General features: G+C 40.6%; 3 protein-coding genes across 4 annotated transcripts; 2 read left to right on the forward strand and 1 right to left on the reverse strand.

The window, feature by feature from the left end:
• Positions 1-3,513: 3,513 nt before the first annotated feature.
• LOC129765207 (tyrosine-protein phosphatase non-receptor type 23) lies at positions 3,514-30,032 on the reverse strand. 2 transcript variants are annotated; one of them, XM_055765250.1, is made up of 9 exons: positions 29,837-30,032; positions 27,951-29,576; positions 20,356-23,001; positions 20,151-20,294; positions 4,944-4,964; positions 4,692-4,820; positions 4,258-4,627; positions 4,080-4,199; positions 3,514-4,019 (listed from the first exon to the last, which is right to left on the reverse strand). In XM_055765250.1, the coding sequence occupies exons 1-9, from the start codon at positions 29,918-29,920 to the stop codon at positions 3,904-3,906; spliced, it is 5,256 nt and encodes a 1,751-aa protein (XP_055621225.1). In that variant the 5' UTR covers positions 29,921-30,032; the 3' UTR covers positions 3,514-3,903. The 2 variants fall into 2 exon arrangements, with proteins under 2 accessions (XP_055621225.1, XP_055621226.1); XM_055765251.1 differs by lacking the exon at positions 4,944-4,964.
• Positions 30,033-36,377: 6,345 nt separating this feature from the next.
• Positions 36,378-49,185, forward strand: LOC129768646 (kelch-like protein diablo). The gene is made up of 5 exons (XM_055770420.1): positions 36,378-36,890; positions 37,329-37,426; positions 37,489-39,001; positions 47,235-47,422; positions 47,732-49,185. Exons 2-5 carry the CDS (start codon positions 37,383-37,385, stop codon positions 47,754-47,756), a joined length of 1,770 nt encoding a protein of 589 aa, XP_055626395.1. The 5' UTR covers positions 36,378-36,890; positions 37,329-37,382; the 3' UTR covers positions 47,757-49,185.
• An 18,244-nt stretch (positions 49,186-67,429) lies between these two features.
• LOC129770342 (uncharacterized) lies at positions 67,430-68,369 on the forward strand. Its single transcript, XM_055773090.1, has 3 exons — positions 67,430-67,702; positions 67,757-67,963; positions 68,031-68,369. Exons 2-3 carry the CDS (start codon positions 67,772-67,774, stop codon positions 68,187-68,189), a joined length of 351 nt encoding a protein of 116 aa, XP_055629065.1. The 5' UTR covers positions 67,430-67,702; positions 67,757-67,771; the 3' UTR covers positions 68,190-68,369.
• The last annotated feature ends 3,720 nt before the right edge of the window (positions 68,370-72,089 follow it).

Consider the following 72,089-nt stretch of genomic DNA (forward strand, 5'->3'; position numbering starts at 1 on the left):
ACCGAACTACATATCCATTCCAGAAGCCGTCGTAAACGCCGGAGCAGGAGCTAGAGCAACAAATGAAAGCGCCGAGAGCAGCAGCAGCTACGACTTCACTGTCTGTAACAAAACAAACACAGGGTAACTTCGATATAACGTACATTTCACTTTCAAAATTGTACGTTATATAGAAGTGTACGTTATATCGAAGCATAAAAAAGGACTCACAAACGTAGTCTATAGTACATTATTGTGTTGCTGTGTCAGTGAAGTCAATGAATAAATTCAATTAGAAGACGAAGCCAGCCTTTCTCATGATGTTTCCCTTCGTACTGTTGATTAAAGCTTTCCTTATTTAGAATCCGGAATCACAAAACCAGCTGTATTTCAGGATTGAACAAAGGTACAAAACATGTTTTAGCATCACAATACAGATAGTTAATTGTTCTTTAAGAAAAAGAAAATATTCAAAAAAAAAATCCTTAACACTTTGGAAATGTGTATGATATAGCGAGGTAAAATGTACGTTATATCGAGTGACGTTATATCGAGGGTACGTTATATCTAAATTTACCTGTATCTAACGTTTCTGAGAGAAACTAATAAAATTATGGGATGCCAGATGTAAATATGTGCTACAAACTACTGCGTTGATCCTTTGAAACCTATAATGTTTTGTTATTATTTTTAAGAGCCTGCAGCAGGAATAAAACGTTATAACAAAAATAAAATGTCTGCAAATTCGTGAACATATGTGCGAATGTGGCATCTCTGATCTGATTGGAAACCAGCAGAATGAACACCTTGTCACTTGCAGTTCATCCTATCACATACATAAAATGAACCTCTCACGGCAGCCGATAAGTCTGTAGGAAAAGAGTGAGGAGATCTGCGAGATGGTGATGTGACAATTGTCATCTCACCTCACACGCGGCGTAGAATCAGGCCGAGAGTATTTCAGCAGCTTGTCAGATTATTTTTTTTGCTAGGGGTACCAGCTGAGGGTTAGGCGGAGGTACGTTGATAAAAATGATGGGAAATACGTGCCGAAGAAACAGGATGGTAGGAATAGGACACGAAATGAACGAAACAAGAGTGGCTCCATAGTCAAGAAATAAACATCTTGACAAGGTAGCTTCTCTTATTTCAATAATTCATTGTGCACTTTAAGGGGGGTATTCTAGTGTAGAGACATGAATTTCGGACGTTTTTTCGAGCACCTTAAAAATAAAACAAAGAATATTTGTACTATCCATTATGTCATTATTTGTTCATCTATCTTTTAACAATAAAACAAAAATTGAACGGAGAAATAGTGTTCATAACTAGAATAGTTAATGAAGTGAGAGGGTTAAAAAAAAAAGTGGTGTCATGGCGTACACGATTCGAGCCCTTCTGTTCATCGGAAACAAAAAAAAACCGAACAGATTCTGAATCAGTGAAGATGCCGCTATCGCATGAACCCCGAACAAGTCAAAAACATATTTTTTGACAAAATGGCGGCCGTTTGGAAAACAAAATGCAGTTTAAAAGTTTTTTCCTTACGTTTCCCGATTTTTTGAAAATAGTGAGAGTTGAAAAATATAATTTTTCTAGAGGTTCAGGCGATAGATGCCTGCAGATTGTATCCATATAAATTCGACATGAATCGGTTCAGTAGAACTTGAGATATCGTGTACACCAGTTTGAAAAAAACTAGTTTCGAGAAAAATACGTTTAAAGTTCATTGTTATGGCCGTACCGGGTAAGATACCGCATCACTTAAATGGCTCTAACTCGGTAAATAATAGGATTTTCGATACGTCCTTTCTAGGGTATACTCTTGAATGCCTAATCTACAGAAATATGGAGGAAAAAAATGTTTTTTTTTTAATTTCTAGACTAGAATACTGCCTTAATGTATGCAGCTCAACAGCTCAAGATGTCAACAAGCATTTTTAATTCATAAGATCCGCGTGGATAAAGTGTCACTGAGTTACAATTATATGACGCGATCGGGAAGCAAAGGGACCAAGATCGAAACTAGAGATGGGCAAACCGTTCATGAAGTGATCAAAAGAACTAGTTCACCAAAAAGAGCGAACGAACTGCCGTTCTTTTTTGCTGGGCAACAGTTCATATGGACTGTATACCCAGTTCAGAACGAACTGTGTACGGTGAACGATGAACTGATAATACAGTTCAGAACGAACTGACCGCTGACTGAACTGTGTATACAGTTCAGAACGAACGCAACATTTCAGGATACGATGGTTTTAAATTATTTATCAAATAAATATTGAATTTCATATTTTGGAGTTCAGGGTAAATATTTCAGCAAGTTGATATGCAAATCTACCTCACTTAGAAAATAAAGTTGAAAGCGGAAAGAACAGTCTTCTTCTTCTTCTTCTTTTTGGCTTTAAGAGGGTTTAAACTTTTCAGTTCATTCGCCTCTAGAAGAACAGTCTTGTTTTATATTATATCATATTGTGCTCGATAATTTTGAGATGGACGTTCGCGGTTTGGGTACAGTTTTGCTATAGCATTTATTGCAATACATCGTAAGCAAAGCAGCACAATGCTAGTTCATGCTGCAAATAATGAATAACGACTCAAACAAAATCAAAATTTCAAAATCAAAGTTCGATTTTCTATTGTGCTAAGTTATTTCTAACCAATATCGGACGAAAAATGATTTAAACGGCATTTTATGAATGAAGAGTCTTACATAACATCCCACACTTTTTATACTTGCTTTGACATATCCCTCCACTGTACAAAAGAGTGAGTGAACTGCTCAAAAAAACTTGTTCACTTAAGTGAACGGTTGGTCACTGAACGGTTCATTAAAGTGAACCGTTTTGCCCACCTCTAATCGAAACCGTTCCAAAACAGAACGGTTAATCCAAGACGCTATTGCAAGGTTATACAGTAGAACCCCGATTATCCGCGAAATAGTCGGGCTAGGCCATCGCGTATAACGAAAATCGCGGATAATGCAATATGAGGCACAAACACGAAAAATATATATTTTAGCATGAAAACTATGTTTCATCAATACAGAAATTATTGAACTATCAATCTGCAAGGTCGAGTACATCAGTAATCAGATAATGTGAAATCCATGACCAAAACAAAAAAAGCAAGACTCTACCATTCACTGACAAATTTCGGGAAGGTTTATACATTTACTAGGGAACTCACTTTCGCGGATTATCTGCACCGCGGATCAATAGGTCTTAAATTAACGAAATTAACGAAAAAGAAACGTGATTATACGCCTTGGTGGATAATAAACAGTGGAATTTGCTAATGACACTTGATTTCTATTCAGTATTAAGTCAATAAAAACTCTGCCGGATTGTTTCCGCAATGAATTTCCTTTCATTTCTACTTCAAAATCAGGATTTCCATCGGCTGTTGCTTTATAGTTTCCCAGCATTGACCATTATTTGTTCCTGATGTGTTCATTCAGTTCCTGTTCAAGACATGTTCGGTCGTATGTTCGGTCGTTTCTCAAATTTTCCACAGAAGCTAGGGTCGTATGCGTATTGTTTAACATAGTACGGTCTTTATTGTTGCCTGTATGATGTAAACTAATTACAACTATAATTCTGTGATAAATAATAGCAATTTCAGTTCTTTTTTCATATCCATCCTTCCGGGTCCTTCTTCCAAAAAACCTCAATTGTAATCATGCTCGTAATATACTCGTTTTATAGAATAAATAACCTGTTGTATTATGAAAGTCACAATAGCGAATGTAATAAAATATATCCAATATAGGTGCGCGATTGCGTATAACAATAATAAACGCTCGCTTGCGAACTGCTGATGAAACCCAATTTCCAGTCGATCTATGTCGCTTAATGACCAAGCAATACAACTACATTGTGGAATGATCTACTCCATCGGAGCTAAGAACGGCAAATTTTGCGCTCACTTCAGTTTCCACAGCGGATCCAAATCTTTGAACGGATCGTTGATTGCTTCCTCCTTCTCGGCAGCGGCACTAGCTTGTTCGGTCTTCATCTGATACGATGTCATTATACCACCTAGTCAATTTTCACCAATTTCAATGGAATTATTGATAAGCGATCGTTTAAAATACTCACGTTTATTTAAAATACTATGACCATTGCTTAGAACAATTTGGTACGACTGTTGGATGTGACTGGGATCCCTAAGGGCACCCTTTCGTTGACAGCAAATTCTATACCAAATATCTACAATATCTAGAAATAACAAGTATTTGAAAAATATCATAGACTCGTTTTCGTACATTAATCATACTTATCAATATAGGTTTCTTGGTTTGGGTTGCTAGAATCGAAGCGATGGCCACCGCCAGCAGACTGGACCGGTCCGACCCATTCAAACAGTTTACGATCAGCGGTTTCAACGACTTCAATTCCTGGCTCTGCTGCTGCCTGTAGGCATCGATCACATTTTGTGCGATTCCCAGTACGTACTCGGCTGACTGCTTGAGCCATAGTTTATTTTGTAGCAAAGAAACGTTCAAAATGATATCCGAGCCAAGCATGGTCACACGCAGCATCCGTTCGATACAGTGCGTTAGATCAAACTGTTTGATGAGCGAAACCGAGACATCACCGTAGGTGAGTTCCTGTTTGATTTCCAACGGCCAGAAAGTGTCCAATATCTATGGTGAATAGTAAGAGGCTGTGTTTAACGGTTGAATGAAAAGGTTTCACTCTCGAACTCACCTCATTCGGTGTATGCAAGCACACAACAACGTTAGCTTTCTGCGACCAGATCATGTTCCAGAAATCGTTCACTGTGTTTTGGAGAGGTGTCTGGGCTAGGACTAGTTGAGGGCAACCGAAACCAAGATCCTGTAAAAAGAGATGAGAGAGTTCATATCAACGATGGAACACTGAGAAGTCAACGGGATAGTTTCAACACACGAGCAGTACATTAGCGACTAAACATAATTGGCCTACCATCGAATCACTTACCGGCATAATATCCTTGTGAAACTGGGAAACAATAAATTGAATAAAAACTTGTATAAACGAAAGCGGCGAGGAACGTATACACCAAATAAGAAATTAAAAAAATGAAAATTACTATCAATGTTTATGTTTATTGATTTTGCTTCTACCGAATTTAAAACACCTGTCGTTTCATGGGTTTTCATATAACGTAAAATAATTCGCAGTAAACCGTAGTAAAATCTTTTTCCAAGTTACAGCAATGATATAAATTGAATGCGATTATACTGAAACTATTCAACTGTTAGGTTGTTGCGAGTGTGGGTGAGTTTGTCGATCACGTAAATATATAAAAAATTGCTTGTCGCGTTTGATGAAGAATACGTGCGATAAATCTTGATATATTTTCACGGTTACCTTTTTAGGTTTCCCAAAGTTGACTCTGCACTATCGTGATTGGAAATTGATTAAGAATCCATGCAATGGATTAAGATATACAGGGTTTTCCAACTTTAAATTCCGAAAGTAAATTGGAATAAAACACACTTAGAATTCGAATTTCGATGAAACTTTTATTTCAAATTAAAGTTTGGTTTATGCCATTATGTGTGAAATACAACATCATTCAAATGTCCACCTAGGACTTCCTCGCACACCTTGAATCCAGGTAATTTTCGAAGACTTTTCGGCACATATGGGGCGGTATCTCGGTCATAACTTCACGAATGTTGTCTTTCAAATGTTCAAGAGTTTGCGGAGAGTTGGCATAGACACGTTCTTTTGCATAACCCCACAAAAAAAAAGTCTGGCGGGTTCGAATCGCATGATCTGGACGGCCAATTGGCATCACCAAAACGCGAAATTATGCGTCCCTCAAATTTCGTTCGCAATATGGCCATGTTCGGTCGTGTTTTGTGCCACGTGGCGCCGTCCTGCTGAAACCACATGTCATCCGTATCAATATCATCAATTTGTGACAAAAAAATCGGTTAACATGCGGCCATAGCGCTCACCATTCACAGTTACCGTCTCGCCGTCCTCATTTTCAAAGAAATACGGCCCGATGACTCCACCAGACCATAATGCGCACCAAACAGTGACTTTTGGCGGATGCAATGGCCTCTCAACAATCACGTGTGGATTTTCTGAGCCCCATATACGGAAATTTTGGGTGTTCACATAGCCACCGAGCTCGAAATGTGCCTCATCGCTGAAGAAAATTTGATGCGAAAATTCAGCATTTTGCTGCTGTTGTTCGTTCACCCAATCGACGTATGCCCGACGCATTCCATGGCCACCACGCTCTAATTTTTGTACCAGTTGGACTTTATATGGATGTAGGTGCAAGTCCAAATGCAAAATTCGCCACAATGATGTGTTTGACAAGCCCAATTGCTGAGCACGCCGTGGAATCGAAACATTCGGGTCATCCCCTAGCAGCAACAGCAGTAATATTTTCGGCCGAACACACATTACGATGATGCACAGGTTTCACAATATCCGCTACGGATCCAGTTTGTTCGAATTTACGCACAACATAAGCGATTGTGTGCTCTGTAGGCCGTCCATGACGACCAAAATCCGTCCGTAATGCTCGAAAAACATTTGCCGGTTTTTCATCATTTTTATAGTATAATTTAACAAAATTAACACGTTGTGCGATGCTAAAACGATCCATTTTGTAAAATGGCAGACATTCAACTAACGATATGACGCTTTGGTTGACAGCTATGTCAAACGGTTGTCAGCGCAGGGCTGTATACTTTCGGAAGCCCGAAATGGAAAACCCTGTATATTTCCGATCTTATTAGTGTCACAAAAATTCTTTCGGCAACCTTCTGAGGTTTCCCAAAGATAACTCATCGCTTTCGCGATTGGCGTTCTATTGAGTGTAAGGATTGAAGATCAACAGAATACATCAGTAGTTCGATTGGTTTTAGAGTTCTCTCGGTTACCTTCTCAGGTATGTTATGGATAACTCTCCGCGATTCGATTTCGATAAAAAGCAAGGGCGAAAATAATAGAATATTTAGCCAGTCCAATGATAATTAAACCTTTTCCTTTTCAGTTTACTTAACACTCCTATACTCGCGCATTGGTCTGTCAGACCGAGAAATCAATAATTCGTTCATTTCTCAGAAAATATCAACACTACGACTTTGCGATTCTCTCTAGCTTCGTTATTCGTCGTTCGTCATCGTTTAGCGTATCGCATGTGTTAGTATAATGTGGACGTGTGCCACTTTTTTAACACTTTCGGTCTGACACACCGACGCGAGTATAGGAGTAATATTTTTGGACAAGTGCTGTACGAAACGTTACAGTATCGGGTCCATAAACTACAAGAATTTTTTCGGCCGCCTTCGTTGCAGTTTTACCTCACAGGTAGTAAAAACGTAAAATATGGCGAATTTCTTGCTTGGTAGACTCCATCTTTGACGCGCTATAATTTGAGACTGAAAAGGACAATCACAACACTGTCAAAACGACACTTGTAGCACAGATTGTCGTCTTTAAATAGCCGTATAAAGGGTGTGTCACATCAAATTGCATCACGGAAAAAACGCTGTAGAAATTTAATTTTTAGGAATTATATCTTCAGCTTTCGCTTATAATCAGAGAAGAGTGTATAGATCACGTTGGCCATGCTTCACTGTCAATTTTTCGTAAATTTGGAAAAATGTCGTCGAACGAAAAAGAGCGTCGTGAATTAATCCTGTACACTCATTTCGAGAATCCGGAGTTGTCACATCGGGACATCGGTAAGATGCTGGTAATCGTCCAATCCACGGTCAGCAGAGTACTAAAACGATTCTTCGAGAACCTAACCATCGACCGGAAGGTGAAGAACGGCAAAAATGGATGCTCCGTCAGTGAAAAAGATCACAAGCGCGTAGTTAAGCAGTTTAGACGTGATCCGAGAAGTTCGGTCCGGGATGTCGCCAATAAGCTGAATTTGTCAAGTTCATTCGTCCAGCGGATCAAGCAGCGGAAGGGCCTGCGTACATACAAGGTTCAAAAAAAGTTGTCAAATCGGAGGTGGACTTCAAGAGAAAATGGATTTCTGTTCAAAAAAAACTACAACCTGACGTTGTACAGAACCTTATGGACGGGGTAAAGAGGAAGGTGCAAGCATACGGGCTTGGGCTCGAAGTATGAATAAAAAGAAAATGCCAAAAGTTGTTTAATAGTTTTTATTTTACTGTCTAAAATTTTCAAAAGGATCGGTCTACTGGGCGAATTTCTACAGCGTTTTTTCCGTGATGCAATTTGATGTGACACACCCTTTAGTAAGTCCCGATGCGATAAATACAACACAAGATATGTTTAAGTGTTGCCATATATTGACAATATACGACATTTCTTTTTCCCCAACTCAATATTAACTATTCGTCGTTAGATTCATGCGTTCAAAAGCAAAATATAAATGTTTGACTTTCGTATAGTTATTCGCTAAATATAATGGTCATACATATACACTAGGGTGCCAATGAAAGTGGTCATCTCGAGTTTCAAAAAGTTACCCCATAAAAAATTTTCACCACCTCGAAAAAACACCCTATGCAAAATATCAGCTCAATCGGACTTAAGGGAGAGTGGCGCAAAGCGGTCAAAGTTTGATTTTTTTGAAAATCGAAAAATCACCCAAGGGGGGAGTAAAGGAAATCGAGGTTTTCGAAAAAAAAACAGGAAGTGGGTTATATCTATGGTATAACCGCAAGGGTGACGTAGGACTATCGTTGATTTAGAGATCATTTGTATGAAGTTGAATCTGAATTCATTCTGAATGAATGAATATTTGGAGAACTTCGAAAACGAGAGCGTTATGTTGGAGGCACAAGGTTTTATGCATCCAATATTGGATACGGAAATATCCTACTGATGGGGAAGAATAATCTTCAGAAGCTATCCTGTTGATTGCGATTGATTGAAAAATCACAAAACCTAATGTATTTGGTCACAGTGTTACATGGATAGAAAACATTCAATTAAACTCTTTCACATGAATATATTTTGAAAATTCCCAAAGGAACTGGCAGATTATTTTCCAGCAATGATTAGATCTTTCCACATTTTCCTCGATACTGGAAGCCCACCAGTGGTTAATGCCAACTCGATAACCACCTGTTAATAGCACTTGATTGAAATATATTTGGTCACAGTGTTACATGGATAGAAAACATTCAAATAAACTCTTTCACATGAATATATTTTGAAAATTCTCAAAGGAACTGGCAGATTATTTTCCAGCAATGATTAGATCTTTCCGGAACTTTCTCGATGCTGAATGGCATCCTAACGGAAAGAGTTCTGCGCGTGTATGTGTCGATCCTTCGCCGTCCACCTCCTCCAGCACGTTAGGCAACGATGTTGTCTTGTCGATGTCCTCACGAAAAATGAATGTGTCTCACCACCAGAATATCGCTTAAGTATGCTTTTTGTGTGTGATTGAATCGAGAGAAGGTGTGGTTTACGATGGCAATTTGGAAGGCAAACTAGAGGGGAATGAACTCTCTGAGCTCGGAACTTTCGGCGACTGAGCAATAATCGATTGCGGGCGCATACAATATTGGATACGGAAATATCCTACTGATGGGGAAGAATAATCTTCTGAAGCTATCCTGTTAATTGCGATTGATTGAAAAACCACAAAACCAAATGTATTTGGTCACAGTGTAACATGGATAGAAAACATTCAATTAAACTCTTTCACATGAATATATTTTGAAAATTCCCAAAGGAGCTGGCAGATAATTTTCAGTAACGATTAGATATTTCCACATTTTCCTCGATACTGGAAGCCCACCAGTGGTTAATGCCAACTCGATAACCACCTGTTAATAGCCGCGCGTGTATGTGTGTGTAGCGATGTCTTCCCAGGGAACCGTTTGTGGCATCACTCTCCTCCTGATAGATTCCCTTCTGGCCTAGGGTGCACAAACAGGCTCTTGGTGACACCGTTCATCCGCGCTTTCATGATAAATAAAGAGCTTCACCGCAACAGCGACAACATGCTCCAATCGCTGTTCAATTAGAACTGAGTGGATTTCCGAGCGCCGCTAGCTTATATACCGATTGGTGATTTCAATAGCCTGTTTTGAAAGCAATTTTAAGACTATTGAAACAAGTTTTTGGATCAAAAAGTAACAAGTATATAACGCGTAGACATTTTATCTTTCGAATGAAGTGTTTATCATACCATTTCGTTCAGTTGTTTAGGAGCTATTAACGCTCAAAATCTCGGTCTCCGGCGTAACGCTTTCGTTTTCGAAACTTTGATTTTACACCCCGGTATAGAAATGAAAGACGTAGTCCTACGTCAAAATTTTTGATGCCAAATGTCTTAAAATTACATGAAACTAGTAAGATCTGAGATCATAAGAGTGTCATCTCGAAAAATTTTTTGTTAAAAATCGACTTTTTTTTCGACATGCGAAACGAAAAGTATGGCTTAGGGTGATAATAAAAATAGTTATCTCGATTTTTCATTCGGAACATGCTACGAAATGTTGATTTGCACAATAATATACCCTATGCAAAATATTAGCTCATTCATTCATTTACTGGTGCCCAAACGTTAAAATTTTAGTTTTTTTTTTAAACGAAAAATCACCGAAAATCGAGGTTTTAAAGGCAATTTCTGATGCCAAATGTCTTAAAATTGCATTACCCGTCGAGATTTACAGTTATCTCGAAAAAATTTTTTTGTCAAAATTGCACTTGGTCGTTTTTCCGTCTGAAAAATGGATTTTTGAAAAAAAAAAATTTGAGATAACAATTCAGGCAATTTTAAGACTGTTGGCATCAAATTTTTTTTAAACCCCGATTTCCGCTGATTTTTCGATTTTCAAAAAACTCAAATTTTAACGTCTGCAACATCAGTAAATGAATCCGAATGAGCTAACATTTTGCATAGGGTATATTATTGTGCAAATCAACATTTCGTAGCAAGTTCCGAATAAAAAATCGAAATAGCTATTTTTATTGGCACCCTAAACCATACTTTTCCTTTCGCATGCCGAAAAAAAGTCCCGGAGTGCCGATTTTTAACAAAAAAATTTTTTTCGAGATGACGCTAGATCTCGACGTTTCATACCATTTTTCGAAAACCCCGATTTCCTTTACTCCCCCCTTGGGTGATTTTTCGATTTTCAAAAAAACTCAAACTTTGAACGCTTTGCGCCACTCTCCCTAAAATCCGATTGAGCTGAAATTTGGCATAGGGTGTTTTTAGAGGTGGTGAACATTTTGTATAGGGTAACTTTTTGAAATTTTAGGGTCGATTTTTTCCCATACATTCATTGGCACCCTAATATACACACTTGTGAGAGAATTTCACTTATGGAGTAATTATAAATTTCACTTGTGGAGGAACTATAAACTAATAGGTGGCTTATGCTAATTTCTAACAGTTACCGTTTCGGGAATATTTTTTTATAATGGACAATATCGACAAGAAAAGGAAGTTCCTATAAATCCTTTTATATCATCTTTTCATGCCCCATCTAAAAAGGCATTAATTCTTAGTTTACCAAGAATACAGAGACAAAGAATATTAGACATTCAGCTCGCGCAGTCCGAAGACATCGGTCGCAAATTTGTTCGCGTCTATCATATAGTGGAGATTATACCGTTATCAGTTCGTGGCTGGTGAAGTTATTTCGCCTTAACGGGGTTCTCTTTATTGCGCGAGTGAGAAGAGCAATCACAACCAGCGTGAGGAAGAAGTCCTCCACAGCGGGCACGGTGCGTGTGCCGTATCATCGCTTTGTGTGCTTTATCATCGTCATCGATTCCATCATCGTGTCGTGGTGCGATTTACCGTTGCAGCTGTACCGAGCGATTGCCACGCGGTTCGATTGGGACACCGTTTCATTTCATTCGCATTGGTGATTTAGGCGATTTAGGTATAATATAATATATATGGTTTAGGAAGATAGAAGAATTCAAAATTGTATTATTTTATATCTGCCGTAATGGCAGAAGGTCATGTTAAAATGGAGATTGAAACTACTGTTTCCTCCTCACTAGCTACAACGGGGGCTGGGAAGTCGCTCAAACGCGTTCCCCCCTCAGAAGATGTTTCTTCAGAGAAAGAGTTGATTAACCTCAACAAGCCCCCCTCAAGAAAATTGGCAAACTTTTCCTCTTCGCCCCCTCAATCTCCCGCTCCCGCTTCCGCTCAACTCACGAACTTGCCTCCCAGTCCTACTGATCCCGCTCCCGCTCAACAATCGACCTCGTCCTCCCCCTCAGTTGTTTCCTCTCCTCGTGTCAAGGTCTATCCAGACGGCGCATCTGGAGCTGGTCCATGGGTTGTTTTTTTCCGGCCCAAACCAAAAGGAAAGTCTATTAATGTCATTCAGGTTTCGAAAGATCTGGCAAGATATTATTCCTCCGTGGTCGAAATCTCTAAGGTTAGGCCGAACAAACTGCGTGTTGTCGTGAGTGATCGGAAACACGCAAATGCAATTGTGATCGACGAGAGGTTCACCCTAGCGTATCGTGTCTACGTGCCCTCCCATGACGTAGAAATCTCAGGGGTGGTAACTGAAACGGGTCTGACGTGCCAATTGATAAAAGAAGGAGTTGGTAAATTCAAAAGACTCCCTTTGGTGGGCGTTAAAATTTTGGACAGTCGCCAACTAGGTAAAGTATCCCAAGAAGAGGGAAAAACGAAATTCACGCCGTCAGACTCGTTTCGTGTAACTTTTGCTGGTTCGGCCCTCCCTGACTACGTCATGGTGGACAAATTGAGACTGCCTGTACGACTCTTCGTGCCAAAGCCCATGACTTGCAACAAATGCAAGTCAGTTGGTCACACTTCAGATTATTGTGCCAACAAGGAGCGCTGTGCACCTTGCGGAGAGCAACATGTGGGGGAATCCTGTAGTGCGACTGAGCATAAGTGTCCATACTGCGGGGGATCCCCACACGTGCTCTCAGCTTGTGAAACTTACAAGAGTCGCTGAGAGAAACAGAAGCGCTTTTTGAAGGAACGCTCAAAACGCTCTTTTGCGGATATTTTAAAGGGCGCTTCTCCACTGGCCCAACAACAATCAATTAACACTCAAAATGTCTTCGCCACGTTGCCCGTTGACGAAATGGAAGCGGACACAGCTAACGGGGGCACACCGTTCATTTTCCAAGGGAATCCCCGGCGCAAAAACGTGACCACTCCCAAAGTTCAAGGACAAGCCCCACCGGTTATACCCCCTGTTAGCATGTCTAAAAAATTGAGTGCAGCGGACAAGCAAAATCAGGTTCCTCCTGGTTTCCGTGGGAATGGTTCACCTTTGAACGGCCCAGCACTCGAGGGGACATCAAAAACCCCAACTGTCCCTGTTTTTCCGTCCAGTTCAACTTCCCAATCGGGATTTATAAAGTTGACTGACCTTGTGGATCAAATCTTCACGTGTTTTAACGTTTCCGACTCCATCAGAACCATTGTCATCTCAATGCTTCCAGTGTTAAAGACAATTTTGCAGCAATTGATGCAAACATGGCCCCTCCTTGCAATGATTATCTCTCTTGATGTCTAATTTAAATAGAGAGGTCGGAGATATCACTGTTTTACAGTGGAATTGTCGTAGTCTTATCCCTAAATTGGATACTTTCAAATTTCTAATTCATAAATTCAATTGTGATGTTTTTGCTCTGTCCGAAACCTGGCTCTCTTCTCAAAATGATCTCTCTTTCCACGATTTTAATATAATACGCTTGGACCGCGATGACAGATACGGAGGGGTACTATTGGGGAATCATAAGTGCCACCCATTTTTTAGAATTGAACTTCCACCTATTGGAGGGATCGAAGCTGTTGCTTGTCATGCAACCATCAGAGGCAAAGACCTCTGTATTGTCAGCTTGTATTGGCCTCCGAGAGCTGCGGTTAGCCGCAAACAACTTGTTGACATGTGCTCACTCCTTCCTGAGCCACGATTGATCTTGGGAGACTTCAACTCTCACGGAACTGCCTGGGGGGAACAGCACGACGACAATCGTTCATCGTTGATATATGACCTTTGTAACAGCTTCAATATGACCGTTTTGAATACTGGGGAAACAACACGAGTACCTAAACCTCCTGCTAACCCAAGTGCTCTTGACCTCTCGCTTTGCTCGAATTCACTATCGTTAGATTGCAAGTGGAATGTAATCCAGGACCCCAATGGTAGTGATCACTTGCCAATCAAAAGTTCCATCACCATTGGGTCGAATTCTTCTGAATCTATAAACATGGCATATGACCTCACAAGACACATTGACTGGAAAAAATATGCGGACGCGATTGCTCTAGCCATCAATTCCAGAGATGGTTTGCCTCCATTGGAGGAGTATAACTTCATTTCTCGTTTGATCTATGACAGCGCGGTTCGCGCTCAAACGAAACCCATCCCAGGTTCCACTATTCGTCGAAGGCCTCCCAATCCATGGTGGGATAGCTAATGTTCCAAGCTTTATCAGGATAAATCGAACGCATTTAAAGCTTTTCGAAAACGTGAACCATTGAGAATTTTCAAACGTATTTGGACCTTGAAAATCAATTTAAAAACTTGATCAAAGGGAAAAAACGTGCTTATTGGCGAACTTTCGTGGGAGGTTTGTCACGAGAAACGTCAATGAAAAAATTATGGAAAGTGGCTCGAAACATGAGAAATCGCTCTTCATCGAATGAAAGCGAAGAATATTCACATCGATGGATTTTTAATTTTGCGCGGAAGGTTTGTCCTGATTCCGCACCTGTGCAAAAAAAATTTCGAGATATACCACAAGATAGGTGCGATCTTGATTCCGAGTTTTCGATGGTAGAATTCTCTCTTGCTCTCCTTTCTTGTAACAATTCGGCTCCAGGAACGGATAGAATTAAGTTCAACTTGTTGAAACCTTTCCCTGATGTGGCGAAACATCGCTTGTTGGATTTATTCAATCGGTTTCTGGAGCATAATATTGTTCCAGATGATTGGAGACAAGTGAGAATTATAGCTATTCAAAAACCCGGAAAACCCGCTTCCGACTTCAATTCGTACTGCCCAATAGCAATGCTGTCTTGTATACGGAAATTGTTGGAGAAAATGATCTTGTTTCGCCTTGATCGTTGGGTTGAAACGAATGGCTTACTCTCAGATACACAATATGGGTTCCGCAGGGGCAAGGGGACGAATGATTGTCTTGCGTTGCTTTCTTCAGAAATTCAAATGGCTTACGCCGAAAAAAAACAAATGGCTTCAGTATTCTTGGACATAAAGGGGGCCTTTGATTCTGTTTCAATAGAGGTTTTGTCAGACAAATTACACTCTCGGGGTCTGCCGCCTCTGTTGAATAATATGTTATATAACTTGCTTTGTGAGAAACATTTGAATTTTTCTCACGGAGATTCGGCAGTGAGTCGGGTCTCTTACATGGGCCTCCCTCAGGGCTCCTGTTTAAGCCCCCTTTTGTACAACTTCTATGTAAGCGACATTGACAATTACCTTACACAAAATTGCAGCTTAAGACAACTTGCAGATGATGGAGTAGTGTCTGTCGTAGGATCAAACGAATCCGACCTGCAAGAACCCTTACAAGATACTTTGAACAATTTTTCAACCTGGGCCATTGGGCTAGGGATCGAATTCTCCACGGAGAAAACAGAGATGGTGGTTTTTTCTAGGAAGTATAGACCAGCAAAACCAAAGCTTCAACTTTTGGGTAAACCGATCACTCATGCTATGTCATTCAAGTATCTTGGGCTATGGTTCGACTCCAAATGTACTTGGGGGGCCCATATTAGGTATCTGAGTAAAAAATGCAAACAAAGAATAAACTTTCTCCGTACAATTACCGGCACCTGGTGGGGAGCCCATCCCGAAGATCTTATTATGTTGTATCGAACAACTATTCTCTCAGTGATGGAGTATGACAGTTTCTGTTTTCAATCAGCTGCCAAAACACATCTCATTAAACTCGAGCGAATTCAGTATCTTTGTCTCCGTATTGCGTTGGGATGTATGCCCTCAACGCATACCATGAGTCTCGAGGTTTTGGCAGGCGTACTCCCACTAAAAGATCGCTTCAATTTATTATCTCTTCGGTTCTTCATTCGGTGTAAGGTTATGAACCCATTGGTGATCGGAAATTTTGAGCAGCTGATCGGGCTAAATTTTCCTTCTGGATTCATGACTTCATATCATGAATTCATCTCCATGCAGGTTGATCCTTCTTCGTATATTCCCAACCGTGTTTGTTTTCCTGACTACATCAATTCATGAAGGAAGATAATCCATGGAATTCCAGATTATCATCGATCGGGGATCGTTCCTACGATCTTCAATGCAAAGTATGGGCGTATCAATTGTGATAATATGTACTTTACTGATGGGTCCTCTATGAATGAGTCCACAGGATTTGGAGTGTTCAACGAATTTTTTAGCACCTCCCACAGTCTTCAGAATCCTTGCTCAGTGTATATTGCTGAATTGGCAGCAATACACTGGGCGCTGGACAGCGTCGCCTTACGACCTGTTGAACACTATTACATTGTAACGGATAGTTTTAGCTCTGTCGAAGCTTGTGAGGCCGGAAAAGCACTCGCCGTACTTCCTTGAGAGAATACGTGAAATTTTGAGTGCTTTAACCAGACGCTGTTATGTCATTACCTTTGTCTGGGTCCCTTTACATTGCTCAATTCCGGGTAATGAGAGGGCTGACTCATTGCAAAGGTAGGTGCAATTGAAGGCGATATTTATCAGCGTCAAATCGCCTTCAATGAATTTCATTCTTTAGTCCGTAAAAATACCATCGCTAACTGGCAACGTAAGTGGAACGAAAATGAATTGGGTCGGTGGCTTCACTCGATTATCCCTAAGGTTAGCCTCAAACCATGGTTCAAAAGTCTGGACTTGAGTCGGGACTTTATTCACACCTTCTCTCGACTCATGTCCAATCACTGTTCGTTAGACGCGCTACTCTTTCGTTTTAATCTTGCCGATGGCAATATCTGTGCTTGTGGCCAAGGTTACCACGACATCGAACACGTTGTTTGGTCGTGCGAGGTGTATCTTGTTGCCAGATCGAATTTAGAAAACTCTTTTCGGGCCAGAGGAAGACAGCCCAATGTGCCGGTGAGAGATGTGTTGGCTCGGTTAGACCTTGATTACATGTCCCAAATATATGTCTTCCTAAAAGTTATCGATCTTCGTGTGTGATTGTCCTTATATCCTTATATTCTCCTTTTCCTTTTCCTTCGCGAGAAAGCAAATCCCTTCTTACTAACAATAGAATAAGGTGAAATGTAAATACGTATTAGATATAAGATAGGCTTAAGAATTGAGTATGATGAATGTGAGTGCGAATGTGAGTGTGAACATTGTCAACATATCCTTATATCCCTTCCTTTTCCTGAAAAAAATGTCACCCTTCTAAACTCGAGCAAACCGCGAGTAATCGGTTCTCTACTTCATTAACACTAGAATTAATGAAAAATGTTTATATATACTTGTAACAATACAGATAGGAGTTTGGCTCCTTTAAACTTATGTAACTGAGCCTGTAAAAATAAACGATTTAATAAAAAAAAAGAATATTAGAAATATGCAAACTTTATATTCCAGAACTTTTATCATCTGGTAATTATCTAGAAGGTCGTTATACATATATACATGACAAAAGACCCGAAAAATACGCAACAACTGCATGAAATGTAAAAAATATGTTTGTTTCGAGCATGCAGTTATGCTATGTTCTGATTCTTACTCCAATGAAACCACAATCGATTAATACGGTTTTATGTTGTTTTATAGCTCTTTATACTTCCATGAATTATATTCAGTTGCTTACTTTTATTTTATAACAATGAAAAATTCGAATTTTGTTATTTGTGTTGGAGTATCAAAAATAACTCTGTTTTGAGGAGGCTGAATTAGATGACTATTAAAACATAATAAAGATGAAGAAAACATATTTTTTGGAGATTTTCCATTCAATCTTACCCTGTTCTTCAAATAAATGCCAATAAAACCTGAAAAATACACAATGGCAACATTACAAAGAAGTTCAATTTTCGGTCTGTGACACCGTACGCGAGTATACGTGTTACGATTCTGCACGCGAGTACAGGAGGGTTGAAGATATTCTCTATAGACTGCGTATACATAATCACATCACTTACCACAGTGAATCCCGATTCTTTCCTCTCCCCACTAACAACTTTCCTTTCCATGATAATCCCTAGGGAACCACGCTATAGAGGCGACCCTTCTGGCCCTCGGGCGGCGATTATCATACTGACATTCCTTCCCCTCCCCTGGTGACCTTAAGGACGTGGCCGGCGTCGTTATTGACCATTTGAAGCACGAGTCACCGAAAATTGCACAACAAGAATGATTTGCTAGTCCCAAGCGTCATTCTGTGTGTTCTTTGTGCAATTTAGTTGGTTCAGGTCAATCATGGAGAGTAACTACGAATTGTACAGTCTACCCAAGCTCAAGCTCGAGCTCACGTAAAGAGATAAAAAATTGAAGCATTGGAAGAACTGACGCCATTGCATGGTGTCTTCTGACGACATGGAAGTCTGACGGGTTTTTTGCACATTGTAATTCCACCGTAAGGCTCTTCCGGAATTCGTCGGAGAGTGGCAGGCTCTTGTTTTCGAACTCAATATATTCAGCTCTGATCGCTAGGTTATTCCACACATCAGCTAACGATTCACCTGCATACTCAAAATGTTTTCAGTTTCGAGTCCCCGACGTGCAACTCGGTTGAAAACACTTTGTCCTGGAGCGTTTGTAGCAATTAATATTGAGATTCAATTGAATAAAATGATATATCGAAAGTATCTATGACCTTTTTAAAATGAGGGGTCTCGTGTGGTCCTCGTTTTAATTAATTATGATTACTGGCTTGATTCAGGCAGCTCTCACACCCTTTTAATATCGAGCCCATGAGAAAATGCGTTCGAAGAACAATACCTTTCTAAACAAATCGCCACGTACATTGGACTACAGTATTGAACGGCTTCAGCATGACGAAGGTGCCCTAGCTTCATTCACGGAATATGCTTATGTTTAGCAGCCATGACAAAATCATGATCCGGTGGATTAACGCGATATTCGAGATGCATTGATCGGTGTCTGCTTACAGGCTTCTATTAAACCCATTACAACACGTGCTTTATCATCCTGGATCAGGAAACACACCTCATTCGGTCCCAGAATAGAAGTTAGCTGCTCAAGGATATAGGGGCGCGTGAACTTTTTTTGGAATAAAAATAGAATATTGTTACGTAACGATTACGGCTATGAACCATTAAGCCATTAAGTAACGCAACCTTGACCCCTCTCTCCCCCTTCTCACGTTTATTTGCATCACGCTCGCTAGGAGTGTTTGGTGCTGTGTACTCTCGCGGTCTCGTGGTCTCTCAAATTTCAATGACGTCAGAAGTAGAAACAGAAAGGAAAACGATGACATGCACGAACAAGCCCTGAAGAATGGTGGTGTGTATTTTCCATCTTTTCATCGGTTTCGTTCAGCAAAAAACATTGAACCTTGTTCATCATTTTCACGCAAGGCGGCGCATTAGTAGTAGTGATCGTTTCATACGTAATTGACTGTGTTTGCCCTGTCGCTCTTGAAGATACAGAGAAGTGATTGAATGACGGCGGGTTCAGATTGAAAGGTTTGAACCCGGTAGTCATTACTGCTTATTTTGTAGCGTTAAAGTTGTGTTGCGTGCGGATTGGGTGGTGTAGTCAAGTATAGCTATTAGATTACATTCTTCACGGTAGATTTGAGTTCCACCAAAATAGAAAATAAAAATAACCTTCGATAATTCCTCATCGATGTTACAAATGTGAAGTAATACACACTTTTTCTGAGATTGTCTACCTGTCCTATGAACAGTTTGAACAGGCGAAACTGACGCCTCTGGTTTCAGCCTCCATGAGTTGTTCTTGGAAAGAACAGCCTGTAATGTCCTTGGAAAGGCGATAGGCTCATTATTGAGGTACCATGTGTCAATTGAAGTGAAATTATAAGACCCTGTTTAAAGCTAATTGATTTAGTCTAATTAATCTTGTTTAGAGACGAACCAACTAAGGAGACTAAATGTTCCTAAAAAGACGAGAAAAAAAATCTTGTTTGGTCGAATGTGAAAAGAGTAAGAGTTTACAAATTATAAAGTGACGGTCACTCAGTAAAGTTCTTTCTTAATGACAATGCAAAACTAAATATCGTTCATCAGATTCTCCTCACCTTTACATAAGCCGCATTTATATAATTGTCCGTCTCCGTTGGCAATGTCACCCGCGCGTGATCATACGGCACACAATCAACGGAGCGATTCTTCTCCGGAAAAAGCCTGGCCACACTGACCTGTCGTTTAGCTTCCTCTTTCACCTGGAATCAAGATATATGCTAACAACTGTTTCCTGCTTCTATCATCACCCATCTCACTCACCAGCAAATCCTGCAATTCCTTCCACTTCCCATCCAGCGGAGTGGTTCCGTTTAGCGTCTTCACATTCAAACTGTCGATAAACTTCTCCAACCGTTCGACCTCCTTGTGGAACCACTTGAGCGTGGACTGATCCTCGAACGGATCCCGCACGGGCTGCACCAAAATGTTGTCCAAAGTGCTCCGGTTGCTGGTACCTAGCACCACTGTACTTCCGCCACCCACAATCGAACCAATCGGATCAATCTGTGGCGGACGGGCTTGCGTTGGTTTACCCGCATGCAGCGATGCACTTTCCCAGTCAAAATTTTGATCAATCGAACTCAAATCCGAACAGATGGAAAGGTTGTCCACGCTTGCCTTGCGATCGCTGCCCGCTGGCGGTCCCAAGGCTGGAGTATCTGTTTGTGGCTGTTGATTAACAGCCACAGAGGCGGGGTTTGGTGTAACGTCGGCCAGGGATGCTACCACCTTGGTTGGCGTGAGGACTTCACTCTTAACATCTTCATCCTTGGATGTGACAGATGATTGGGGCTGTAGTACGGGTGCTTCCACCGGTGCGGGTGTGAAATCAATTCCCGAGAGCAGATCCAAGTTGGAGGATTGTCTGGCTGCAGGGGCTGGAGCGCTCGGTGGGGCTTGCTGCGGTTGAGAAGCTGAAGGAACCGTAACTTTAGTGGTGCGATCAATGGTCGGCTGCACTGCAGCAGGTGGTGGTTGCTGAGTAGCACTTCCGTCCGCGTTGGTGGCGCTATAGGTTCCGTAATTGTAAGATGTAACTCCATAATTAGAATACTGATTTTGAACCGAATTCGTATCAACCGTCGGTTGGGGATATTGAACCGCAGGGGTGCTCTGTTGATAGGCATAACCGGGAGTGTTGTTATAGTAGGAATTCTGGGTCTGTCCTGGCTGATACTGCTGGTTGACGTCTTGAAGCTGAGTCGCTTGGCCTCCGTATCCGTTATATCCAGCCGTAGTTGTTGTTTGAGATGAGGGAATGTTAGAAGCAATCGATTGGGTGATCGTGCCTTGCGCAACAGAACTAGAACTGTACGGATTCATATACTGAGTTTGAGTTTGCTGTTGATTACTGTAATCGGCGACTTGTTGTTGGTAATAGGATCCGCCGGATGTTGAAGCCGGGGCTGGTATTGAAAAAGTGTTCGTTGTTGGTGGTACAGTCTTGCTACTATCATAAGGATTCACTTGGGGTGGCTGAGCTGATTGGTTGTACTGAACCCCGGTATATTCGTATGTACCTGTTTGAGGATTGTAGGAATATCCAGGATAAGTAGGATAGGAATTACTTGGATCAGGATTGGTTTTCTGGGGTTCGCTAGGCTGGGTCGGTTGGGTGTACTGTTGATGTACCTGTGTTTGCGGCTGCTGATAATATTGCCCGGAAGCAGCTTGATATTGAGCTGACGACTGGCCGAATGATGCATGTGACTGATTAGCTTGAGTCGAATATTGTTGGTTCAAAGAGGTAGCATCCGTTTTGTACGAATTAATTTGATTATAGTTCAAGGCAGTATTCGTATCCAAGTTTGTCTGATAATTCGCTGTTGGTTGATACAAATTCATTGATCCAAATTGTTGCGTCATTTGATTCCATTGTTGCGTCGGAGGAGCATCACCAGATACAGAGGACAGCGCGGGTGAGGGTTGCGACGGCGGATATTGGTTATAATCCACAGCTCGGTTATTATTGTAGTAACTGTGGGTGGGATTTTGATAAATCGGATTAACATAACCCGTCGTTTGAGGTTGTGTCTGCGTTGAAGTCATTGTCGGATTGGTATTAGATTGGAATGTAGAAGAGGTCGCCGGTTGACCGTAACTCATCTGTTGTTGCTGCTGATGATGATGCTGATAGTACTGTGTATAATCAGTAACTCCTTGCGTTGACTGTGCCATTGCAGTCGCAGGATAGTAATTTGAACTAGAATATGAATCCTGATAATAACCGCCCGCGGTAGAGTTTGCACTGGAAGTTGGAGCAGTGCTTTCCGACCCTACCGGGTTCGGTCTCACAGGAGGAATGTAAGCCGACGGATTAGTATCCATCCCAGCCGCTTTAATGGAACCAAGAGTAATATTACCAGACTTCAGATAGTCTTTAAGCTTCGGACCGCTACTCATTCTAGGACTTTCCCTAGAAGAATCCTGCTTCTTCACCATATTGCTTGATTTTAACTTTTGATTGCGCTCCTCATCCTGAACATCACAGGCAGCCTTCACCCTCGAATATAGCTTCTGGACGTTAGCTTGAAGCTTCTTGTAAAATTCCAACCCTTTCGCGCTCTTCGACAGCAAATCCTCGTACACATCGTACGATCCCTGCAGCGAAGAGAAAAACTGCTCCCGTTTGTATTTCGTTTCGCTTATAGATTTGATGATCGGGGCACAGCGGGCGTAAATATCCGTCAGGACCTTCAAGATGTTCGCTTGGGCTTTCATGTTGGCTTCCAGCAGCGTAATCAGTTGGTTATGTTTTGCCAGTTCTTTCTCGAACAGCTCCTGCATGCGTTGCTTGTTGTCCGGGCCACCCTCGAGGGCAATCACCTGCGACGTGATGTCATCGTTTGTGATGTTAGTTCGCAGGTCCTGGTACAGCTTGACGCGTTGGCTCTTCATCTCGTTGACCTGCGAGAAAGAAAAATTGAAGACTGAGGTCAGTATTCTTTTCCAATGGAATGAACCAAACTGTAAATCTACACAACGGAGAATGACTACGAATGCGTGAGATGTTACGAAATATATAGTCGGGTCGTTCAATTGTAGAAAAACCAGAGATAACCTCTGTCGTCGCGTATCGATATATACGATACAGACGTTGAATCACGAAAAATATAGTCGGTCCAGTACCTAGTTGTGAATGATTTTTCTCGGTCGTATTTTATAGTTTGTCAATGGAAATCTTCCGCCTTCGCGTACACGGTGAAGTATATTTTTTTGGTAAAGAAGTTCTCCCGATTGTCTCCATAGGTTGCTCCTAAAGCTCTTCCGTCGTCGCGTATAAGTATTTACTGCAGATTATCTGGGCGATGAGGAGAGTGTAACGAACAGTCATTGGGTGCGGTTGTTTTTTTTGCTCTGCGTTTGCTTTTTTCATCTTTTAGCGTGTTTAAGCGCGTTTCGGCTCAATTTGCTACTGGGATTAATCTGTTGGTGAAAGTTACCAGTTGGCCTGAGTGAAGTTCGGAAAATGTGAAATAATGTTTTTAGTTCTACTGCCAAGAGAAAAATTAAATTTTCGAGTTTACCCAATTATCTATTCGTGAAAATTTTTCGTTTGCATGTTTTGCTCGTTTCTCGCGTCGTTATTTTCTTCTCTAGGTACTGTGTTTATGTGCGTGTGTGATAGCCAGAATCTCAGCTCAAATTCTTTATACCAGATGCGATCGAGGCAGGAATCGCATTAGTTCTACTAGCAGGACGATGACCCAACCATGTCAAGGAATATCAATACCGCAGCTAAGTTCTTTTTGAGTGTAGTTTGCTTTCTTTCATGAATACTATCATGATTCGCAATTCGTAATTTCGAATACCGATCCGAAAGCTCTCCTAAATCCATTTCACATAAAGACTCTCTCAGTGTTGTGAGAGGGATATGGGACAGTGAATGCGACTGTTATGCGAGAGTGTGGCCGTACGAGTCGTGTGGGGTCGTGGGATTGCAGCCGTATGGAATTGTATTGGTGTGGGTGCCTTGCTTTCCCTCGCTTTGACTCTTCGGGCGAGTAGAGTGGTTTGTTTCTTTTTGTCAGTTGTGTAATCATGTTTTCGTGAGAGCTCGAATGCACTGTCTTCATAGCCTTTAGTGCGGTTATATTTGCAGGCTATTTTGTTTACTTCTTCTTCTTCTTCAATGGCACTAACGTTCCTAAAGGAACTTCGCCGTCTCCGCGTAGTATTACTTGCGTCATTTTTATTTGTACTTAGTTGAGATTTCTATGCCAAATAACACGCCTTGAATGCATTCTGAGTGGCAAGCTCTAGAATACGCGTGATCACAGTGCAAGTCGGAGGAAATTTCTTTGACGAAAAATTCCCCCGACCAGAACGGGAATCGAACCCGAACACCCGGCATGTTAGTTATGACGCTAACCACTCGGCCACGGGAGCGAATTTTGTTTACTTTATGAGGTCGATTTCGGGTGGGGCGATGACAACTAGCGGTCGCATCAGTGCAACTGTTTACTTCTCGAGATTGCATATGATTTGTGCGGCCACATTTTCTAATCTAATCTGAATGGAACCAGTTTGGAGCTAATATGAACTTAGTAACTTTAGTCTATGAAGCGTACCCGTGATATAAAATTGAATATATCGCAGGGTCCATTGGCTTAGAGGAGTTCTCTCTGTTACCTTCTCAGGTTTCCGACATGTAACTGTCCGTCATCGAGATTGGATTAGCGATTGAAAAAAGAACCTTTATTTATGAATTTATGAATATAGTCGGTCCAATCAATTTAACAGGTTTTCCTTCTCAGGATATCTAGAGACAATCTCTAACGTGTGTGACATATAAAATTTTCGAAAATTTTTTTCGACGAGTGGTCGATAGTTTGCGTTAAAATTATCATATCACTTAACGCAGTGAATCCTGATTTTTCTTAACCATTCACACTAACAACTATTCCTTCCATGATAAACGCTAGGGAACCACGCTATCCCTTCCCCAGGTGACTGTAAGGACGTGGCCGGCGTCGTTATTGACCATTCAAAGCTCGAATCACCGAAAATTGCACAACGAGAATGATTTGCTAGTCCCAAGTGTCATTCTGTGTCCTTTATGCAATTTGGTAGGTTCAGGTCAATCACGGAGAGCAACTACGAATTGTACAGTCCACCCAAGCTCAAGCTTACTGCAGATTATCTGTGCGATGAATCATAATATCTTATCCTATAGGAACCCTGAACCTCTGCGACCATTAGTTTGATCTATTGTAGTGCACTCCAGTTTGCTATGTATGTACTGTCAGTTTGTTCCATCACTCAGAGAATGAGTGATAGTCGCATATCCTCCTCCTTTTGGTTCAGCAGACCAAATCTCGTTAGGTAGAAGAATGTCCTTTTCAAAAATCCTCAGTCTTCGCTGAATAAGTGTACTGCATTGACACAGTAAACAGTAAATGTTCCGAAGTAGCAGCTTCGAAATTACAGAAACGACAATTATAATCTGTCAGTTTTCCGATTTTTTAAGATGATACCAGCTCGGACAATGTGACAGTGAATTATAATATATCTAGCCCGGTTTTTGTAAATCCCCATAGACTTCAGAACCAATGTAGCTGTAAATATACATGCTAGTAGGGGGTATTTTTGTGTACACCAAAATGTGTTTCCTTATCACGGACTTCAAAATCAATGTGCCTGGGAGAATACGCTTGGCAAATAAATGGATATTGGGGATATTTTTGTTCGCACCTCAATGTGTTTCCCTAACGCTGACTTCAAAATCAATGTACCTGGGGGAATCCGCTTTGCCAATACATGCAAGTCGGGGGTATTTTTGTTCCCACCGAAATGTGGTGTTGGCTGCCATACAAATGAAACACAAATTTCTACATTACTCAAGAATTAATCAAGTAAATGCAACCAAATTAGGCATTTGGAGGGTTTAGGGTGCAATAAATGTTTCTATGGTGGCTAGACACTCCATCCCCTCTCTAAGGGGGGGCTACCATACAAACGAAACACAAATTTCTGCATTACACGAGAATTTATCCAGCAAACAAAACCAAAGTCGGCATGTGAAGGTTTTAAGGTGCAATAAATGTGTTTACGGTGGTTAGATACTCCTCCCACCCTTTAAGGGGGTGCCGCCTTACAAATAAAACACAAATTTCTGCATAACTCGAGAATCAATCAAGCAAACGAAACCAAATTTGGCATGTGGTGGTTTAAGGATGCAATAAATGTTTCTATGGTTCGACACTCCTCCATCCTCTAGCGGGCTGTCGTACAAATGAAAAACAAATTTCTGCATAACTCGAGAATTAATCAAGAAAATGAAACTAAATTTAGCATGTGGAGTTTTTAGGGTGCAATAAATGTTTTTACGGTAGTTAGACACTCCACCCCCTTATCTAAGGGAGAACTGCCATACAAATGACAAACTCCTGCATAACTCGAGAATTAATCAAGCAAATGGAACCAAATTTGGCATGTGGAGGTTTTAGGGTGCAGTTCTTCAATTCGTACCCCCCATATGTCCCCGAAATTCTAATCTAACGTCTGAACATGAGGGATCCTGGACGAAGACGAGTTGTAGTCTATAAGTTGCAAATGAATTGATTTTTTTTTTTAAGGAAACACTAAAGTTAGTCTTAGTACCAGTTTTCTTTCATGCCTACCAAAGTGTTCAGTTGCAAATATTTTGGAATTTATAAATATTCCTATAGATCTATATAGATGGGACTTATTATCTCTTCTTTTTCTTTCCACCGGTAGCTGTTCTTTATCACGAAACCCGAATATCGGCCGGTGTACAGTTTATATGAGTTTACCCGGACCCGCTTTGAAGAGTTGCGAAGCTGGTATATGACCTTCTTAATTGCGTCAACACCGTCTGGGTCTCGTGTCTACGATTCTTGCGATTACAGTTGCTCCATCTACTCACATTCCTCCTCTTCCAGGCGATGCTAATAACTATGAAATAGAATTAATCCAGTGGCTTATCTGTGCGTACTGTATACTTCTCAATGAAAATCATCCAGTATTCGTCACCAAATTTTTTTATTCTATTGTTCGTTGTTGGTATCTAATGACGGTCTTTAATACAGCAAAGCTTTGAGAGTAATTCCGAGGCCACCACGTTCTTTTACTGCTGTCTTCGTGAAACTTGATTCATTTGGAGTCCGGAATCACAAAACTAGTTGTATCTCAGTAGGTCTTTTCCAATGTAATCAACTCCATTGGTACTGACACCTTTCGACTGTAGTGTCAGATCTGACCCATACCAAATCAGGCCCATACCTCACCGGATCTTTGTGAGCCTTTATAAACGGAAAGAGACGTTTCTGTAGGTCCTCTTTCCTATACATTTTAAAGCCCATTGTCTTGTCTGTGACGAGAACCTTGGTTTTCTGTCTATAGCTGCAAATCCCTTTCTAAATCAAGAACACCTTGGTAAATTTATCGGCGAAAACGAATCTTAATTCTTTGGGGACATCTTTTCTGGCAGTATCCTTAAAGAATTTCAGACCTGGGAGTTGTCCAAAATCCATCTTCTCGTACGTTTCTTCATCCATCAGCATGCATCCTTGGTACTTCGTCAAAACCTTGCTGTACAACTTTCGAGCATCATCCATGTTCGATTTAGCCACTCTCAGCGATTTCGCGATTTTAGTACCTGAACATTTTTAATGTTTGTGTCCAAAATCAAATTTCTCTCAATTTCTTCTTCTGTAGGAGCCTTGAACCACTGCGACCATTAGTATAATCTATTGTCATCTCTCGGCTTCCATCCTGCAGAAGTTTTTAAAAACAAACGGATCAACGTGAAATTTCTACCGTCGAAAGATACAGGTTTTCCAAAAAATTATAAAATAATTCCAAAAAATCATAAAATAATTTTGAATACTCACCTTTGCCAACATCCCCTGCAGCTCCTTGAGCGTTGATTCATCGAACTGCTCGCCGCACGTTGGAATCTGCTCCTTGATTTCCTTCAGTGGCTGCGCCAAAATCTTCAAGTTGTGTACATGCAGTCCCATTGCCTTCCGCAGCGTGTCGTTACTTTCGCCGGCTTTATTGTGAGCCTCTTGATACTTGGCGTATTCCCGATTCAGCTCGGCAACGTGACCTCCCCCATTCGAGCGTTGGCCAATCTTTTGCTGATAGCTGTCCTCCTGAATCTCATCCTGCTTGAGTAAGTGTTTGATCTCACGCAACATCAGTTCTACATCGGAACAAGTTTCCGCGAGGTTCGACATCGACTGTACCAAATCCGGAATGGCGTTAGGTTTGGCGTTCAAATCCGCGCAACGATCGACGAGTCCCTGGGGAAGTCGATTGTCACCTCCGATGCTGTTGGGGTTCTGAAAGTGTATTGAGTCCAAATTCAGTGAACTCATAAAAGTGGTCAGCTCGCTGTCCTTGTCCTCCACTTTGGTTCCAATGGTTCGTAGAAGATTTGCTTTTTCCTCGCTATAAACTGAGCTGCTCTCGTGGGCCTTCATGGGGACCAGCCTGTGGAATATGTCGTCCCCCATGGCATCCGTATCGGTCACGTTAAAAGCAATTCCATGTACTAGATTAGCTCCCTGAACAGCGGCAATCGAGCTTATGTCTGGAACTTCTTCGTGATAAATAAACTCATTCTCATTTTTAGCTGATTTTCGTTTTGCTTCCACAACATCCATCGTGAACTGAAGGGCATCGTTCACCTGATCAATGTGAGCGAGTCCTTTGGACTCTTTTCTAGCCTCCTCGAGTTTGTCAAACGAAGATTGATACAGGATGACACGTTCACCCATTTTCTGCTGTTCTTCGGACTGTTGTCCCTGGTAAAGAAGCAGAATGCACGACAGATAGGATATCTTGAATTTGACATATTTCCGCCATTCCTTGAACTGCTTGCCGCCTACAATATCCTGGATTCGGCCATCTTCCCCATTTTGAACCAAAAGCGCAGCCAGAGCAGAATTATAATACGTTACAATCTGTGCGGTTACTTTGGCAATAATGCCAGATTTCCTGTTGTCACAGAGACTCTTCTCCATTATACATTCTTGAGCTTGGGCAAAACAGAGGGCCTGCATAAACACTAGCAATTCCGTCGACAAGTCTCCCTGCAAGAGCAGTGCAAAATTATCCTTTATATAACCAAAAGCCCAAGCCGCGCACTGGAAATGGGTACAAGCTTTTTTCATACTCTCGGGATCAGCGCGACCTTCCGCCGCGCCGAGCTGGGTATGTAGCGCACCAAAATTATGCAATATTACGGCCATTTCAAACTTCACATTACTTTTCTGGAGTGTTGATCCACTGTACAGATCGCGCCAGCTAAAAGTAAGCATTTGATGACTCTCCGGCAGTTGATTCAAAAGAAAACGATTTTGGATCGAATGTAGCTGACAATAGTAGCGCTTCAGCACAGCTGTTCCTTCGACATCCTGAGATGGTCGGGCTGCAGAGCTTCTCAGCTGCTCCAGTTGATAGCATTCTTTTGAGTAAGAATCTGGATCCTCATGATAATACTCTGCAATGTACTGAAGATGAAAAATAAAATTAACAATGAGATAAGAATTATAAACAAAATATTGATAAGCTGATGTCACATTTGCTGATAAAACAACGTCATTCTATATTGGTCTATTAGTAATGCTAAATATTCTCCCAAAACACAATGCAATTTTCAATTATCAGTGTTCATCCTTCGGGGAAAAAGTGACACCCCTATGGCTGCCCCACAAAAAACAGCTAATTTAATTTGCATCAAAAAGCTACGTCCAGCGCCCAGATTCCGTACCTGTTTCAGCGGCCCAAAACTGGTCGCATCTGGGCAAACCTTCAGCTCGAAGCTGACCATCGGCATCCGAGGGACAGCTTCCATGGTTGTTTGGGTTTTTAAAGCAAAATATTACACGTAAAATTCACAAATAATTTTTCTTCCTCTATGATTTGCACTTCTACTCCGTATCGAACTTTTTTCCGACTTGCACAAAGCCGATGACGTTTGAGGGAGTAAAAAAATAAAAACAAAATCGAATGACAGCCGTCCGAGTGGGTACAAACGAATTTCGTAGCACTGTTTGTTTACACAATTACCAAAGATTTCGAGAAATAGACGAATATATTTCATTTATTTGATTTATTTCAGTTTACAACAGTGCAGTCGAATGCCGATGTGATTTAAAAAATATTTATTTGACCCTAGTAGAGCCCTGAATTGGCCTCCCTTGGCCGAGTGGTTAGCGTCATAACTAACATGCCGGGTGTTCGGGTTCGATTCCCGTTCTGGTCGGGGGAATTTTTCGTCAAAGAAATTTCCTCCGACTTGCACTGTGATCACGCGTATTCTAGAGCTTGCCACTCAGAATGCATTCAAGGCTTGTTATTTGGCATAGAAATCTCAACTAAGTACTAATAAAAATGACGCAAGTAATACTACGTTGAGACGGCGAAGTTCCTCTAGGAACGTTAGTGCCATTGAAGAAGAAGAGCCCTGAATTGGGGATATTCCGGATTTTATGATTTTGGTTCATCAATTATTTGACATATCATTTTGCTATATTGATAGTGGCAATTCTAATAACCGTGTAATGGCTGTCGAAATATTTTCATTAGATGAGTTCAATTCGCCCAGAGCAAAAAAAAATGATGTCCGAATTATTTACTAGGGATATTCAGATCAAAGAGGATAGATAGATATATTAATGAATCTACCAGTTCTCGTGGTGAAAAAAAGAACCTCTCCGTAATTTCATCGAGCAATATGAATTATCTCCAGAATTCTGGAATCCAACCATTCCAACCGATAGTCATTTGAAAAAACACCATTTTCTATATCATTGATGGGTTAAGTCGTCGATATAACGATCATCATAGTATTGCGATATGCCGTTTTATATACGCTCATTCTAGTATATCGATATATACAGCTTTATGATTTTCATTTTTTTTTTTCGGTTATTAAATTATTGTTTTGTTTTTTTTTCTATATATCATATAACTTTTTATTTGTTTATGCCCTCACTGCCATCTCGAAAAAACTCTTATTCGAGAATCCTAGAGTTGGGCACTAATTATTTTTTGCTGAAAAAAAAATAAAACAATTTACAATTCCACAGGACAACACAAGATATTTAGGTACAAGGTGAGCGGACATTAACATGTAGAGAAAAGGTGTATGGATCCCAGTGAAAAATAGTATTTCTTTTAAGGGATCCAATATAATATAAGAATAAAAGATAGTAAAAAAAAATAAATAGAAACAGCAAAAATTTGAATAACTTAATTCTAATTCACATAACGCATATCATAAACACCACTCTTGATTGATTATTTTTATATTTATTGCAATGTGTTAAAAAAAAACGATAATACGCTAAGAACTTTCCATTTATCATTTTTACAGAACAAAAAACGATCTTCAATATCATTGACCTTGGCTTAACCTCATATATTAGGCTGTCAAAAAAGTCCTGCGGTATTTCCGCGAGGTGTCGTTGTAATCGCGTAGTTCTAGTTGTATTCATTGTATCAAGTCATACTATAGCTTGTTGGAAAGGTATTTTATAGTCCTTGACAGTGTGCTATAATATAGTCCTTGACAGTGTTTTGTTTGGTCAAGGCGTTCGTGAGTTATAGTGTCGCAAATATGGAGCAAAATAAAGAGAAATTCCGACATATTTTACAGTACTACTATGACAAAGGCAAAAATGCATCTCAAGCTGCCAATAAAATTTGTGCAGTTTATGGACCCGATACAGTTTCCATTTCCACCGCACAACGATGGTTTCAACGTTTTCGTTCTGGTGTAGAGGTCGTCGAAAATGCGCCACGCTCCGGAAGGCCTGTCGTCGAAAATTGCGACAAAATCGCTGAATTAGCCGAGAAAGACCAGCATAGTAGCAGCCGTAGCATCGGCCAAGAGCTGGGGATAAGTCATCAAACCGTTATTAACCATTTGAAGAAGCTTGGATTCACAAAGAAGCTCGATGTATGGGTGCCACACACGTTGACGCAAAAAAACATCTTTGACCGTATCGACGCATGTGAATCGCTGCTGAATCGCAACAAAATCGACCCGTTTCTGAAGCGGATGGTGACTGGCGATGAAAAGTGGGTCACTTACAACAACGTGAAGCGCAAACGCCCTCATTAACGGCCAGGAAGGTTCTGCTGTGTGTTTGGTGGGATTGTCAAGGAATAATCTATTATGAGCTGCTTCCCTATGGCCAAACGCTCAATTCCTGTACTGCTAACAACTGGACCGCTTGAAGGTAGCACTCATGAAGAAGAGGCCATCTTTGATAAACAGAGGCCGCATTGTCTTCCATCAGGACAACGCCAGGCCACACACTTCTTTGGTGACGCACCAGAAGCACCGGGAGCTCGGATGGAATGTGCTTTTGCATCCGCCGTATAGTCCGGACCTTGCACCAAGTGACTACCACCTGTTTTTGTACATGGCGAACGAGCCAGATAGTCAGAAGTTAGCCACAAAAGAGGCCTGTGAAAATTGGCTATCCGAGTTTTTTGCCAATAAAGAAGCGAGCTTCTATAACAGCTTCTATAACAGGAGTATTATGAAGTTGGCATCTCGTTGGGAACAAGTCATCGAACAAAACGGCGAATATTTGACTTAAAACAGATGATTGTAACTAATTTTATGAACAAATGAAAATTCAAAAAAATACCGCAGGACTTTTTTGACAGCCTAATATTATGAGGTTTCGAGAAACGAAAACGAAAAAAAAATATTTTTGGTAGAAATATTAATCACGCTTTTTTCTGTAAAGCATCCATATCCATGATGTTTTCTCGCTTTATTAGTTTACTTATAACATTATATTTTTCTCTGAGCGGTCCTTTCTGATGCAGTTGTTTTCAAAGGCGATTTTTCCCAGTTACGGGTGCATAAATTCATTTTTGTTCACATAATACATTTGAATGCGCTTTGTTCTAGTTTATACTAAGCTAATGACTGTGTCCCACTTGTGATCAAATGTTTTTGAGATTTTCCCAATGACTTTTCTGGGCCACAATTATTCTCGAACCTATGTATAGAATGAAAAAAAAACTCTTTGTGTTTTCTTTGCCCTTACACATTTTTTGCTCTCGCTCTGCCGGGGTGTTGTTGATACAAGCCCAAGACAAGCCCTTTCAGTCCGTGACAATTCCGATTGAATATTCTCCTAACCACATGACATTTTCACATTTCACATCTTAGAATTCGGGTTAGTAGTCACCTGGGAACCTGAGACGAGACCAGACAATACAGTTTGACTTTTTTTTAGACATAGTTTGAAATATAACTGGTCGATTCCCGTTGGTCAATGGTTGGTCAATCAAGCTATCAATCAATCTTCCAGACATCCAGACTAACCTTTGTCTTATCCAGACTTTTTTTTATTCGTCCAGATTTCTCCAGATTTATCGCAATAATATAACATTCACTCTTCTGACTGGCTTCAACTTTCGTAAAAGCAGTAGTCCCTTGCGAAGCAGAAAATTTGATGAGATTCAGGAGTTTCCGAGAATGAAGCTTCTGAGGATATTGTATCCATGCGCGAAAAGAGGGCTATTAATAGGAAATAGTTACTCAGAAAGTTCTTTTGTAGGTTTGATGCATACGAATCTCCTTTAGTCTCGTGATAAATGTAGATTATGTAGAGTAGGTCAAAGTGGCATCAATCTATAACTATTCATAACTATAAATATTCATTCAACAATCAATTTTATCAGCTCTATTTGATATACCTGTCATATATCCTCAAACTGATGAATAAAACAAACAAGCTCTTTGAGGGTAAGTTTCAGATGCTGCAAGCTATACACTCCTACTTTTCACGACTTTTTCGAACGGTACTAGATGTTTTTAAGTAGTGTTTCAATGTATGATAAATGCAACATTTCATATGTATCATGAATGTGAAATTATTAAAAATCACAATTAGAAAGGACAATTAAAAATAGATTTATTTTAAAGATATCCAGACAAATCCAGACTTATTATTCACCAGCATCCAGACTTTACTGAAAAATAATGGGATAATAAATAGTTTTGACCGGTTCCGCGACATGCGGCCGAGCATTGTCGTGCCGCTAAATAACTTTATCGTGTTTTTGCTCGTATTGTGGCCGTTTTTTCTTCAGTGCACGGCTCAAACGCATCAATTGTCGTCGGTAGAGATCCCCCGTAATGGTTTCATTCATTTTAGCAGCTCATAGCACACCACACCCAGCTGGTCCCACCAAATAGAAAGCATAACCTTCTGGAAGTGAATATTCCGAATATGTATCGTCAAAAAACGATATTTTGTCTTTTGTCTTGGGATCATTCACTTGCTTTTTTCAAACTTTTCCAAGCAGAAAATCCATAAGCATATAGAATTAATTCAACAACAAATCGCCTTTGATCTCAAATTCTAGAGAACTTCAAGTGGTCTGAATACATTTTGTCTCTAGAAGACATTAGTTCATTTGCGCTCGAGAGTTCGAATGATTGTGACATTGTATTTCTATTATTCTGGGTCTATACTATACAATTACTATATTCACTCAATCAACGGTTTATCAAGCCAATTATCATTTCTAAATTCAAAAAGTTTAGTATGCAGTTGCGCAATATATTCTTTGTTCACATTTATTGGATCAAACTTCAAAGCCTCAAGGTAAGTTTAATGTAATGGGCTATCAAACTTTGTTCAAAGGTAAGTTATGAATTTTAGTTTCCTCCGATATGATGGGGAAGACACTTGAAGACATTTTTTCGTACCATGTGAAGACATTTGAAAAAATCACCTGGTACCCATTGCACCATATGTGCAAAATTTGAAAAAGTTGTAATGGGTTGTATCTAGGACACGACCGCAGTTTTCGACGTAAAACTACGAAATTGTATTATTCAATCCACTTGTTTGTCACTTCGGATATTATTTCAGAATGCATCGAAATTTTTGTAATATCTTTTTAGCTATTTAATTTTTTATTACTTAAGTAGACTCGAAAGAGTCGAGTAGTGTCGAAACCTATCAGCACTTCTCGTTCATTTGGTTCAACTCGCATCAGAGTTTCTCCTTCCCACTCAGATATCGATCACAAACTATAAACCCTTTTGCTCCTATATTCCGCTTGAGATGTAATCGAACCCCACAACATGCAACAGTTAGGATACCCTACTGGAATTTGAAAGCATACTTTCATGAAATATATGCTTATCTAAAATTAGATATATATCTATATGTATATCTATATTCAAAAATTCTGGATACTCTTCCATATCCGCACTAGCACAAAAAATTCTCGTATGCTGCTCTTCTTTGTCGTAGCAGACCTCGATACAGAGGGCTTCCCCTCCTTGTATCGAGCTGTTTGTGTATGTGTGTGAAATCAGCATTAGGCATGAATGATATCCGCTGATGTGTTATGCTAGCTCACTCGCATCTGTGTTTCCATTCTATTCTATTTATGGTTTCCGCCTCTAGCCCTGAGAAGGGCCCCTTGTGGAAAGAAACTCTATTCCATACTCCTCCTTCAGCCGACAAGAAAACAATTCTCTCCCGCTCGACGCTCTGCAGTAACCATGTTGCTTCGATGACCACCAAACGAGAAGTGAACTGGCTTCATTCCATTCCATTCTTTGTTTTTGAGAGGCTTTAAACTTTGCAGTTCATTCACCTCTAGCCCTGAGAAGAGCCATTGAACACCAGCCTTGAAGAGGCTGGCGAAAATGGTGTGGCTTCAAATCGTGGATGGCTTATTTAAACCAAATATGTAGAAAACGGGCAGAAACGAATGTATCAGCAGCTCTGTTCGGAAATGCACACAAATCGGCAGAACAAATGTATGGGAAAATGAGAATACTTCCAGTTTTCATTAATTTAAACTGTTTAGGCATTAGTGGATTGTACTGTATAGTGTATCAAACGAATCTTTGAGAATTCCATTCCACACCGATTCCATTGGTGTGCAAAGTATCAGAATTTATCCGCTGTGAAAATAGTTATTAACATTAATTTTATTTCACAAAAACGTGACCTGTTTTCTGATTTGGCACCCTTCCTGAAAGACGTACTTCTACTTCAAAAAATCGGAGAGGACCGCGTCAAAATTGGCCCTTTTTCGGCTGATTTGGCGTGGAACTGCTCATTATGTTTTCTTCATCAATATCGAGCGTATGTCAACTGTATTCATGCTCTCAAACGTCATTATATTGATGACGTTATTGATCGTGTAAGGTCCGCTTTTCACGTGGTATGTGATGGCTTCAGTTTTAATCGGGTAAACAGCACCCACCGAACTGTCACTTAGCAAAACAGAAAGAGAGCCCGCACGACACCAAAAAGAAGAACCAAAAAGCAGTCATCTTGAAAAGTACGATTTGTTAGTTGTGAAGTGCGCTCGCGAAAATTGATATTTGAGGGTGTAATTGTGCTCTGAAACTGCAAATTATAGCCGAAATTTGTGCCCAACAGCGGGCTCTACAAACCGCCCTAGGAATGGTGCTTTCGAGCAGCAGTGAAACGCTGCATTTGCCAGTGTTTTAAAACTGCAAAATATCAATCGCCTCCCTTTTTTACTGTTCGTTATTCGTTCCGTCACAATCGTCATCGTCAAATCATCAACGCATTGTCATCGGGGCGACAGTCATCATCGTAGTAAGCAGGAAAACAAGATCCCGTTTTTTCTTCAAACTGTTGTTTGTGACTACATTTGGAGTGGTGGCTGATATAAACCATTTGAACCGGAAGTAGTGCCACAAGAAAGCGAGCCGCAGAAGAAGAGCGCCGAGGGCCGAACTAGAAAGGCTTCCTCGCTCTTTTTTACGGCCCAGGTTCGCAGCAAAAGTTACAAAGGTGAGTACGATGTTTGCCATAATAATCGAAGAGGGGTGGCATGAAAAGAGGAGCCAAATATGCGTTGGCCCCGAAAAACAAAACTGTTTGGGAAGCAGAATGTTTCGTTTTTATTTGTTTTTCTGTGAGATGGCGGCAACGGCAGATGAGATGGAGTACCCTCGTTTTGGTCAAGGTCTGACGCTTATAGATGTGCTATTTTACGAGCGCGCTTCGTTTCGTGGTTGATCGGTGTGTGAAAAAAGACGAGTGATTGATGAAATTGAGCATATGCGGAGGAGGTTGTTGCCCTAGGTGATCTTGACGGGCACAGAATCGAAGAAGTGCGATTGTTCTGCACTTTGTGTTATCATTGAAAGTGTTTGTGTGTGTGTTTGCTTGTACATATGAGTGTAATCTTTTTCCTCATTCTTACGGTTGTTTTTATTTCATTCGCAGATAGATACCGTGTGGGGTTGGGCCTCTGCCCCGCTGCGCCTAGCGGCTAACAGAATGGGCGACGTAATCATATCGGATCGCCCTCCTTCTCCGGCGAGGTAATTTGTATCTCATCCAAAACTTGTTCCCAAACGATAAAAGTTCGCTATTCTATTTTCAGATTATCGCACACCTCGGAGAAGCATCCCCGTGTCACACTAACTGAGCTAAATGTTCTTCGTCGACACCGGGAACTCTGCGATGTGGTCATCAATGTTAGTGGTCGTAAAATTTTCGCCCACCGAGTGATCCTGTCGGCCTGCAGCCCTTACTTCCGGGCAATGTTCACCGGCGAGTTAGAGGAGTCCCGTCAAACCGAGGTCACCATCCGGGATATCGATGAGAACGCAATGGAACTGCTGATTGATTTTTGCTACACCTCGCATATCGTGGTGGAAGAATCGAACGTACAAACGCTCCTTCCGGCGGCGTGTTTGCTACAGCTAGCCGAGATACAGGATATTTGCTGTGAGTTTTTGAAGCGGCAGTTGGATCCGACCAATTGCCTGGGAATTCGAGCGTTCGCCGATACGCACTCGTGTCGGGAATTGCTTCGCATTGCGGACAAGTTTACCCAGCATAACTTCCAGGAGGTAATGGAGAGCGAGGAGTTTTTGCTGCTACCCGTCGGCCAACTTGTGGACATTATCTGTAGCGATGAGTTGAACGTCCGTTCGGAGGAACAAGTCTTCAATGCGGTTATGGCGTGGTTGAAATATAACGTTGCCGAACGTCGCCAGCATCTGGCCCAGGTGCTGCAACACGTGCGAATGCCTTTATTGAGTCCCAAATTTTTGGTTGGAACGGTTGGGTCCGATTTGTTGGTACGCTCCGATGAAGCATGTCGAGATTTGGTGGATGAGGCGAAAAATTATCTATTGCTTCCACAAGAAAGGCCGCTGATGCAAGGTCCACGAACGCGCCCCAGGAAACCCACCCGACGAGGAGAGGTTCTCTTCGCTGTGGGTGGATGGTGCTCGGGAGATGCTATAGCTTCGGTCGAGAGATTCGATCCGGAAACTGCCGACTGGAAGATGGTTGCTCCGATGAGCAAGCGGCGATGTGGTGTGGGGGTAGCGGTATTAAATGATCTTCTGTATGCCGTCGGAGGTCACGATGGGCAGAGTTATTTGAACAGTATCGAACGGTACGATCCACAAACTAACCAATGGAGCTGTGATGTTGCTCCGACGACCAGTTGCAGAACCAGTGTCGGGGTGGCCGTGCTTGATGGGTTTCTGTACGCGGTCGGCGGCCAGGATGGTGTCCAGTGTTTGAATCACGTCGAGCGTTACGACCCGAAGGAGAACAAGTGGTCGAAGGTGGCTCCGATGACGACGCGCCGTTTGGGAGTGGCCGTTGCGGTACTAGGAGGGTACCTGTATGCCATCGGTGGTTCCGATGGGCAGTGCCCACTAAATACCGTGGAAAGATACGACCCTCGGCAGAACAAGTGGTGTGCTGTTAGTCCAATGTCGACACGGCGAAAGCATTTGGGTTGCGCGGTGTTCAACAATTTCATCTACGCTGTCGGTGGACGCGACGACTGTATGGAACTGTCGTCCGCAGAGCGGTACAATCCGCACACGAACTCGTGGAGCCCGATCGTGGCCATGACTTCCAGGAGGAGTGGGGTAAGTCTATTATATATATAACAATCTCGTGTCACGTTGTTTGTGGTCGAGCTCCTCTGCACTAAAAACTTGGTAGGAAAAAAGGGTAATCAATGTACGATACCGCTAGGATACGCAATATTTGCGAATGTTCCCAAATTCAATTAAATTTTTAATTCATCTCTAATAGCATCGAACCGAAAGCGAATAGGATAGAAATTCCGGGAGGAACCAAAGCTGAGCAGCGCGCTCGTTGCACCAGAGCATATGACAATGGTTGCTTCCTCTGGGAAAGAGAATTTGATGCTCTACTCGTTATTCCGGGTGTCCCCACAACTTTTCCCCCACCCCGTACCATTGTAGCTTAAGCAACAGGGAGTCCGTAAGTTCGTTCTGTGTTGTCGCATTGATGTGTGAACATTGCCGGAAGCGAAAGTTTGGTTCCGGAGGGATCCAAAACATGCTTTGGACGATGCCTGGATGTGGGGATTATTTGTGACGAAAATTATATCTTCCAATCCATCAATGACCAAAACATCGAGTCAATTTAATGGAACTTAATTTTGGAGAATATTTCCGCAATTCAATATGTGAAAATAAATTACATCTTCGAAGCACCGAGTACTCAAAGAATTGGAAAGCATCACTCCACCCACCTTCCGGAGAGGTAAAACATTTACGAAGAGATTGGCGAGATTCGTTCAGCTGGAAAATGTGGAATTCATATTTGCTCAGGCAAAAATTTCCAATAATATTTTTTTTCCAAATGAAATTTAAATTCAGAACAAAAATTCTCAATTTGGCTCAAACCATAAAACTAACTCCTAATTTTAACCTCCATCCTCTATTTTTAATCGCGATTGGAGTATATTCAAAAATTTTACCGGTTCGTCTCTCAAACAGAACGAATTTATTTACATTGTTAAATGACAGGTGGCGCCACATGCGCTTCATCGACTCTCATTCACACAGGCGCAAGCGGGGTTGCCACATATACAGAATATTCTGTATTTTGCTGATTTTTCCCAAAATTTGAGATACAGAATCTGTATATACAGAATTACAGATTTTCAGCAAAGATACAGAATTTACTGATTTAAAAAAAAAAACAATTTTAAATCTTAAATTTATTACAGTGCATTTTTATCTACCTTCTTACTAGTAAACTTTGTTTTTTTTTCGTCGAGTCATGAAGATATTTATAAAAAGGTTTAATCATATGCCATTTTTTCATATGCTAGAATGAGAAGGTAGAACATGAAGCAGGGTGTCGACTACCTTGAAAATCAGGGAATGTCAGGGAATTAAAATAATGTCAGGGAAAATCAGGGAATATCATGGAATTTCGACATCAATCTGGAAAAAATTAAATTCCGTCATTTAGAATTTTTGTTATTGCAATAATTAGAAAATTTTGATAACACCAAAAGCTGAGAAGGTATAGCTTCTTCTTCTCAAATGGCTCTAACGTTCCTAGAGGAACTTCGCCGTTTCATTGTAATATTACACTTGCGTCATTTTTATTAGTACTTAGTTGAGATTTCTATGCCGAATAACACGTCTTGAATGTATTCTGAGTGGCAAGCTCTAGGAATACGCGTGACCTTCATGATGATGTTAGACTTTGCCACGAATTCTAAATCTGAGAATTCTGAGCTCGATGAAACTTCGTAAGCTATATTTTGTCGTTGGTTTCGACGAGTCTTTGAACAAGACTACAAAGAGGCTGCAGTTGCATCTGAATATCAGATTTTGGGATGCAGAATATATGGAGGTGGTAAATCGTTACATGACGTCAATGTTCTTGGAACGTTCTCAAGCATCAGAGATTGACTTGCAGCTTTTAAAGAAGGTCTGGGAATAACATATTTGAACAAACCTACCAACGTGAATTGGTCATATTACACGAGTTGCAACTGGACTTTTACAAAGGAGAAGAAAAACTACTGAATTTGGGTAGCTCCGGATTCATCAATAGATTGATGGATTGAAAAAACTCGCCAAAATTTACGACAGACAAATCTTGAAAATTCGTCTGGGATGCGGAGCTTTGGTTTTAAAGCTTTCGAAGCATTGATATATCCTTGATCTTGCCGTCATTGATTTCGATTAAAAAAAAATAGCTGGAAAACGATTCGAGAAACTTTTGACTGTTGATTCTAGATTCTAGTTAATATTTGACGGATTTTGGACGTATCAGTGGAGCTCCAGCAGACTTAGCACTAAAACAATATTGATAGCAAGAACAGCAACAAGTTTGATCCGGAAAATAAACGACTGGAGGATTTTTGAAAATGATAGTTTTACGGAACTTTTTAACCAAAATGGTCTTCTGTCTCTCGTGTGGAAACTTCAACGTTGAGAGAGCTTTTCCATTAATACCGAATGTTTTAAGAAAACATTTGTGAGGAAAAGTTGATGCTATGCGATAAGTTTACGATGGTATGTTTCACTTTGGAACGATAGCCTCAATAAAAATGTTGAGCTAGTTAAACCAACGAGTTCAAAATTCCCTTTTTTTCAATAAAAATGTTGAGCTAGTTAAACCAACGGGAAAATTCATTCCCTTTGTCTAGAAGAAGGAAAGTTGAAAGAAATAAAAAAAAATGGAAAATGTACAGAAACCTGAAAGATTGCAAGGAAAAGAGTTTCGTTAAAAGCGCAACAGTTTCGTGAAATTGATCCGAATCAAAATGAAAATGACTTACTCTCTACTAATGTTTAAGGCTCTTTCATAAGAACTTTGAACTGTATTAATAAATCTATTTTTTTATCTTTTATGACACTTCTCTGTCGTCGTTTAACTTATTCAAAGATTACAAACAATTTTTTCATTGGAAGATATCGACAGACGTTCTTAAATTTCATTGTTTAAGCTAACTAAATATCTTAGGAACTATAGCTAAAGTATTAGTAGAGAATTTGATTACTAGTCTACATCTGGAATTTTTCTGAAAAATTACTGGAAATTCAGAGTATATCAGGGAATTTTTCTTCAAGATTTGAGTCGACACTCTGTGAAGTCAAAGCTCATCAAAACCATTTATAAACATCATACAATTTAGAGGATTATAAGAAAACCTTCTTTATGATTTATTTTGTTGTATTGATACGACTTTTACAACAAATGGTCGGTGTTGAGTCAGATCGGATCATGCGATATTTTTTTATAATTTCGAGAAAAACGAACTTGAAGTTTGGTGATTTAATGGGTTTTTGTTGAGCATTCAAAACAATTTCGATACGTTATTCCTGCTACACGCGCGATTTTTCAATTCTCATTAATGTGGTATGTAGCTTACGAAATACTTAACCTAATGCAATCAATTACTTAAAACTCTCAATTTTGCGACTTGGTCCAGTCTGACTTAACATCGACACAGATTTCTATAGAGATACGCAGTTTTTTTCAGAAAGTTTAAAAGAATTAAATGTGGCAACCCTGTGCGCAAGTAATCTAAAATTTTTGAAAGTATTATAGATTTGCTGAAAAACATTGTGGATGACGATGTTTTAGGAATTTTCGCGTTTGTGTTTCTATTAGTTGTTTTGCCAATTGTGTAGTGATTGTAACGTTTCCCCGTCATGGACAATGGCGACATCAGGCGGATAGATTGAGAAGTGTTCTGAGAATGCTTGTCTATAGAGTGGAGTTTGGAATTGTGAATGTTTAGAATTGAAATTCATAAGCCTGACGCGGGAAAACTTGGAGATAGCTATATCGAGTTCCTATACCTCGCAAAAGCAATTGGACCTTCTGGAAGTTGAGTCTCACAAGGGAACCGAACTTTTCTTTAGATCACCTGATTCTGCCTGTGAAATTAAGCTAGCGGTGTTCCGATTTCCGGTCTACACCTAATCAGTCCATTATGTAACTCATATCTTTGTACACCCGTGTCATAGTATTACTCGCGTTTAGTTGATTCTTGTGAAGGATCTTTCATTGACCTAACGTTTGCATTAAAAAATGGACAAAAATTGCCGATTTTTCATGGATTTACCTTCACATGGACTTACGAAACTACCCATGCAGCATCAATTATAGTAACCCATGAATCAGCAGAAAAAATTGATAGCTTTATCAGTCGAACTCTAACCGTGATGGCGAAAACAGTGAAGCTACTCCGTTCAGAAATGTGCGCGTTCAAAGAACGATACCCCGCCGCGTCGAGAACGGACATCGTGCAGTACTCTGTGGACGCCGGATACGTCCGTTCCGGCATCTACAACATCTTGGCACTATTGGACAACAATCAGAGCATCGAAAGAAAGCCCGGTTCCAGACGGCCGATGACCCTGAGCGACAAGAAGCACCAAAGGATGCTGAAGAGGAAGATCGAGGGAAAAGTGGCAACATCGCAGCGTGCGCTTGGCCGGGAGGTTTGTGCAACCGGCCAAATAGTGAAAAAAAGTACCTGGTGAACATGGACATACATGTCAGGAAGCGGAAGCGGCTGAATAAGATGGTGATATTGCACTTCGTATTTTACTTCCCCCACGAAGGAAGTGAGCTACGAAGTGAAGTTCCCCGAGAAGGTGCTGCTATGGCAGACAATCAGTTAGAAGAGGATGTTAAAGCTGTTCTCCTCTAGTTTCGGACTGGCCGTGAACGGGAAAATTTATAGTAAGAAGTGCCTGCCGGAAGTTGCGTGGTTCATCAAGAAATACCATAAGGGTGAAGACACGGGGTTGTGGCCGGACCTGACGTCGGCCCATTACTCGAAGCGATCGCTAGAGGAGATGGAGTGGCTGAATATCGATCTGGTACCCAAGTCGGCGAACCCACCCAACGTCCCATCGAGAATTCCTGGGCAAACCTGAAGCGTAAGATCTACTCCAAAAATTTTGTCTCGAAAACTGAGAAGAAATTGATAAATAAAACGAAGAAAGAACTCAAAAACATGCCTCCACACATGTTTTCGTCCGCCATGGCGAATGTTCCGGTTAATTGCCGCTCCCAAGGGCGTAGATTTTTTTTTGCAAGTAAGCTAATATAATTATCTTCCATGGGAAATTTATCAAATTTAATTATCAGTCTTAGTTTTTTTTTATCGCCATCCGAAAAAAGTCCATTTTTTTAATGCAAACGTTAAATCGAGAGAAGTAGCGGTCCAACTTTACTTCCTTGGGAAACACCTGATATGCAGAGGCGACGCGTGACCAACTGAGCTACCTGTTCAATTTCATTTGCAACATTAAAACAACAGTATTGCGATGACAAATTTCAACATTTTTGTTTCTCAACATTTATCTATACAGTAAAACCAGTTTTTGTGCGGTTTTCTACGCGATTTTTTGGTGCGACTTTTGTTGTGCGGTATTTGAAAAAAAAAATTAAGTAATCGGTAATTTTTTTCTATCCTTGATATGCATTTTATCGCTCTACATAGGGACTGTGTCAGTTAATTCCCATTCCATTTGGGTTATTTTCTTAAAGATTTTTTTTTATGCGGTCCCTATCCACCACATAACAAAACACAGCGCAAACTTTTCAATGAATTCCTCATAAAATAAAGACATTTGCCTTATGTCATAAAGGTAATCTTTTTCCACAGTCATCATCATAATTCCGAATAACCGTTTCTGGTCAGATCTCGACCGCAAATAATTCTTGATCCGTCGAACAACAAAAAAAGTTCTTTCAATGGATGCCGTTGTATTAGGCAATGTTATCATTCTGGCCAGCCGTTTCGGAGAAGGTTTGATGCAGGTTTTGTTTAACGATAATCGGAATAATGACTATAATTTAAAAAGAACCGTCAGCTTATTACAAAACTTCGCTTCATCGAATTTCGAGTGGTATGAAATAAGTATTTTCAAATACCCAGTAGGTAATGCGACATTCAAGTCGGCAAATTTTTCGTGATTCAACAAAGCGACGAATTTGTATTCATCTAGTTCCTTAAACCGTTTCGTCATTTCGTCAATAATTTTGTCTATAATCGATTCATATAAACGACTACAATTGATGACGTTACTGTCATTCATAGTTTCGTCAGATACATCAATTGCATCTTTGAGCGTATTACCATAATGATGATCTGCTTTGAGCTCCTCTATAGAAGCAATGCAAGCCTTGACGATACGCACAAATTCTACTACGTCTAATTCCTTTTTTTTTGCAAAATTTGATAAAGAACATGCGTATATGCAAAAATATTCGAAAAAACTTTTAGCAATGTCTCGCTGCATTTTGACGACTGCGAGAAAAATGCCGTAAGAGATAAGATCGTATTGAAAAACCTTGACGTTTTCTTATTGTTTGTGTACGAATGAAGCAAAACCAAGTTCATTACGTGCGACAGTGAATAACCGTTGTTTCACCAATGTTTGCACACCAGATTTATCTCCGGACATTACAGTAGCGCCATCATAGCTCTGAGCCACAATTTTGTCAGCATTAAGACCAAAGTACGCATCTATTTCATCCACATGTCCGGCCAATGCAGCGGAGGTTTTGAAACGTGAGCAGACATACGTGTACTATATGTACCGGGTTCAAGTTGTCGAATGAACAAAATAAAAAAAAAACACTCGAATTAAAACCATACATCAACGAAGAACCACCACATCCACAGAAATCATGAATGAATTTGTTCGATTTTTTTTGTTTGCATCACGCTCGCTCGGGATGTTTGTTGCTGTGTACTCTCGTGGTCTCGTGCCCTCTCTTAATTTTTTATGACGTCAGGAATAGAAAGATAAACAGAAAAGGTAACGATGACAACTACGAACAAACACTGAAGAATGGTGGTGTGTATTTTCCATCGTTTGCATCGGTTTTGTTCAGCAGAAATATTGAACCGAAAACGTCATTTTTACGCAAGGTGGCGCATCAGTAGTAGTGATCGTTTCATACGTAGTTGACTGTGTTTGCCGTGTGTTTGGATGACGGTGGGTTCTGATGAATGGTTTGAACCCGATAGTCATTACTACTTATTTCGTAGCGTTAAGGCTGAGTTGCGCGCGGATTGGGGTGTATTCAAATGTAATTATCAGATTTAATTCTTCTCGGTGGGTTTGAGTTCCACCAAAATAGAAAATATAATAAGGATATTCAGGATAACATGGAAATCACAAAAAAAATACCTTCGATAATTCCTCATTCATGTTACAAATGTGAAATAATATACATTTTATTCAGAGATTGTCTACCTGTCCTATGAACAGTTTGAACAGGCAGACGAGACGCCTCTGCTGATATGGCTTGAAAGTCACGTGAATGAATATTCCCTAATTTTATAGAAAAACAGCGATCTGCGAGAATGCATTTAAACCATTGGGCGAAAGCTTTGGAATTGTCTAAATGTTTAAATTCGACCAACAGTATACCCGATCAACCCGGTCAACCCGATCGAATGCTGCCTTGGTGTCGGTATACACGGCATCCCTTCTAAGGACTTCTTCTAGTACTCGGGAAATGTTTTCTGAAAAAGCGATTAATTGATGATCATCTATAGCGGTTCCGGAAGATTGTGCTGCCTATTTTTCAGTACAATGGAAGGTATCCCATCTGGCTCCGGAGTTACTGAAGTATTCGATTGTTAGTAATGTTAGTAATAATTTCACTTTGCAGAAAGCTAGTTATGTTCATGCCGTATATGTTTTCAGGAACATATTTCAAGGTTTCCTTTACTTCCTGAGCAGACGCATTGCCGGTAGCGAGGACATTCGAAAAATTCATAGCGAAGAGATTGCAAATATCCACATGATCGCTGGAAGATTGGTCACCAAGGTTCATTTGCGTTGGAAATCCATTTCCATTACGTTTTTCGTTAACGAATGGATTTTGTTTCAGATCACGTTTTTTTCGCAAAAAAAATTAGAATATCGAAGCAGTTATTGAACTTACTAACCTCCGGGAAAGAGGAACCATGAACTGGCTTGATTATTCCTTGATGCAGCTCGCACACCCTTTTAAAATCTAGCCAATGAGAAAATGCGTTCGAAAACAGTGCCCTCCTGAAAGAACTGCAACATGCATTGGACCACTGTATTCAACTGCTTCAGCATAACCAAAGTGCCTCAGCTTTATTTTTATTTTACGGCTATGTCACATATGTCACGTAACGCAACCTCGACCCCAAATCAAAATCGATGTAAAAGTGTATTGAAACTGGAGGAAACTATGACATTTTTTGATGATGTTCTACAGTCTCATCAGTTAATATTAATCAATATATCAATATGTCCCAGGACCTTGGCATAACATGTCTTCATAGATACTCATTCGCGTTCCGTTTCCATTTAACAGGTTGGTCTGGCCGTGGTCAACGGGCAGCTGTATGCGGTGGGTGGTTTCGACGGCACTGCCTATTTGAAAACGATCGAAGTGTACGATCCGGAGACGAACCAGTGGCGGCTGTGTGGCTGTATGAACTATCGACGACTGGGTGGTGGCGTGGGCGTCATGCGAGCACCTCAGACCGAAAACTACATGTGGTAAATACGCTTTGCTTTTTGCTAATAATTTTCTTTCGCTTTGCAGATTCATGCGACTGTTTTTTGTTCATTGTTCACCTTTGATATTTTTGTTGTTGTAACCGTTTTGCTTTCGCATACCATTTCGATCTATATTTATTCATTTCATTACGAGTGTTACTCCTGCCATAGAAAAGATGTATACCTTAAATCTTGATCTTTTATCAATTAAACGAACGTTATTTCCCTTTCGGACGATCTGTTGACAGCAGACTTGCATCATTCGTCGTGTTTGTAACTCATGCATATGTTTTTTTTTTACATTTTTAGGATACGAAAAGATTCTGTTGTTTAACATTCATACACACTCGACTAAATTGCAAAATAATAGTACGCAAAATCGATCACACACATGGGCTTGGTGGGACCGAAAGCGTTTTATGATTAGTTGGAATCGAACTTTTTCACTAGTGACTGAAACGAACAAATCAGAGTGTGTGGTGGCATCGCCAGATATAGAAATGATTACCCACATCAGTGCAGGGAAAGCGAACAAAAAGAACGGAGGATCAACACAAAGAAGTCACACATATTGCGCACGTATTGTGGATCCTGAATTCCTTCCTTTATTTTAAATTTTAGGCAAAAAAAATTCAGATAACAAAAACGATGAGTCGAAAGGGTGAAGGAATTCGGGTTCGTTAATAGAACATATATCATCATCACAATCTACACTAATCTCGCTAACGATAAGATGCACATGCACATGTTGATGTTGAAACCAAACGAACGAACAAAGAAGGCGAAGTACACTAGTTTAACTGAACTGAGTTTAGCCCCCCACCGTCAGTCATCCGCATTAGGATTGTTTTATATCCTAAATTATCATACCATATCCACATTGTGCTGAAATGTGCTATTTTTCAGTTTATTATCTCGGTGTCTCATCTCTTACTAAATGTTTTCATCTCATTGTTCTGTTCGATTTCATCCCGCTTTCTACCGCAAGATTATGATTATTTTGTGTTTCGTCGTCGTATTTATGTTTTCAAAAGCCAAAAAAGTTCAATTATCAACCAATCAACCCCCCTTCACACGAATTGAACGAGATATTCCAGAAGATCGAATTTGAAATTTTCATAATGAATTCTTTATGTGATTAATGTTAGGGAGCGAAAGTTGAAATTCAAAACGAACTAAAAGAAACTAGTTTTTAAGAGGAAGTAATCGTTTTAGTACACGGTAGCTTCAAGCGGGTGAATAAAATGCAGCTTATATCGTGAATGGAATTATAGTTTCTCAAGACAAAATAAAAAACGAAGCGCTTGCAATGTATGTTTTGAGCTCTACAAACGCTTGAATAAGATTCAGTTTGAATCAACACATTTTTTTTCTCGAGCTGATTAGAAATGACTAGAGTGGTGCGGTTACACGCGTATATTGAGATGAAACCAAAATTTTAACGCTTATACAATTTTAGCTGAAGCCTTGCTGCTGCGCACCGCTGTTCATGAACAGCGGAGTCAAACGAGATAGTGCAAGAGATGTAGCTTAATCTAACCTGTGACATGGTTTCTACGAAATATAAACCGCGAACCAAGTGTAGCGAATTGAAGGAACAATATGTATAGCCTGGGAACGCTTGAACTCTATTATTACTGAATATTATGTTTAATTTTTATAATTTTTTACACTTTATGACCTGAAGAATGATTATTAACTAAATTATTATTAAAAAATAAAACTGTTGAAATAAAAAGAGCTGTAGATAATAAGAAATTTAACGGTAGAACTGTCGAACTTCTTGTCAGAACTTAAAAGAAATTAAGTGGATTACACCAGCTATACACAACCTTCGGTTCTGGTTGGCCCATTTGGTGTTACTTTATTGCAAACTATTTTTTATGTGTAACAACGAAACATCAGAAATCATTATTTATTTTTTTTGACGAGGACCACGTCTTTCAGTAATGATGCCAAATCAGAAAATAGGGCACGTTTTATGAAATAGAGATAGCAAATACAGTGTTCGTTCTACGGACACTTTCAATTTATCCTTTTCCGCCCTTTTCAATTTATCGAGTATATTCAAGCCATTCGCGATTTCACAGCATTCACGATTCAAAAATCATCCAGCTAGCGAAGGTTTAGAAACGGGGTTCTCCATATCGCCTTTCCCAAAGCCGAAAGTTTAGTTTAATTTTCCAAATTGACCTTTCTCAAGACTAGAGGCGAATGAACTGACAAATTTGAAGCCTCTATAATTCAAACAATGATCAACAATGATTATTCAAGTCACAGTCTCGCTCCAGTTAGCAGATAACAGTCTTTCCCACTGCTGATGTCAGACACAGCTGTTTTGCTCGATGCAGAGAAGGAATAGAAGATAGATATCGCACACAGTGGGGCAAATTTATTCGGTGAATGTACCGCGCCGATTTTCGTTTGGTGGAGAGTGCTTATGTAGTTTTGCAGTGCATCATAAAATTTCGAAAATTTCGAGTTACGTTTGGAGATTAAAGCGTTAATACAGTGGAACCCCGATTATCCGCGGTGCGGATTACACGCGACAGCGAGTTCCATAGTAAATCCATAGGCCTTCCCGGAATTTGTCAGTGAGTGAAAGCACTATAAATATTGTGCTCGTCCTGTCCAATCTTAGTTTCTATTTTGCATAGTGTAGAGCTTGCACTGACGGACAGAAGTAAAGCAGAAAGGTATCTTCAAATAGGACGTATTGCGTCGGTTTTCATACGGTTATGCGGAGATTGGTTGTTTGAGCTGAATCCCACGTACGAACTATTTATTTTATGCGTTATCAAGCAGATAGCGGTGGTGAGAGAACACATATGTAATCACCTTGGGCCACACTAGGCTTAGCACGAGAAGAATACTCGCGATACATGCAGAGCGAGTTACGTGGTTCAGAAAAAACGACACAAATATCATGGATTGTTCTCGCGAGAACATGAATGAATCATGAATCACTCATATTCAACTATTTCTACATAACCATGTAAACCCATTGGTCCTTTCCAGAGCCTTTAAAATTTCCGTCTTAGTGGTAGACTGACCAAACTGTTTTTTCGACCCTTTTTTATTTTTTTTTTTTTTTATTTAAATCGTTTATTTTTACAGGCTCAGTTACATAGGTTTAAAGGAGCCGAACTCCTTACTGTATTGTTACTAGTATATATACATTTTTCCTTAATTCTAATGTTAATAATATAGGAAACCGATTACTCGCGGTCAACTCGAGTTTAGAAGGGTGACATATTTTCTTCAGGAAAAGGAGGGGATATGAGGATATGTTGACAATGATCACACTCACACTCTCAATCACACTCATCACACTCAATTCTTAAACTTATCTTATATCTAACATGTATTTACATTTCATCTTATTCTTAAGAAGGGATCCGATCTCTCACAAAGGAAAAGGAAAAGAAAAACTAAGGGTATAAGGACAATCACACACGAAGATCTATAGCTTTAAGGAAAACATATATATGGGACATGTAATCAAGGTCTAACCGAGCCAACACGTCTCTCACCGGCACATTGGGCTGCCTTCCTCGGGCCCGAAGGGTGACTACTAAATTCGATCTGGCGACAAGATACAGCTCGCACGACCAAACAACGTGCTCGATGTCGTGGTAACCTTGGCCACAAACACAAAGATTGTTGTCGGCAAGATTAATACGAAAGAGTAGCGCATCTAACGAACAGTGATTAGACATGAGTCGGGAGAAGGTGCGAATAAAGTCCCGGCTCAAGTCCAGACTTTTGAACCATGGTTTGAGGCTAACCTTAGGGATAATCGAGTGGAGCCACCGGCCCAATTCATCTTCGTTCCATTTGCGTTGCCAGTTAACTATGGTATTTTTGCGGACTAAAGAATAAAATTCATTGAAGGCGATTTGACGCTGATAAATATCGCCTTCAATTGCACCTACCTTTGCTAATGAGTCAGCCCTCTCATTACCCAGAATTGAGCAATGTGAAGGGACCCAGACAAAGGTAATGACATAACAGCGTCTGGATAAAGCACTCAAAATTTCTCGTATTCTCTCAAGGAAGTACGGCGAGTGCTTTTCCGGCCTCACTGAACGGATAGCTTCGACAGAGCTAAGACTATCCGTTACAATGTAATAGTGTTCAACAGGTCGTGAGGCGACGCTGTCCAGCGCCCAGTGTATCGCTGCCAATTCAGCAATATACACTGAGCAAGGATTCTGAAGACTGTGTGAGGTGCTAAAAAATTCGTTGAACACTCCAAATCCTGTGGACTCATTTATAGAGGACCCATCAGTAAAGTACATATTATCACAATTGATATCCCCATACTTTGCATCGAAGATCGTTGGAACGATCCTCGATCGAAGATAATCTGATGTTCCATGGATATCCTGCTTCATGGACAGATCAAAATGCACAGAGGAATTGATGTAGTCAGGAAAACAAACACGGTTGGGAATATACGAAGAAGGATCAACCTGCATGGAGACGAATTCATGATATGAGCTCATGAATCCAGAATGAAAATTTAGCTCGATCAGCTGCTCAAAATTTCCGATCACCAATGGGTTCATAACCTTACACCGGATGAGGAACCGAAGAGATAATAAATTGAAGCGATCTTTTAGTGGGAGTAGGCCTGCCAAAACCTCGAGACTCATGGTATGCGTTGAGGGCATACATCCCAACGCGATACGGAGACAAAGATACTGAATTCGCTCGAGTTTAATGAGGTGTGTTTTGGCAGCTGATTGAAAACAGAAACTGCCATACTCCATCACTGAGAGAATAGTTGTTCGATACAACATTATAAGATCTTCGGGATGGGCTCCCCATCCCTTTTTTTATTGTCTCGTCCTTTTATCAACTTAATTTTGAGTATAAAGCATAAGTATTTATTTCTATTGACCTTTTCTTCTGCCATGAATTCTATCTATGGTTTTTCATAGGCTTCGGCACAAATCTGTATGTCTTCGAGTTCGAGTCTTTTTTCACCCTAATGGAAAGCGATACATTTTGAATTTTTAAAATCTGATTTTTTACGGTTTTAGGTTGACCTTCTCTATCTAGAAGGCCAAAAAGACTAAAAAGCTACCAGTTAATTGTTTTCCAATGCATTGCTACAAAAAGATCCGAAATCGGTCAAGAATTACACCTAAAACAGCACTTTTAGCGTGATGTCCCTAAGTCTTTGCAGATATCTTCAGAGACCATCAGAAAGTTGGTGAGTAGAACCAGTGAATAGAAATGATTTCATTGCGACGTTTAGTTTTGAGTTTGGCTGATTAAGTAAGTAAGTAAGTTAGTTTTGAACCGAGAAGTCAAAGGGAAAAATTTGTTGCACAGTTATTTTTTTTTCGAATTTGAATTTGAGTTTAAATTTTACTCATTGTATTCGCAAAAATTTTACACAGCTGTCATCGACATTAAATTTATTGGTTGGCAATCGATATTGAAGCTTCGCTGTGAATGTTTACAAACGCTTTCAAATCCACACGGATCGCGTAGAACAATTGAAGAGTTGAACAGTAAACAGTATGCTAAATTACTTGAGCATGGTCACACATGATTTCTTTCTCTTGGATCTTTCATCGAGAGGAGCATTTTGGAGGGATTGCGCTTCTATTTTCTTCCAAAGAAGAAATGTCCTGCGCGATTAATTTGAAACCTTAACACCTTAAACCTATGGTTGCTTTTTACCAGAGATACCAGTTGGAAGCCTTTCAAACATTTATTGGTTTGTTGAAAAAGACGATGCATTTGCCACTGCATTTTCTGTTATTTCTGGTGATTTCGTTAGTATTCTTTAGTCTAGTTGATTTAAACTAAATACAGGAGGCTATATTTCTTAAAGCCTATGGAAAAATTGTACGATATGGTGTTGAGTCGTATTAAAAAATGTAAGGCTAGCCTAGGAGAAACATTACAGTATGAATGGGTTGTGTAAAGTCCATTCATGAATGAACGGAGATTGAAATTAAGCATTTAAAAAAACACACCAATTGAGATAGACAAAACCATATTGTATGATTAGTGGAGAATGATCAGAGGAATTTTAATTAATGAGATAAAAAGTTGGAACGAAGAATCTGTGCTAACTGCAAATCGTTGGGTACGAATATTTCCAGAAATGGGGAACAAATTTCCAAAGTTTAAGGAATTCGTGAAGCTTACTAATAATATTTTGTGTCTGCCTGGCAGTACCGAACCATTTGGAACGATTTTTGTTCGATGAAAATTATGTGATCAACGAAAAAGTCGCGACTTAATGTTGGATCACTGATAGCTAAAATAATTGTGAAACAAAACTTCGATCTTCGACTTCGATGGGATGTGACAATTTCTATGATAAAATTTTTGAAAATCCTGATATGCTTCGCAACGTCTCTTCATCGTCTGAATTTGAACGAATAAAATTCATTGTAGAGAACAAAGGTGGTAAATCTAAGAATGTTTGATTTTTTGGCCTTATTCTCGGTTTTATTCACTCACTAGCGGCCTGGTCTCTTATATTATAAGCTTCCCGCATAGTCATTGGAATAGCTTTGCTTTATATAGATTCTCGCATTTTTTTTCTTTTCTTTTCTTTGATGTTTGTTTTTTTTCTCCAAATGTCACTATGTCTCTTTTCTTCAACTCTACTTTCAATTTTTGCTCTTTTAGTTGTTTTTTTCGCCTACGATTTTAAACTGAGTTTCTAACATAGCTAATTTTGCTGCAGACTCTATATCCTTATCTACTATAAGTTGTTTCAACGGTTTTCACCGGTAGCATCAATTTCATGCTGTAGTAATTCATGTATTTAAAATTATAATATCTTCATGTTAAACGGAATAACAAATTTGGAATACTTTCTCTAGAAAAAAAGTACAAAGAATCATAACCGCCTTTTTTCACCGCCTTTATGAATAATTCAGGAATAATTTACAATTGTCTTCAGATTGATATATCATTTGTCTTGTTTCGTGTTATGTTTTCTGCAACTCGTAACGCTCGTAAACGTAAACTCGTAACGCAATTGAAAGAGAATCTGATAAAATAAATACTATTTTTGGCACTTTCTTTTAAAGAAAAGGCTCATTCATGATACTGTCTCTTTGGTCTCAACACCTCGAGAACGACAAGAACCCGAATTTTTCAATGATTTCGCCTAAGTTGCCTAAGACATTTGGAGTTCTGTTCAGTATAAAGCAGAAGCGTTTGAAAATTTTCATGCAAAGATGAAAAATGCTGTCCATCGCTATTGCAGCATTACCTCTAAAGCAAAACTATGCGTTTCAGTCAGTGAAACGCCCTCACACCTATATTTTTTTGACGGCTCAATAAGTGTTTTATTGTTATGTTTTTTTTTGGCAGACTTATCTCACTTCTTAACTAGGCGAACCTAGCCAGAATTTTCACCTGCCCCCGGGCTTCTGAATGCCAAAGGGGGACTAGGCTCTGCGGAATGCACGTATTTGCATGCTCGTGCTGTTTCAGTCCTGACCGAGAAATTGTCGGACAATCGCGCAGGTGCTAAGGATGACCGACTTTTGGATGCCGGCCAATTCCTTCTCCATGTTCAACACCTTTAGCGCTTCCAGAAGTGTCTTCGGGACAATTCCAGTTCCAGAGAGAACGACTGGAACAATTCTTGGGACCTCCCTTAGCCCCCACAGTTCCTTGAGCTCCACGGCCAATGGTCGGTACTTGCAGATTTTGCGACCGTGGGTCTCCTCCAGATTCTGGTTCAGTGGAATAGCGACATCGATGATGGTGACTTTGCGGTCGCTCTTGTCGTAAACCATTATATCTGGGCGGTTGTGGTGGATCGAGAGGTCGGTCAGAACAGTGCGATCCCAGTACAGCTTGAAACGGTCATTTTCCAGGACAGGTGCAGGCAGGTACCGGTAGTTTGGTACGTTGTCTTCCAGTAGAGCACATTGGAGCGCCAGTTGTCGATGAACAATACGGGCCACGTTGTTGTGGCGCTCGGTGTAGGCTGCGTTGGCCAAAACGGGACAGCCTCCCATAATGTGCTCTATGTTTTCACCTGGTTGATGGCACATCCGGCAAATGTCATCAACGTCTTGATGCCAGACGTACCGGCTGCAGTTTCTCGTCGGCATTATCCTGTCCTGGATGGCTATCATGTCGGCTTCTACTACTGAAGAGAGTTCACCACGCGTTAGCCACAGATTAGATGCGGCCTTGTCGACGTGTGGCCGATCCAGTTGATGGGGGTGGGCACCATGCACTGCCTTCTGCTTCCAAGCTGCAATCTTCTCCTCCACTGTCTGCAGATTGCAGTTGAGTTGGTACTCCGCTTGCGCCAAGTGCAGAGCGCTGTATCCTCTGTCGGCGGCGCAGACAGCCCGGTATAGCGCGTTTTGGTTGGCGCGTTCTGCGAAGTACTCGCGCAGTTGTCGTACCTGGGCAACACACAGTGCAGATATGTCGACTATTCCAAGTCCCCCTTCTTTGCGTGGCAGTGAAACTCTCTCCAGTGCCGATTGAGGATGGTGCATTCCGGCCTCTTTAAATGCTTTCCTCATCCTCCTCTCAAGGTCCTCTAGGTCAGTTTTGCTCCATTTGACTACACCAAAACTGAAGGTCAGCAGGGGAACCGCGAATGTGTTGATCGCGCGTACCTTGTTCCCCGCGTTGAGGAAAGTCCTCAGGACACAGTTCACTCGACTCAAGAACTTGTCTCGCAGCTCCGTCTTGATGTCGGAGTGGCGAATCCCGGTGAGCTGTCGGAATCCAAGATATTTATAGGATTCGCCACGAACCATGTCTCTTATGAACTCGCCGTCATAGACCTCGTAACCTCCGGATTCGGTAAGCTGCCCTTTCAGCAGATGGACACAGCGGCACTTGTCAAGGCCGAACTCCATGCAAATGTCCCTGCTTATGTCTTCGACAACCCGGATAGCTACACCTAGACGCTGACGTGAATCAGCGTAGACCTTGAGATCATCCATGTAGAAGGTATGGGTCACTTCTTCGTGAGCGCCGTCGCCATACCTTATTTTATAGCCATGACCGTTTCTATTGAGCGTCCTACTGAGGGGGTTCAGTGCCAGACAAAACCAAAGCGGGCTGAAAGAGTCGCCTTGGAATATCCCCCTCTTTATCTGCAGCGTTCTAGACTGCAACACATTTTCCCCATCACTGAGGTGCAGAGACGTACTCCACTGCCTCATCGCATGCTGCAGGAACCTAACGACGACGGGATCAATTTTGTAGAGCTCCAATACCCGGACGAGAAACGAGTGAGGTATGGAGTCATAAGCCTTCCTGTAATCGATGTAGGCCATACTTAGGTTCCGCTGGTTATATACCGCCTGGCCGACTATGGCTGCGTCGATGATGGCCTGGTCTTTGCAGCCATGCGTATTTTTCCTGCATCCTTTCTGCTCTTCTGCGATGATGTGATGCTGTTCGCAGTGAGCAGAAACTTTGGCGGTAATTATGCTGCTCAGTATTTTGTACAGACTCGATAGGCACGTTATCGGTCTGTACTTTGATGGGTTCAATGTGTTGCTGTCTTTCGGGAGGAGGAAGGTGACGCCACGGGTGGCGAATTCAGGAAGGTTGTGTGGGTCACGTAGCACCTTGTTGAAGCACTCAGCTATCTTTGGATGTGCGACGGTCAGCTTCTTGTGCCAAAAGTTCTGGACACCATCGGGGCCCGGTGCTGCCCAGTTCCTCAGGTACCGCGAGGCTTCGCGGACATCGTTCTCTCCGACGATGATAGCTGGCATCTCTCCAATTTCACCACAACTCTCCTCCTCCCGTCTTAGCCACATTTGCCCGTCGCGATGTTCTACTGGGGTCTCCCAAATACCAGCCCAGAAGTTCGTCACATCGCTAATATCTGGCAAACCTTCGCGGTAGTCGGGCTTCTCGTCGCTAATGTGGTCGTAGAACGCTTTTTCGTTATCTCTGAACATCCGATTTTGTTCCTGGCGCTTTGCAGAGTCAGAGTAACGTTTCAGCCGTTTAGTTAGGACGCTCAATTGCTGCTCTGTTGTTCCTGGAGCTTATTTCTCTCTGCACCTGCTGCTTGATCTCGTCGATTTGCGTTTGGGAGAGCATGTTGTTGCGTACTATCGCTCTACGCCTCGCGTTCATCGCGTTCTGATCAAGCCTCCCGACGAACTCTGGATACGCTTCCTCGAACATTGTTAGTATTCGAGGGCGACCGCTCATGTCCGTCTCCAAAGCAGTGCAGATGTAATAGGCGCGGATCACGAATTCATTCATTTCGTGTGTCCACATGATCCGGCGCCTAGTGGTACCCACAAGTGTGGACGACTGTCGTCTGGCAGTCGCAACACGTCTCGTAGGCGCAGCGTTTCTTGGGTGATGTCGATGGCTGCTGTTTCCGTGTGGCGGTAGCTCTTCGGGTTGAACCCGGCTGGTGGCCCGCTCTTGCACATCGCCCTCCAGCCGCTGGCCGCTCGCTCTTACGCCCGTTCCAGGACCAGCTCCAGTTCGGGGACCCTCCTCGGGTGATCGCATTCTAATTATTCTTCGTGATCGTAGCTCCATTTTATTGGGTGTATCTCCTTTGCCCGGGAGACAGCGGGTTGGCAAGGCCTCCATGACCCGGGAGGCCTTCCCCGGGAGAGATATAGCGCTCTGACTCGCTCGCACCCCCTCACTTAGCCACTTTCGACACCCGTTCTCGGAGCCAAGACCAGGTGTGTGTTTCCAGTTCACGCCCGATCTAAAAATGTCGTCATATGATCTTCGTGGAGGCGTGAGATAGGAACATTTGAGACCAACAGGCAGGCTCCTACCCTATGTTGATCCCCATTTGAGAACCTTTTTATTTTTTGTCTTATTTTTTTGTTATTTGTTTTATTTTTTGTCTAGAAGAAGTTAATATAATTTTAGATTAAGCTAGGGCAATGTAAATCAATTAGTGTAAATAAAATAGTTTAGAAAGACATTATTCCGTGTGTTGATTTTCACAGCGTTTAAGAGTGTTCTAGCAGCTGATTCAACGAGAGTGGTCGTCAGCGGAGATCAGCGAGTGGAAAGTTTCGCAGTCGGCAGCCTTTCAGCCAGCTACTTCCCGACGATTGTGATTGTCGCATGCGTGAGGCATCACCAGCTGTCCAGTTAATCCGAGGAAAGGTCACGAGCATCTTTGCCTCCTCTCCAACCATATACAGTCCACCATCGAACCACACAGAAACTAAAGTTGAGTTCGCTCAAGCCAAACACCAGAGGAGGCACTTAATATACCTTTCAAGTTCTGACTTACACAGCCGGTGCCTGAGGGACGGATGAATAGAACCGATTATCAGCTGACCTTCTTGAAGTGAGCACTCCAACCATATGGTTGGTGCTCGGAATGCCACTGTGGAGTAAGAGTAGTTAAGTTCGGTCGGCTAATATGATTCATTCCGGCTATTCGTGGCACTCTCAATGCAGAATCAGGAGGGTAAATCTTACTGGGATCTTTCAAGCGGTTTGCACGGCAGGTGTTGTACTGCCAAAACTAGTCGCTTCTCGTCGCCACTGCTGCTTGTCGCCAAGAAGCTGGTTGAGGTAAATACGGTTTGGCTTGAGAGATTTTTCGCAGATAAAAAATACCGCAAAATACGGAAAGCAGATTTGAAAGAGATCTATCTATGCTGGAGAACAAGTTCCCTCACTGGTTCTTGCCCCAGGGTGGTATCATCGATTGCTTCGTGGGGGAGTAGCGATTTTATAAGTGTTATATCCAATGGCAACGATGGCCGATCATGACCGTACTAATCAAAGTGATTCAACCCATGTATCAGACATGGTAGTCCACCACTGCGGGTCATCTTCCTCAGTCACATCCGGTTTTGCAACAACAGCAGCAATATCATCACCACCAACCAACCTAAATTGGCAGCTTCAATGGAGCGGGAAAAAACACGTCAATTTTTCCCGGAATCGTTGGTTTTTCATCAGTAGTAAACCTTGACAGAGAAAATTATTGTAAACATACTCTCAAATTTTGGAGGTTTTTATTAACTTAAGGGGGACCCCTGTCAGGAAGGTCGAAAAATACTGAATTTGCCTGATTTTTTTCCGGATGTTGGGAATAGTAATATAGTGTTCGAGTATTTTAGTTATTGTTTAAGGTATATTTGAAGATGTATTTTCGAATTTTTGACGAATTATGATTATTACGCTGTTGACAGTTTGATGATTTGAAATCGGTACCTTGCTGGTGGCATCGGTTCTGAAACAACGGGGTGTCTCAGAACGAATTCCAATAAATATATTGAAACTTTAGGACAATACCTAAAGCGTTACATAGGGGTTTTTGAAAATTTGAAAAATTGCCAAAACGTTAAAAATGAGTAATTTTTTATGAAAAATCGCTGTTTAGAAGCTCATGAAAAAATCGAAAAAATGAGGTATCGAAAAACTTTAGTTTGCTTTAGATAATCCATTTTTACATGATGATAAAATGTAAAAATGGAATTGGATGATTTTAAAGTTCACCCCTCTGAACTTTAGACAAGAATTCGTTACATTCGGTACCGCACGGTGATCTGGCCGATTACCTACGTGCCAATCACCGATAGTGGGACTGTTAAGGTGGGACCAGAATGCCGCGCTATGCGTCGCGTTGCGACAATTGTACTTTGACACTTCATTTTAAATATGTGTGTTTCCATTTAGTCGAACACAATAATGCGTTGCGTCATTAGCATCGTTGTACTAAACTGCTTGCGCCGAATTCGCGATGACAGTGGCATGGTGTCGACGTCTGGTGACAACTTCAAATTAGGGCCATAATTTGGGTCCCAAACTCATTAGTGTAACCTCTATCAGATTAGAAGACACGAAGCCGGTTTTAAATTCTAAAATTTGAATGAAAATTTTCACATCATGTTATTTGATTACTTGAAACACATGTTTCTGACTTTCATTCAACCACATGGCTAAACAATTCCTAAACTAGTAAACGAAGCTCAATGCCGCCAGCGCGGATATGTCAATGTGTTGTTTTTAAAAACATTCAACTGATCCGTGGACACAAAAAGAATAAGATTTTCATACGAACTTTATTTTGTTTTTGTTTACATGAAAAATGGTGACGCGAATGCTAGATTGTGACTGCAAATCAACAGACTGCGTCGGGCGAATGTTTTAGTACAATACGCAAGCAATGACCGCTGATGAGAAGCAACGCACAACGCAGCATTCTGTTTCCACCTTTACTTTCCATTGCTCAGCCTCACCATCGTCGGCAATTGTCTTCAAAAACACCGCTTCGACGATGTGAAAATGGCAGATGTTTCCTGTGGGGGCTCATTAAAAAAAAACAATGTTTGAAAAGGGACTTTAAATTTTGATATAACAAAAACATTGGTGTCAACGGCGACCAATTAATACTTGTTCTATACAGTTGAGGGAAAGCTTCTCTCAGTGTTACGACCGCACCGTTCTCGTGCACATTTCGTCATCGCAGCAATCACTGCTAACTGCATTCTCTCTGTTTATTTACACCGCGCTTTTGGTCACGAATTTTTTTAGCGCCTTTGTTTATAGTGTGATTAATGAAATAGCTCAAAAATCGCATTTTGTTTTTTTGGCTTACGTATCTCGTTTATATTCCTGAACTTTGGTCAGCCTACTTTGGATGAATTTATTTTTTTCAATTCGATGCAGAAAAACATCTAAGGAATCGGAAGCGAATTAATTTTGGTATTTTTTGCTGGAAGATTAATGTGTAATGATGATGTTCCGAATTATAGAGATTTTTTCAGATTTTCATATTTTCTCAGTTCATTCACCGCTAGCTTTAACGAGGCCAATTTTAAAAACGAATCTAAACTGACAGCTGATCGCTAGCAGGATGATTGATTAATCGTGAATTCGAGCATTGTTTCCGGAATAAAAGTGGCGTCAATTTGCAGCGCACTTCAAGTCGGATGTGAAGAAGGTGTTTTTCAACGGTGAGAGCTGAAAACGATTGCATGTTGACGCCACCATTCCACCACACGCCCGTGTTCAGAGTGTTGTTTAGAGCGTTGGAAATGTGATTTTTTTCTAAGAAATACTGAAAAACAAGTTGGTAGTTCAGTAAGTTCAGTCGCTCTAGACAGCGAGCAATCAATAGTACATTCTGTTAATTCTGAGAGTTAACTTGAAAATTTGCTCAAATCAGCGTTTTATTGCTTCGCGAAACGTTCTTGCACCTCACTCAGTGAAAACATGCATTCATCGTCCCTTGTCAGTGCTATCATATCATTCTTGCATTTCTACAATGTTTGTTAATAGTCGGTTATAATTTCGTAGTACTACGTTAACAATGCGATCCTGTCTTAGACACCACTTTTCTTTTTTGACGTAGGACTGCGTCTTTCTTTTCTATACTGGGATGTAAGTTCAAAGTTTCCAAACCGAAAGCGTTACGCCGGAGAACGAGACTTTGAGTGTTAATAGTTCCTGAGCAACTGAACGAAATGGTATGATAAACACTACATTCGAAACATAAAATGTCTACGCGTTCTATGCTTTTTACTTTTTGACCCAAAAACTTGTTTCAATAGCCTTAAAATTGTTTTCAAAACAGGCTATTGAAATCACACCAATCGGTATAAAAGCGAGTGTCGCTCGGAAATCTATTCAGTTATGATTGCGCAACGATTGAAGTACCATCGCTGGAATAAATGGAAGTTTCCCTAACACAGACTTCAAAACCATGGGGCCTGAGGAAACTGGTATTGCAAATTAGATGCAAGCAGCGGGTACTTTTGTACTCGTTTGCATTTTTGCCAATTAGAATGTTTCCCTAATACAGATTTCAAAACCATGAAGCCTGGGGAAATCGGCATTGCAAAATAGATGCAAATTGTGAGTACTTTTGTACTCATTTGCGTTTCTGCAAAACGGAAAGCCAACGGCAGTCCTACGTCAACCTTGCGGTTATATCATAGGTATAATCCATCCATAGTTTTTTGTGCCACGAGGTACCATGAAAAAAACGTGTTCTGGTCTCTCTGGAAAAAAGATTGAGTACCACTGGATTACATGGATCGGAAAACTAGTTCTAATTTTCCTTCAGTTTACTTCATTTTTCTAGCTCCGATTATGAGGTGAGTTATCAATTCTAAGTTTTCTGTTATTTATCTCTCACATTCAATGTAAACGTCAAGAATTCAACTATCACACATTTCTACTGGTTATAGGGTAAGATACAAGGATTCCATTGGAATAGTGTAAATGCAGTGTAATCAATGGTTCGGGAGTTGTGGGATTAGCTAGTCCATGACAGCAAACCGATACCACCAATAGTGGATCATTCTATGCTGGACAAAACAAGTCCAATTTTTTGTTTTCTTTCGATGTCGGTCTACGTCTAACAGGAATATACAGGAGATAAAATGAAAATCTAAACACAGAACATGCAGGAAAAAATTAAAGATTTCGAATGCTAATATTTCGAACATTTCTTAGTAGATCGGAAAGGTGTTTGCATCAATTGATATGAAATATTTCCACGCATCTATCACAATGAACAAAATGTTATTTATATAAATAATTGAATAATTGTGAAATGTCAAGCGTTATCTAAACGCCTCTATTTCCACGTTTGATCGGTCCGGTTCAGGGTTTCCCCAACACGGGCAGGAAACTGTTTGCTCCGAACTTCTTTCTTCTCTTCGTTCACTTTTTCTTCGTTTGTATTTAAGAGGCGTTAAACGTGGCAATTCATTCACCTACAGCCTTGAAAAAGGCCATTTGTTGTTTGAGAAGGTTGGTTGGATTGTATCACAGGCGTAAAATGTGAAACTTGACTTGTTTGCTAAAAAGAAAACTAGAAGCGGGTTATATATGTTATATAACCGCAAGGTAGACGTAGGATTAGCGTTGGCTTAATAATCATTTGTTTGAAATTGCATCTGAATCATTTCTCAATGAATGAATGAATGAATGTTTTGAAAGATTGTTAAGTTTTTCTTGTTAGTATATGGGTGGATGAGTATGGAATTGTTATAACCATGAAATTCAACTCTTTCGAACTTGTTGGTCGTCCTGAAAAGAACCGATGGGTTTGAGTGGTTTTATAAAAGTAACTGAAGATATTTGATACCTGATTCATTGCGTCTTCGTGAGAATAATACACGAGATTGTTCATTAGCATTCCATGCGAAAGCAGAATAGAAACTGATACTCTTGGATTGCATCACAGAACATTTAGTCGAATGCGCAAATGTGTGCGAATATTCCTCCGCCCGGGCACATTCACAGGCAAGCAATTTTCCAATACCACTCCATGCGAAACAAAATAGAAACTGACAGATGTAGGCGTCGGCATCATGCTTCGTGCCTCAATTTTTTGGATCAATAAGTAACAATCATATAAATCTTAGACATTTTATCTTTCGAATGAGGTTATTTTCATATCACTTCGTTCAGTCGCCAAAGAATTATTAACGTCAATACCTTGCACTCCAAGCGTCACTCTCTCGTTTCCGAAACTTCAAGCTTACACCCCGGAACAGAAATGAAACACGTAATCCTACGTCATTATGGGAACCGATACATTTTTCCGTTCGATTTTGGCAACACACCCAAATATTTTGTGTTGCCAAAATCGACCGGTGCCGAAAACGAACGGTTTTTTAATACTTTTTTTAAAACTTTTTGGTGGTTAAAAATATTTAGGGATCAATAAAAAATTACATAACGCGAATATTTTAGTTTTTGTTCTCCTCGGGTACACTATGGTATACACCGAAGAGTCTATTGCTCCGAGGTTAAAGATGGCAAAATATAGAATAACCTTTATACCATGCGCAAATGCTACGGGCACTCACAAAAAAATGCCGATGTTTATAATTGGAAAAACTAAGAACTCATAGGGCTTTCAAAAGCGTTCAAATTCCTGTTGAATATGCCGCTTCGAAAAATGCATGAATAACGTCTTTCGTACCAAATAATCGAAAATTTTGCAGTACACTGAGCCGTTCTCCTTGTTGGTAATTGTTCGGCCCATCATTTCCAACATGAGCTGATTTCGGATGACGGTTTGATAGAGGTACAGTTTCTACTGCCTAACGTGACCTCTTTACTGCAGCCCATGGGCCAACAGGTCATTCAAATTACCAAAACAAGATACCGAGACAAATTACATCTTGAAATCGCCAATGAGTCCAACTTTAAGCAACGGATTAAGAAAATCAACCCTCAATACGTTTCTTTTTGGCTGCATGAAGCATGGATGGATGTCTCCGAAACAGTGATTGAACGATCTTGGAAAAATATAGGCTGGATAGTTGGAACTGCTGCACGAAGACGGCGTTCCTTTGCGTATTTTGTTCAATTCCCAGATGGACATCGACACAGATGAAACAACGGAATTTTTTTTTTTACCTGTATTATAGTGACTTTCAACTAATTTGGCTGGTTCGTCACTTTTACTTCCGTTTTTGGAAGAATGTCGGGAGTGAGAATTGAACTCGTGACCTTTAGCGTGAGAGGCATGGATGTTACCACTACGCCAGATCGCCTCCACGAAACAACGGAATACCCCAAGGGAGAATTTCGCATAGATGAATACTCAGACGCGAAAATTATCGCTCTGATACTGAATAAGGACGACAAAGACTGCATAGAGGAAGAAGGAGATGACGATCATTTCTTGGATAAACAAGGAGACGAAGATTCGATTTTGGTGAACATCGCTCTCCTCATGGCTTGCTTGCTTGTATTTGTTGAGATATGTACCTTGATAAATGCGGGGTGGCAGGATGAAAAACCGCAGATGCAGCCCTTCATGATTTCCATCGACCTTCACCTTAAGAAAGTAACATTCCAATGATACCAAGGGGGAAAACAATGGATTGTCAAGGGGTTGGGGGAACATGCAGATGAGGCCAGAAATGTCGTGTGCACCTATTGTGTTCACCAATTAATTACTTTTTGGATTCGAAGTTGTTAGAGGTTCAATAATAGAATTACCACCCGGGAGTATTCGGAACGCAACAGGCACATGTGCCAAAATCGAACGGGGTCTGTATATAAAAATCTAATCGAGAAAACTATTCGCTGAAAAGACTAAAATATTGGATTAAACGATATTATAAATTGAATAAATGAATTGAAAAATTAGAGGTAAAGCAAAGAAATAAGAAAGGGTGAAGTAAAAAATATGAACTAATTGTTTTGTTGTTTTGGTTATTTTGGTCGAACCAGAGAAGTGTGATGTTCGAAATTTTGTTCATTTTGATCAACTTGTCGGCAACCGTGTTACCGAGGAATTCGAAACGAGAATTTTTCTGGAGTTGCCTCTTCTGTTTCTATGATCCATGAGAGCTTGCTGTTTCCACTACGGAGGTCTAAAGACAACCAGCTGAATTTGAGAAGATTACAATCGGAAGGGATTTATGACTATATTTATGGTTGTTGTTAGGAGGGCAAAAATTGCTCCGCACGGTCCGGGAGCTACTTTTCTATCCTTTGCTAATGCTAGTGCAGCGCGGAGTAATGTTTACGATGTTGTGCTTTTTTCAGCACGTTTCACGGACCGAACACCAGTGACATTGAAAGCAGATTTATTTCTCAAGGGAAATTTAGATCATTTAATTATCGTTTCGAGAAACCGAATATTATAAAGAGATAATTATGAACATTTACTAGGTTTGTACAAAAAGTATCGCGATTAATGAATTTCTGTGGGTTTTTCTTGAATGGCACTTACGTTCCTAGTGGAACTTTTGCCTTCTAAACGTAGATATTACTTGCGTCATTTTTATTAGTAATACTTAGTTCAGATTCCTATGCCGGATTACCACGCCTTGAATGTATTCTGGAGTGGCAAGCTCTAGAATACGCATGACCATAGTGCAAGTCGGAAGAAATCTCTTTGACGAAAAAATTTTTTATGGGTTACGTATATTCGATTTTCATTTTTGCTGATCATTTAATTTTTGACAGCTGCTTTGCTGTCAAACAAAGTTTCAACAAAATAGGATTGAGTCAAGTATTCAAGTTTTATCAAAACAATGACTCAGCACACCCACAATCGATCTTAAAAGCTACTTAATGCATTGATATTGTTTTCCAAATAAATCAAAAAGCTTGTAGATAGGTTTCTCGGAACGGCTTAAGGCTTTTGCAATGGAGAAAGCTTACCATACGTAAAATTGAAACCTGAAATGGACATTTCAACTACTACTCTGTACGTATATGAGTTTAAGTGAATTTCAATACATTCAGTAATCTATAATAATTTTTCGAGAAATAAAACAATAACTAGACCAAAACCTAAATAGAATGCTCTCGACTTCCCCAAGTAGTGGAAAGAGTTCTGCATGGTGATGTACAAATTCACATGTTCCGGAAATACAATAGCCGCGATACTTTTTGAACAGACCTCGTATATGAGACTTAGACAAGTAAGAGTAACAACTGTGGGAGGAATAAACAATTTAAGAACGCGCCACTTCAAATCACCTTTGACCTCCGCCTTTTTCATTCTACATTTAAAAACAAGTTGAACAGAGCGTTTGTCGCATTCAAAGCATGGAGACACCAGCACTCACGAAACAACCATGCTCCAGTTACGATCTATGCTAGACATCTCTCGCAAGCCGTCAAAACAAACTTGAACTTTTTTCTACATACTCAATCCCTGGAAGCTGTTAGCCTCGGTGCGTATTGTAACCGGTAACCATGTGACCCAACATGGAACGCAGGCTGTGATTGGCAATGTATCTAGGAAATGCACCCATCAACACATTTCACGCTGTAGTTCATCGGATATGATTCTCTTTCTGAATTCACATTTCATGTAAATCATCTTCAAATTAATTTCAGGCTCCTGCCAAACATGAAATAATCTTTCGCCGCTCATTCGTTTAATATATCAATCCCCCAAACGGGCGGTTTCAACGCTGATTTATGTGTAGGAATGCATCACGCGGTATTCGTGCGATGGTTTGTTTGATGTTGGTATAGGTCCGTCGTTTGTAGCTCTCTTTTCACCACCATCGTTCCCAAGAGAGCCAATCACATTCGCAGAATTCATTCGCACATTTTCAGGGAGAGAACATTTGCGATTTGGAGGTAAACAACAGCAGCATTTAGTATCGGAATTCGCCGCGTTATGTAGGGTTTGTAGCTAGCTCTGCATGCTCTCCATTTGGACTGTGCCAAGTTAGTGCGGTTGGTTTAATGGTTTTCTCTAGACACAATTGAGTCGATGGCGTCATAGTGACGCTGCTGGGTCGTTCTGATCACTGGAGCGCACTTCGGCAGTTTATCAATAGTGTTCGAGGAAGTGCTGATAACCAGGTAGTTACAGTTAAGTTGCAGTTAAGTTCGCTATTTAACGAGTGTTTCTTTAAGTTGAAGGAAAGCAAAATGGATCTAAATTTCAAGTGTCCCCTCTGTGACACCTACTTCTCTACGCAGGATGACCTCAAGGAACATGTGAAGGCCAGTCATACTTCCTATTACTACGATACCTACCTAGCGCCTCCGCTGCTTATTTATCCCAGCGAAACCGCGGTGCTTACAACGGGAGCAACGGACACTGTTATCACCACTGAACCGGTATTTGATACATCCGCAGGTTTTACCTAGTATTGTATGAATCATTCATGGATTTACCATTTTGCAGATCGTAACAGAGGAAGTTACTGTTGAGCCGGTGGTTGTTGAGGATGATGGATGTTGCGAGTGCGATTGTTGCTGTTGCTCAGATGGAAATGGTGTGTCTGATGGCGGCGCGGATTGTGACTGTGACTGTGACTGTTGTGGAGATTGTGTTATAATGTAGGTCAGGATAAGTGCCAATTCCAGATACTATCGAAATAGTGTACATGCTCCGAAACAGTGCTCCCGCAAATGTTCATGCTTTTAATCGCCACGTGCATTGATATTGCTGCACACATGGTGTTTTGATAAATTTTTATGGAATGTTAATGTATATAATAAAGTTTCTGTGAATGTTCTTGGTGGTCCAATTTTATTTTAAAATTGTGAAGAACGATAAATGCAGATTTTTTTTGGTGCGTATTAAGATGCACTACGTCTGGCAGTCCATTCGAAGCTGATGAACAAATATTGGAATAATGGGTTTCATATGTTCTCAAACTTTGACGTGAACAAGAGGTGTTCAATATTAAAATTGGCATCGGTTCACGCCGAAGTCGTTTCAAGAATACCTCGGTGCAATATGTTAATGTATTTCCATTCCTTTCCATTTTTGTTTATAAGAGGCTTCAAACTTTTTCGCCTTTAGCCCTGAGAAAGGCCTTTGTGGAAAAACTCTATTCGAAACTCCTTCACTTGTCTTGTGAAAGACAATTCATTCTCGCTGGGCGCTCGTCAGCAAGCGATGTTCACTTTTACATACTGTTCGCCCTTTGGCCGGAGGCCGGTGTGCAGTTTATATGAGTTTACCCGTTAAAGAATTTCAGACCTGGGAGTTGTCCAAAATTCATCTTCTCGTACGTTTCGTCATCCATCAGCATGCATCCTTGGTACTTCGCCAAAACCTTGCTGTACAACTTTCGAGCATCATCCATGTTCGATTTAGCCACTCTCAGCGATTTCGCGATTTCAGTACCTGAACATTTTCAATGTTTGTGTATATTAGGCTGTCAAAAAAGTCCTGCGGTATTCCCGCGAGGTGTCGTAAGCGCGTAGTTCTAGTTGTATTCATTGTATCTAGTCATACTATAGCTTGTTTGAAAGGTATTTTTGCTATAATATAGTCCTTGACAGTGTTTTGTTTGGTTAAGTCGTTCGGGAGTTATAGTATCGCAAAAATGGAGCAAAATAAAGAGAAAATCCGACATATTTTACAGTACTACTATGACATAGGCAAAAATGCATCTCAAGCTGCCAATAAAATTTGTACAGTTTATGGACCCGATACAGTTTCCATTTCCACCGCACAACGATGGTTTCAACGTTTTCGTTCTGGTGTAGAGGTCGTCGAAGATGCGCCACGCTCCGGAAGACCTGTCGTCGAAAATTGCGACAAAATCACTGAATTAGCCGAGAAAGATCGGCATAGTAGCAGCCGTAGCATCGGCCAAGAGCTGGGGATAGGTCTTCAAACCGTTATTAACCATTTGAAGAAGCTTGGATTCACAAAGAAGCTCGATGTATGGGTGCCACACACGTTGACGCAAAAAAACATCTTTGACCGTATCGACGCATGTGAATCGCTGCTGAATCGCAACAAAATCGACCCGTTTCTGAAGCGGATGGTGACTGGCGATGAAAAGTGGGTCTTTACGACAACGTGAAGCGCAAACGGTCGTGGTCGAAGCCCGCTGAAGCGGCTCAGACGGTGGCCAAGCCCTCATTAACGGCCTGGAAGATTCTGCTGTGTGTTTGGTGGGATTGTCAAGGAATAATCTATCATGAGCTGCTTCCCTATGGCCAAACGTTCAATTCGGACCTGTACTGCCAACAACTGGACCGCTTGAAGGTAGCACTCATGAAGAAGAGGCCATCTTTGATAAACAGAGGCCGCATGGTCTTCCATCAGGACAACGCCAGGCCACACACTTCTTTGGTGACGCGCCAGAAGCTCCGGGAGCTCGGATGGGAGGTTCTTTTGCATCCGCCGTATAGTCCGGACCTTGCACTAAGTGACTACCACCTGTTTTTGTCCATGGCGAACGAGCTAGGTAGTCAGAAGTTAGCCACAAAAGAGGCCTGTGAAAATTGGCTATCCGAGTTTTTTGCCAATAAGGAAGCGAGCTTCTATAACAGGGGTATTATTAAGTTGGCATCTCGTTGGGAACAAGTCATCGAACAAAACGGCGCATATTTGACTTAAAACAGATGATTGTAACTAATTTTATGAACAAATGAAAATTCAAAAAAAAAAATACCGCAGGACTTTTTTGACAGCCTAATATTTGACACTTTTTGAAAGATAAAGTTTGGTTTGATATTTGTACAAACTCTGTTTTGTTTGCCAATTTTTCAATTATCGTCAGTGGCAAACAATGTCAAACATCGAACATGGGAAAAAAATGACTGGAATATTTAAGGTAACCTAACAATGAACCGAAGTTTTGACGAACAGAAAAAACAAATTCTAGGTATTCAATAACCAAATATTTGCTTGTCGTGTTTTGTGTCGAATATATTTGATCAGTACACGTTGATCAAATTATATCTATAAAAAAAAATTCACAGGAGGGTTGTGCCCGAGACACGACCGCATAGTTGACGTAGGATTCCGTTAGGCTATCTGTTGATTTTGGATATGTTTGAAGAATTATATCGTTAAACTCTTTGATAATGATTTGGTTAAGGGCCGTTTTGTTTGGTTGTTGGGTATTGTTTGTTCACTCCACCAGTGTTTACCGAGTGATGATGACAGAAGGATGGTTAACAGTCATTGGATGGTGCGTATCAGATAAAAGATACAGAAGTGGAACGAGATATGATGAAAACCGCCCTATGTGATCCTAGACGAGATGCCTCCTTTGTTATGTATGGATAAAATAAAGAAACAAAAACTCACCAATGTAATATAAGATAATTACCGATACCAAACACAATTAAATTAAAAACATGTTACTTTAATATAGAGAAAACATATTTGAAATGGAAAAGGTAATTTTCTCTTATAACTTTTACTTTCTGAGTATTCATTCAACCCAATGCGAATTTTAATTGGACTAACAACACCTAATACTATATGTAGAGCATATGGGAAATAAGTTTTTTAATATTTCTTCACTTTCCCAAATTTTCTCGCCGTATAAACTTTCCTTGGGTGAAAATGAACACAGCGAAACAGACAGCTTAAACCAAACGACTCGTTCTCGAGCGGGAGCACACCTTGGTTTTCATTTATGAAAATTGTCAAATTAACACAACTGCTACTGCAATTTTACACTTACACTTGTGCTAAATTTTTCAAAATACACGATCGGTTATTGATATGAAATTTCACGAAGCAACCAACAATGATGTTCCAAATTCAAATTTTATTTGCTAGAATAATAGTATCACTCACCTTACTTGCAATATAAAAATGCCCCCGACTTACATATATTTGCAATGTCGATTTCCCCTGAGTAGCTTGGTTTTGATGTCTCTGTTAGGGACCCGCCACATGTGTCGTCAATTTCGACCAATCAGAAGTGGGTATTTCCGTTAGGATAGGGGTTGAGATTTTTCAATTGTTTATTAGTTGGTTTCATGACATATATTATATGTCATTCTTTGTGTGGACACCGACTGGACAACATCGTTGCTGGACGTGCTGGACGGCGAGGGATCGAGTGCCTTTCTCAAGGCAAGAGGGCGGAGGTGGTAGCGCTGGAGTAAAATAGAGTAGTGTTTTCAAAGGGCCTTTCTCAAGGCTAGAGACGAATGAACTGAAAAAGTTTAAAGTCTCTATAATACAATACCATTACCATTATATTATATGTCAAAAGCCAAATATTTGGCTCCGTCGAAACAGTGTATGAGCACTCTGTCATAATTATTTTTCTAATCGAAATTGAAAAGCAGTCAAAATGACTTGCTTGGGCAATCTAGTTTTAAGAATACGAATCGATTCTACTTGCGTTTCGTTGAAGATGATACTCAACACCGAAAACGTCATTATGCATTTGCATATGTATTTAATCTGAGCACATCAGCAATAATTTCAATAATATTATGGGTGTCGATCGAAAGTTTTTGAAGAGAGCATTCC

Source organism: Toxorhynchites rutilus, chromosome 2, assembly GCF_029784135.1.
Source record: "Toxorhynchites rutilus septentrionalis strain SRP chromosome 2, ASM2978413v1, whole genome shotgun sequence".
In the NCBI taxonomy this organism is placed as follows: domain Eukaryota; kingdom Metazoa; phylum Arthropoda; class Insecta; order Diptera; family Culicidae; genus Toxorhynchites; species Toxorhynchites rutilus.

Coding starts and splice junctions, on each gene's coding strand:
- LOC129770342 (XM_055773090.1), top strand. CDS start 67,772: ATGGATCTAAATTTCAAGTGTCCCCTCTGTGACACCTACTTCTCTACG. Junction 67,964..68,030: donor CTGTTATCACCACTGAACCG/GTATTTGATACA, acceptor ACCATTTTGCAG/ATCGTAACAGAGGAAGTTAC.
- LOC129765207 (XM_055765250.1), bottom strand. CDS start 29,920: ATGGAAGCTGTCCCTCGGATGCCGATGGTCAGCTTCGAGCTGAAGGTT. Junction 4,821..4,943: donor TTCACAAGGATATTATGCCG/GTAAGTGATTCG, acceptor CTCTTTTTACAG/GATCTTGGTTTCGGTTGCCC. Junction 4,200..4,257: donor CAAGAAACCTATATTGATAA/GTATGATTAATG, acceptor TGTTATTTCTAG/ATATTGTAGATATTTGGTAT.
- LOC129768646 (XM_055770420.1), top strand. CDS start 37,383: ATGGGCGACGTAATCATATCGGATCGCCCTCCTTCTCCGGCGAG. Junction 39,002..47,234: donor TGACTTCCAGGAGGAGTGGG/GTAAGTCTATTA, acceptor TCCATTTAACAG/GTTGGTCTGGCCGTGGTCAA. Junction 47,423..47,731: donor CAGACCGAAAACTACATGTG/GTAAATACGCTT, acceptor TTACATTTTTAG/GATACGAAAAGATTCTGTTG.